Source organism: Schistocerca americana, chromosome 4 (genome assembly GCF_021461395.2).
Source record: "Schistocerca americana isolate TAMUIC-IGC-003095 chromosome 4, iqSchAmer2.1, whole genome shotgun sequence".
Classification (NCBI taxonomy): Eukaryota; Metazoa; Arthropoda; class Insecta; order Orthoptera; family Acrididae; genus Schistocerca; species Schistocerca americana.
Genome location: NC_060122.1, coordinates 729,431,481 through 729,503,569, shown reverse-complemented (window position 1 = coordinate 729,503,569; position 72,089 = coordinate 729,431,481). Strand labels below are relative to the sequence as shown.

Here is a 72,089-nt window from a genome sequence, read left to right as displayed (position 1 = left end):
AAAGGGAGACATTGATAATGTTGACAATTTTAGACCTATTTCTATGCCATCGGTGTTTGCTAAAGTTATCGAGAAGGTTGTATATACATGGTTACTGGAGCATTTAAATTCACATAATTTGCTGTCAAATGTTCAGTTTGGTTTTAGAAATGGCTTAACAACTGAAAATGCTATAGTCTCTTTTCTCTGTGAGGTTTTGGACGGATTAAATAAAAGGTTGCGAACGCTAGGTGTTTTCTTTGATTTAACGAAGGCTTTTGACTGTGTTGACCACAAAATATTACTGCAGAAGTTGGACCATTATGGAGTAAGGGGAGTAGCTTACAATTGGTTCGCCTCTTACTTTGAGAACAGAAAGCAGAGGGTAATTCTCCGCAATATTGAGAGTGGTAGTGCTGTTCAGTCCCAATGGGGCACTGTTAAGTGGGGCGTTCCCCAAGGGTCGGTGCTGGGGCCACTGCTGTTTCTTATTTATATAAATGATATGCCTTCTAGTATTACAGGTGATTCAAAAATATTTCTGTTTTCTGATGACACCAGCTTGATAGAGAAGGATCTTGTGTGTAATATTGAAACAGTAACAAATAATGTAGTTCATGAAATAAGTTCGTGGCTTGTGGAAAATAATTTGATGCTAAATCACAGTAAGACTCAGTTTTTACAGTTTCTAACTCACAATTCAACAAGAACCGATATTTTGATCAGACAGAATAGGCATATTATAAGCGAGACGGAACAGTTCAAGTTCCTAGGCGTTCGGATAGATAGTAAGCTGTTGTGGAAAGCCCATGTCCAGGATCTTGCTCAGAAGCTAAACGCTGCTTTATTTACCATTAGAACAATATCTGAAATAAGTGACACTTCAACACGAAAAGTAGTCTACTTCGCATATTTTCATACGTTTATGTCGTATGGTATTATTTTTTGGGGTAATTCTTCTGATTCAAAAAGGGTATTTTTGGCTCAAAAACGGGCTGTTCGAGCTATATGAGGTGTAAGTTCAAGAACGTCTTGTCGACCCCTATTCAAAAGTCTGGGAATTCTGACATTGCCCTCACAGTATATATTTTCTTTAATGTCGTTTGTTGTTAGCAATATTAGCCTATTCCCAAGAGTTAGCAGCTTTCACTCAGTTAATACTAGACAGAAATCAAATCTGCATGTAGAATGCACTTCCTTGACTCTTGTGCAGAAAGGAGTGCAGTATTCTGCTGCATCCATTTTCAATAAGCTGCCACAAGAACTCAAAAATCTTAGCAGTAGCCCAAACTCTTTTAAGTCTAAACTGAAGAGTTTCCTCATGGCTCACTCCTTCTATTCTGTCGAAGAGCTCCTGGAAGAGCTAAAAAATTAAGCAAATTCCAGTGTTACATTGTTGATTTTCTTCATTTAAACTTACGACTTGTCACCTGAATATGTTTTTTTATACTTCATTTTATCTGTTTCTAATATCGTGTTATAATTTCATGTATTGACTCGTTCCATGACCATGGAGACTTCTCCTTAATTTGGTCCCACGGAACAATAAATAAATAAATAAATAAATAAGAAAGGGAAACATGCTGCTTGGAATATGAAGACAATGAATGAGAAACGAATATCAGAAAACGTGGAAAGAGAAATGGAGGCACACACACAACACTAGAAGAGCATGAACTTGGAAACAGATGAACGGAGATGCTAAGAACAGAACAAGATAAAGAGCTTCCTTTTGTAACACGTCGTAACACAAATAAAAATCATTCAGTGGCCTCCATCGCAAAAAATATTTCTTTATTGTCTTTATTGAAGACAACTGGTTTCGACAGACTTTTCTGTCATCTTCAGACCTTAAAAAACTTTTTGTTGTGAAAGGTGTTCATTTAGCGTTGACCCTCACTCCAAGTTCTCATGTGAATAAAATACAGCATATTAGATTTGACATAACTAAAGAACTTAAAAACATAAAGCACCTTTGCAAAAGGCCGTGTCCATATCTATTGCACAGCCTATTATCCCTTTAATATCGCCGTGTCTTCGACAGGAAGTTGATGTGTTTTTACCACAGGACAGGGCACGTTTGCGTATGGCTTTTGCGATGCAATTTGCTGTTCGAGATGTACAACAACTGCCCTGATCAGCAACGTAAACAGATCTCTCGCCGATTGAACACATATGGGACATAATGGAGCGAGAACTTACATGTTCTTCAGGGCCTGGGAGAACCGTTGCCACATTGTGAGAAAAAGCGCAAGATGCATGGGATTATACACTGCAGCATTCCATTCGGCACCCATACGATGGTCTGCATGTAAGAATATATTCCTACGTCGCCGCAAGAATGGGTACACTATGGTTTGGTGTGACTGTCTGGGTACCTATCGCTGTGACACGTGTGTTTCATTTGGTCTGAATTTTTAATCAAATATTCATACAATGATTAAGTACCTGTTACCTCTCTTGTCAATAAAAACACTTCGTTATAAGGCATTTTATACACCGTTTTAAGAGGATTTTTACTGCTCAGAATACGTCCAGCTTACGTAAACAGATGTGATACAATGTATTGTGTTTTTTTATTTCACAAGTATATTTGAGCGTTGCGTATACATAGTGGTCCATTGATCGTGACCGAGCCAAATATATCACGAAATAAGCGTCAAAAGAAAAAACTACAAAGAACGAAACTTGTCTAGCTTGAATGGGGAAACTAGATGTCGCTATGGTTGGCCCGCTAGATGGCGCTGCCATAGGTCAAACGTATATCAACTGCGGTTTTTTTTTAAATAGGAACCCCATTTTTTATTACATATTCGTGCAGTACGTAAAGAAATGTGAAAGTTTTAGTTGGACCACTTTTTTCGCTTTGTGATAGATGACGCTGTAATAGTCACAAGCATATGGCTCACAGTTTTAGACGAATAGTTGGTAACAGGTAGGTTATTTAAATTAAAATACAGACCGTAGGTACGTTTGAACATTTTATTTCGGTTGTGCCAATGTGATACATGTACCTTTGTGAACTTATGATTTCTGAGAAAGCATGCTGTTACAGCGTGATTACAGGTAAATACCACATTAATGCAATAAATGCTAAAAATGATGTCCGTCAACCTCAATGCATTTGGCAATACGCGTATCGACATTCCTCTCAACAGCGAGTAGTTCGCCTTCCGTAATGTCCGCACATGCATTGACAATGCGTTGACGCATGTTGCCAGGCGTTGTCGGTGGACCACGATAGCAAATATCCTTCAGCTTTCCCCACAGAAAGAAATCCGGGGACGTCAGATCCGGTGAACGTGCGGGTCACGGTATGGTGCTTCGACGACCAGTCCTCCTGTCATGAAATATGCTATTCAATACCGCTGCAACTGCGCGCGAGCTATGTGCCGGACATCCATCATGTTGGAAGTACATCGCCATTCTGTCATGCAGTGAAAGATGTTGTTGTAACATCGGTGGAACATTACGTAGGAAATCAGCATACATTGCACCATTTAGATTGCCATCGATAAAATGGGGGCCAATTATCCTTCCTCCCATAATGCCGCAACATACATTAACCCACCAAGGTCGCTGATGTTCCACTTGTCGCAGCCATCGTGGGATTTCCGTTGCCCAATAGTGCATATTATGTCGGTTTACGTTACTGCTGTTGGTGAATGGCGCTAAATAGAACGCGTGCAAAAAATCTGTCATCGTCCCGTAATTTCTCTTGTGCCCAGTGGCAGAACTGTACACGACGTTCAAAGTCGTTGCCATGCAATTCGTGGTGCATAGAAATATGGTACGGGTGCAATCGATGTTGATGTAGCATTCTCAACACCGACGTTTCTGAGATTCCCGATCCTCGTGCAATTTGCCTGCTACTGATGTGCGGATTAGCCGCGACAGCAGCTGAAACACCTGCTTGGGCATCATCATTTGTCGCAGGCCGTGGTTGACTTTTCGCATGTGGCTGAACACTCCGTGTTTGCTTAAATATCGTAACTATCTGGCGAACGGCAGTACACTTGGATGATGTCGCCCAGGATACCGAGCAGCATACATAGCACACACCCGTTTTGCATTTTGATCACAATAGCCATACATCAACACGATATCGACCTTTTCCGCAGTTGGTGAACGGTCCATTTTAACACGGGTAATGTATCACGAAGCAAATACCGTCCGCACTGGTGGAATGTTACGTGATACCACGTACTTATACGTTTGTGACTATACAGCGCCATCTATCTCAAAGCGATAAAAGTGGTCCAACTAAAACATTCATATTTCTTTACGTACTACACGAATATGTAAAAAAAAAGGGGGTCCCTATTTTAAAAAACGCAGTTGATATCCGTTTGACCTATGGCAGCACCATCTAGTGGGCCAACCATAGCACCATCTGGTTTCCCCCTTCAAGTTAGACAAGTTTCGTTCTTTGTAGTTTTTTCGTTTGACGCTTATTTCGTGAGATATTTGGCCCGTTCACGATCAGTGGACCACCCTGTATAATGCCACATACTGTATTACAGACTGTTCCCAATGGACTCTTATGACGTAAAGGGCAACAAATGCCATGATTTCGCCCTTGGATAATGTTCGGTTGGCTACCGGTGCTCGCACATTCTTGACGTGCGTCGTTACCACCCTGACCTCCAGAGACAGGTCTACAGGTATGGGAATGTTACATTGATAATTGCTAAAAGACTGCGTCACACCACCGAAACACTGTGCCTAATATATGCGACAATCCCTCGATACAATATCCAGATTTTTGCAGCCCCGCAATGCCTCCCAGTTCAAATGGCTGAAGCTGTTCAACAGAGTCCGTATTCGTCGGTGGGGAATGGTTGCACCCTAGAATGAATGTTGCAAACACAGATCATCCCTAAATTCAGTATATTTACTAGTCCTTCTGAGCACCATCGGATTGCCGTTGGTCGTGACAAACGAATCACTAACACTACTAGCCATCAGTATGAATGTATAGTACCTTGGTGCCACTGAATGATGAATTTTATGATAATACTCAACACCCACATTCCAGACAGCACACAATTCTACAAAATACTGAATATCTAATAAAATCCCAGTGAATAGAAGTACGAAGAGAAAGCTGTTGAAGACAGGAAACAAAACCGTTGTTTCGTGCAAACGTAAACATTCTTCATTATCATTAGTTTCACAAATAAAAGTCTGAAGTCTGTTATCGACGACAAGATTTTGGCAGCCTACAAAATACTGACAGCTGATTTTCCAGAAATCCGGTGTGGAAGTTCGCTCCACGAATAGGCGTTGTCGCATCGAATTTAGGCACGTGCGCTGTAACACATGGAAGGTTGAACGGGACAGACAGTGCACACAAATGGTGGAGACGCGCCGTGGGTGGCACGGGACCCCATGGGGAGACTTCCTGCGAGGAAGCGGAAGCCCCTGCTGGGACGTGCTCTAGATCACGCCGGGCAGTAACAATGACCCACAATGTTCTGAAATACTATACACTGTAATGAAAGACATACCCCCCCTTAATAAAAACCGTCAAACTGTTACAAAATTATTTCTGTCAGAAAGGGGAACAATCAACATCGCTAGATACAGTAAAATGTGTTTTGATCATTTGTCTACACTTTCAAAGGCTTTATATAAATTTTAATATCTATTTCTTTAAACTGGGATTTCCAGCACTCAGCACTGTACAAAATTTAATATCAGTCTTCCTAATAATTACGTATATTGCCCGAAGATATACGAGGCATACAAAATAACCTTACAAGGAACCCTTGGAGTGTGACGTCGCAAGTTCAGTTTTTAATAACGTTCATTTGAAGGTGTTGTTTTAGGAATTATGAAGAGAAAAATTTTAGCTGCTAATGACTCACCACGTGCATCAGGAGGGAGACAGATGCTGGTCCAGGAGAGGCAAATATCAACTTTCTATGGGATGTATGTATTACACTTCACAAAATGGACATCGTCGACATTCAAGAAATGTTCAGGACAAAGCAATATCTTGCACCATGAACGCCGAATGGAAAATGGCACGCCACAGTGACCAAAAAGGTTCGCTCCATCAACATCGAAAGCAAACTCCTTGGGAGTTACAAACGGTCCAGGAATGAAATGTGTAAAGGTAGTGACACACCAAAATCACAATAGCAATCCGTTGTAGTTGCTACATATTTTATTACAATCAAAAGCATTATAAAATCACAGTCACAATAATACAGGAGAGTGGCTTACAAGGCCAGATCACTTGGACAAATAACAAATAAATTCCATTAACCGGAACAAGACCCATAGAACTTAAAATTTGAATATGATTGGGTAAATATACTCAGGTAAAGGTTTACTTAAATAGTACAAATGTCCATACAATTCCCATCAGAACTCTCATTACTTCTAGTCAGCTGAGGAACAGATTCAGGGTAAGAACACAGATATTTTATGGTTTGGCTAGCCAACTTTCCTGAACAAAACTATATACAAATGACTAAAAGAATTAAGGAGGTGCTTTAATTTTGACCAAACCAATCTTCAAATTTACTTACTCAGCTAATTAATCAACAATATTCTTAGAATGATTACAAGTAGAACATGACCATATGACAATATCCCTAAAATGAGTTTGTTTCAATATTGCGTGTGAATTAGCGATAGACGCGAGCAGACCAAGGATTCAAATCAATACGAAAGATCCACGAGACAGGAAATGACGTAGAAATGTACTCAACTTTGCACTGAAATTGGACTTCAGATGCTATAGTTCTCCACCGGAAAGATAGAATCACGCGCAGTTCAATGCGCAGAAGGCAATAAGGCACTATAATGCACATCCTGTAAACTATATCGAGCATTCTTGAAAAAAAAAAGCACCAGATTTTCTATCAATTACGCCTTGTCCTCCCTTCAATATCAGTGGCTTTTCTAAAGTCACTGGAGGAAGTGGCAATAAAACGACCATTCACGCTGGTGTGTAGAATGTATGAGTCTCGCGACTTACCTTCTGACTTTCGAAAATATATCATCCACACAATTCGGAAGACTGCAAGAACTGACAAGTGCGTGAATTATCGCACAATCAGTTTAACAGCTCATGTATCCAAGTCGCTGAAAAGAATAATATACAGAAGAATGGAAAAGTTAACTGAGGATGTGTTAGATGACGAATGGTTTAGCTTTAGGAAAGGTAAAGGCACCAGAGAGGCAATTCTGACTTGCGGTTGATAATAGAAGCAAGACTAATGAAAAAGCAAGATACGTTTATCGATATGGAAAAAGAGTTCGACAACGCAAAATAGTGCAAGACGTTCGAAATTCTGAGAAAAATAGGGTTAAGCTATAGGGAGAGAAAGGTAATGTACAATATGTACAAGAACCAAGAGGGAATAATAAGAGTGGACGTTCAGGAACTAAGAGCTCGGATCAAAAAGGGTGTAAAACAGGGATGTAGTCCTTCGGCCCTACTGTTCAGTCTCTGCATCGAAGAAGCAATGATGGAAACAAAAGAAAGATTCAGGAGTGGAATTAAAATTCAAGGTGAAAAAATATCAATGATACGATTCGCTGGTGACATTGCTATGCTGAGTGAAAGTGAAGAAGAGTTACATGAACCGCTGAATGGAATGAAAAGTCTATTGAATACATAATAAGGATTGAGAGTGCATCGAAGAAAGACGAAAGTAATGAGAAGTAGCACAAATGAGAACAGCGAGAAATGTAACATCAGGGCTGAAGGTCACGAAGTAGATGAAGTTAAGGAATTCTACTACCTAGGCAGCAAAATAACCATCGGCGGACGGAGCAAGAGGACATCAAAAGCAGACTAGCACTGGCAAAAAGGGCATTCCTGGCGAAGAGAAGTCTACTAGTATCAAACATAGGCCTTAATACGAGGGAGAAAATTCTGTATATGTACGTTTGGAGCACAGTATTGTTTGGTAGTGAAACTTGGACTGTGGCAAAACAGTAGTAGTAGAAGAGAATCAAAGCATTTGAGACGTGGTGCTACAGACGAATGTTGAATATTAGGTGGACTTATAAGGTAAGGAATGAGGAGGATCTGCTCAGAATCACGCAGTTCTAGGTCCTGAGCAGTGTGTTTACATTCCGCGACATGAGGTTGCAGCTGTAATGTCTCTAAAGCTAAATACTGTCAAAGGTGTAAAATTAAATAGTTTTCAATCGTTCATTCAGTTGTTAAATTTCGCAGCGTACAGTTGCAGCGGTAGCAGTTCTTAAGTTCCGTCAAAGTTGTTTGTGCAGTTACACAGTTATTAAATTTAGTAGTTTTCAATGGTGTCTCGTGCTGTTTGTGGCAAAATAACGGTTTAATAAACTTTTGGAAATGTTCACCCACTGTGTTTTTTAGAACTGTCTGTGCGTTGAAGCAAATTTCATGTGGTAGTTTTCAGCTGACGTTTCTTATTGTTTCTAGTGAAATATTTCAGTAAACTTTTCATTCACTGTTTTCATTTCGTTGAGTGTTACAGTGGCTGCTTGAACTTTTGGTTTTAGCTCAGAAATTGAGTGAAGTTTTGGTAATATTGGTATTAGTTTTGGTTTAGTAGTATTAATAAAAGTTGTTGCTTTCTTAGGAGAGAGAGAATTTCGAAACCACTATAGTTAGTTCATTAAATAGGTCTGCTGTTGTAATTGACCTTAGGTAACGTAAACGTTTAGTTTTTTCAGTAAATGTTAAAATCTTACGATGAATGAGAAGTGTGGTCGTTGTTGTAGGTTTGTAAGTTGTGGGTTACTGTCTGAGATTTGTTCAAAGTATTTTCATTGGGGGAATGCACAAGGGAAGCCAGTGGGCATTCTTGCGAGATTCTCTCCTGTGAGTGCAAAATCTATAGTAGAAATAACTTGATAGAGGAGCAGCAGCGTAAGATCTGTGCCCTTCAGATGCAGTTACAAGACGTAAAGGAGGAACTAGATACGTTGAGGAGGTTGAAGGGTACTGGGGAATGGGAACTGGCAGTTGGTACGAAGGCAGCAAGGAGGAGGAGATATTCCGACAGTTGCACTTTGTGTGTATGCAGTAGATTTGACCAACTGTTAGAGTTGAATGGAGAGATTAGGTTTAAGAAACATGCAGCAGTCCTCAACAGTTAGGGAGCCAAAGTCAGTTGCAAATTCTAACAGAAAGAAGAAGGTTCCACTGCTTGGTAGTTCGCACAGTACAGGTGTGGTACAGCAGCTGCAGGAAGTGTTGGGGAGTGAGTGCCAGGTCACCAGCATTGTGAAACCTCGACCCAGGTGACTTACAGCATAGGGGAATTACGTAGGAATTTTACGAAAGAGTGTCAGGTAGTGATTGTGGGAGGAGCAGGGAGTAGTCTTGATAGGGACGAGAAAATGATGTAGGAGGTAGAACTAATGTGCACTTCGTGCAACTGTTTCAGCGTCATAATCTCCTCATCTTAATGCTGATTAGGCGTGTGAACATGGGGTTGGAGAAGGCACTGATGGCAGAGGGCATGACACATACTGCAGTGGTGTCAGCTGAGTCTGTCAATAGATCGGGTTTCATTAGGCATGGCCTGCATCTCAATAGATATGGGAAGGCGAGGCTGGCAAAGCTCGAAGGTGAAAGAGTAGTGGGTGGTGGTAGGATCACTCATGGAAAAATTTCTGTAGTAGTTGGTGTTAAAGCTGCATCTTGTTTGGATTGAAGACAGCTTAAAGGAAGTCCCTCTAACAAACAAATCGCTTTCAGAGGAGGTCAGGTATCTAAGTACAGAAGGAATAGCATATTTCAAGGGCAGTTGAATTTAGTGAAACTAAACTTCTAGTTGTTGTTGTGTATATATCTCCTAACTCTGACTTCAGAGCATTTCTCCTCAAGCTAGAGAGGGTCCTTGGTTCACTTTATAGGAAGTACCATAAATTAGTTATATGTGATGACTTCAAAATTAAATTTGTATGTGAATGTGGAACAAAAACGATGTTGGTAGATCTCCTAAAGTCATATGATCTGATGCAGCATGTGTTTTTTCAAACCAGGGTGCAGGGAACAGTAACCCAGTCATGTTGTTGTTGTGGTCTTCAGTCCAGAGACTGGTTTGATGCAGCTCTCCATCCCACTCTATCCTGTGCAAGCTCCTTCATCTCCGAGTAACTACTGCAACCTACATCCTTCTGAATCTGCTCAGTGTATTCATCTCTTGGTCTCCCACTACGACTTTTAACCTCCACGCTTCCCTCCAATATTTAATTGGTGATCTCTTGATGCCGCAGAACGTGACCTATCATCCGATCCGATACTTTCTTTAGTCAGGTTGTGCCACAAATTCCTCATCTCCCAATTATATTCAGCAGCTCCTCGTTAGTTACATGATCTACGTCATCTAACCTTCAGCATTCTTCTGTAGCACCACATTTCAAAAGCTTCTATTCCATTGTCGAAACTATTTAACGCCCATGCTTCGCTTCCATACACGACTACACCCCACACAAATACTTTCAGAAAAGAATTTCTGACACTTAAATCTATACGTGATGTTAACAAATTTCTCTTCTCAAAAAACACTTTCCGTGCCAGAGCCAGCTACATTTTATATCCTCTCTACTTCGACGATCACCAGTTATTTTGCTCCTCAGAGAGCAAAACTCATCTACTATCGTAAGTGTCTCATTTCCTAATCTAATGCCGGCCGGGGTGGCCGAGCGTTTCTAGGCGCTACAGTCTGGAACCGCGCGACCACTACGGTCCCAGGTTCGAATCCTGGGTCGGGCATGGATGTTTGTGATGCCCTTAGGTTAGTTAGGTTTAAGTAGTCCTACGTTCTAGGGGACTGATGACCTCAGCAGTTAAGTCCCATAGTGCTCAGAGCCATTTGAACCTAATCTAATTCCCACGGCATCATCTGACATAATTCGACTGCATTCCATTATGTTTGTTTTGCTTTTCTTAATGTTTACCTTATATCCTGCTTTCAAGACACTGTCCATTCCGTTTAACTGCTCTTCCAGGTCCTTTGCTGTCTCAGACAGAATTTAAATATCGTCGGCAAACCTCAAAGTTTTTATTTCTTCTCCATGGATTTTAATTCCAACTTCAAATTTTTCTTTTGTTTCCTTTACTGCTTGCTCAGTATACAGATTGAATAACATCGGGGACAGGCTACAAGCCTGTCTCACTCTCTTTTCAATCACTGCTTCACTTTTGTGCCCCTCGACTCTTATAACTGCCATCTGGTTTCTGTACAATTTGTAAACAGCATTTCGCTCCCCGTATTTTACCCCTGTCACTTTCAGAATTTGAAAGAGAGTATTGCATTCAACATTGTCAAAAGCTTTCTCTAAGTCTACAAATACTAGAAACATAGGTTTGCCTTTCCTTAATCTATCTTCTAAGATAAGTCATAGAGTCAATATTGCCTCGCGTGTTCCAACGTTTCTACGGCACTCAGACAGATGTTTCCCGAGGTCGGCTTCTACCAATTTTTCTATTCGTCTCTAAAGAATTGGTTTTAGTATTTTGCAGCCATGACTTATTAAACGGATAGTTTGGTAATTTACACACCTGTTGACATTTGCTTTCTTTGGGATTGGAATTATTATATCCTTCTTGAAATGTGACAGTATTTCACCTGTGTCATACATCATGCTCACCAGAAGGTAGAGTTTTGCCTTGGCTGGTTCTCCCAAGGCTATTAGTTGCTCTAATGCAGTGTTGTCTATAGCCGGAGCCTTTTTTTGACTTAGGTCTTTCAGTTTTCTGTCAGATACTTCCCGCAGTATCATATCTCCCATTTCATCTTCATCTACGCCCTCTTCCATTTCCATATTACTGCCCTCAAGTACGTCGCCCTTGCATAAACCATCCACATACTCCTTCCACCTTTCTGCTTTCGCTTCTTTCCTTAGAACTGGTTTTACATATGTGCTCTTGATTTTCGCCAAAGGTCTCTGTAATTTTTTTATAGTCTGTATCTGTCTTACTCCTATAGATATATGCCTCTACGTGCTTACATGTGTCCACTAGATATCCTTGCTTAGTCATTTTGTATTTCCGGTCGATCTCATTTTTTAGACATTTGTACTCCTTTTCGCCTGATTCATTTACTCATTTTTATATTACCTCCTTTCATCAAATAAATTCAATATGTCTTCTGTTACCCAAGGATTTCTACTATCCCTTCTACTTGATCCTCTCCTGCCTTCACTATTTTATCCCTCAAAGCTACCCATTCTTCTTCTACTGTTTTTCTTTCCCCTGTATTTGTCAATCGTTCCCTAATGCTCACTCTGAAACCCTCTACAGCCTCTGGTTCTTTCATTTTATCCAGGTCCCATCTTCTTATATTTCTACCTTTTTGCAGGATCTTCAGTTTTAGTCTACAGTTCATAACCAATAAATGGTGGTCACAGTCCACATCTGCCCTTGGAAATGCCATACAGTTTAAAACCTGGTTCCTAAATCTCTGTCTTACCATTACATAATCTATCTGAAACCTTCCAGTGTCTTGCATGCCCTCGGGAAAAATTCGACTGTAGTTTCCACTTGCTCTCAACCGTTCGCAGTAACAGCACAACAAGGCCGTTTTGGCTAATGTTACATGGGCAGATCAGTCAGTCATCCAGTCTGTTGCCCCTGCAACTCCTGGAAAGGCTGTTGCCCCTCTTTAGGAACTACTCGTTTGTCTGGCCTCTCAACAGGTACCCCTCCGTTGAGGTTGCACCTACGGTACGGCTATATGTATCGTTGAGGCACGCAAGCCTCCCCACCAACGGCAAGAACACAGCCACAGGAAATATTTTTGTTCGTTCTTCATTACTACATGGTAATTCTGTTAGTAAAAGTGCGAATGCCCTTTCGGATCATGATACACAAATGTTAACACTAAAAGGCTTTCGTACTGAAGCAAATGTTATATATAATAACAAACTATGTAGGAAAGTTAATCCAACGGCAATAGTCTTTTAAATCTTGTTAATTAACAACAGTGGCAGGACGTGTATAGTGTCGATAACATAGACGACAAATATAATGCTTTCCTTAACACATTTCACATGCTTCTTGCGAATCGTTTTCCATTAGAACGTTCTAAACAGGGTACTAGTGGGTGGCTGACTAGTGAGATAAGAATTTCATGTAGAACAAAGTGAGAGTAATATCAAAATGTTAGAAGAACTCATAATCAAGCTACAGTAACCCATTCCAAACAGTATTGTAAGGTACTTAAAAATGTTGTTAGGAAGGTAAAGACTATATGGTACGCAAATAGGACAGCTAATTCACAGGATAAAATTTTATCGAAACGGTCAGTTGCGAAGGAAGTGTCTGGTCAACAGCACAAGGTTGGCGATATAAAGTTTGTTCGTAGTAAAAGTATTTCTGTTACTTCTAAGTCAGGTATATTCACAGTATTCAAAAATCAGTTTCTGAGCATTGCTGGTGAATTAAATAGAAACTTAGTTTCGACAGGAAATCATATAACTCTCTTGTAAAATACCTCCCAGAAATTGACATCTGAAATACTCCTCTGTGATACTGACAAGCGGAAGACTGAGTCAATAATTAAATTCCTGAACACTAAGGACTCTCGTGGATATGATGGAGTGCCCAGCAGAATATTAAAATACTATCTTGCACATGTTAGCCCAGTACTTAATTTGTTATTTTTCCTTTAAGAATAGTCAGCGTCCTGAAAGATACTCAGTAGTAAAGCCGCTTTATAACAAGGGAGAAAGAGATAATGTAGACAGTTTTAGACCTATTTCTATGACATCTCTGTTTGCTTAAGTTATTGAAAATGCTGTGTATAAAAGGATAATTGATCATTTTATGTCACATAATTTGCTATCAAATGTATAGTTCGGCTTTAGAAGTAGTTTAACAACTGAAAATGATACGTTCTCTTTTCTCTGTGAGGCATTGGATGGATTTAACAAGTGGTTTCTAACGCTAGGCACATTTTTTTTATTTAACTAAACTGTTTGATTGTGTTGATCGCTAAACATTTCTCCAGAAGTTGGACCATTATGGAATACGGGGAGCAGCTCACAATTGGTTCACCTCTTACTTTAACAACAGATAACGAAAGGACATTATTCACAGTGCTGAGAATGGCTGTGATGTGGGGTCTGAGTGGGGCACAGTCAAATGGGGGAAGGGTGGGGGGGAGAGGGTGGGATGACCCAGTGACCTGTGTTGGAGCCATTCCTGTTCCTTCTTCGTATAAGTGACATGCCTTGTAGTGTCACAGGTGATTCTAAAATATTTCTGTTTGCTGATGACACTAGCTTGGTATTAAATGATGTTGCATGCAACACTGACTCTGTTTCAAATACTGCAGTTCATGGCGTAGGTTCATGGCTTGTAGAAAATGAAATAACGCCAAATCACAGTAAGACTCAATTTTTACAGATTCTAACACACAATTCAACAAAAGCCCACCTTTTAATTTCACAAAATAGGCATATGATTAGTGAAAATGAACAGTTCAAATTTCTGGGTGTTCAGATGGATTGTAAACTGTTGTGGAAAGTCCACGTTCAGGATCTTGTTCAAAGACTTAATGCTGCCATTTTTGCTTTTTGAACGGTATCTGAAGTAAGTGATCGTACGACGTGAAAATTAGTTCATTTCGCTTATTTTCATTAGCGTATGTCGTATTGTATTATATTTTGGTTTAACTCTTCCCATTCTATAAGGATATTTTTGGCTCAGAAACAGGCGATTCGGACAATAAGTGGTATAAATTCGCGAACCTCTTGACCCCCGTTCACTAGTATGGGCATTCTGACATTGGCCTCTCAATATATATAATCTGTACCGTCGTTTCTTGTTAACGGTATCGGCTTATTTCCAAGAATTAGCAGTTTTCACTTTGTTAATACTAGCCAGAAATCCAATCTGCGTTTGGATCGCACGTCATTGACTCATGTGCAGAAAGGTGTGCAGTATACTGCTGCATCCATTTTCAATAAGCTACCACCAGAATTCAAAAATCTTAGCAGTAATCCACGCGCTTTCAAATCGAGGCTGAAGAGTTTCCTCATAGGTCACTCCTTCTGCTTTGTCGAGGAGTTTCTCGAAGAATTAAGCTCATACCTATGTTATATAGTTTATTGCGTTACCTTAAAGTTATGGTTTGATTTATTTTGGGTCATAAACATTTTATTCTATCTGTTATTACCTTCATGTTCAAAATTTCATGTACTGACACATTCCATGACCTTGGAGATTTGCTCTTCAGTTTGGTCCTTCGGAGCTAGATATGTAAAATAAACAAATGAAAGGAGTACGTGGAAAAGACTGACAAGGAGAAGGGACAGGACGATAGAACAACTGTTAAGACGTCAGGGAATGATTTTCAAGTTACTAGAGGGTTCTGTACAGGGAAGAACTGTAGAGGAAGACAGAGACTGGAATACATTCAGCAAATAATTGAGGACACATGTTGCAAGTGCTACTCTGAGATGAAGAGTTTAGCACAGGAGAGGAATTCGCGGCTGGTCGTGATCAAACCAGTCGGAAGGCTGATGACTCAAAAAGAAAAACAAAAACAAAAGAAAACGTGCTACACTATCATATTGCTGTGCACTTATTCTAAATCTGTCTATAAATGGTTTTTTTACTTATTTACTTTTTTTTCTGCGGATGTTCTTCCATGTATATAATTATGTTTGGTACCCATTTACCCACTCCTGGACTACGATTTTCCTTTACTGCGTTTCACTGGAGGCAGGATTTGTGACTCCCTGTGCGACAAGTATGATGAACTATTTGGCTTGATACGTGCTTTAGTATCACATTCACCTGTTAACCATCTATCTCATCTGGAGAAACGCTAATATTTCATCTGTCACTTCCTTCTCACTCTGTGAAATTCCTTTGGTCTTTCAGCAACTGTTGTTGTAGATATAATACAACGTTTGCCTTGTTTATCGTTGTCATTGCTCTGCTTTGTTTAAACACCACAAGCATTGTAGCACTGTTGTGAGTTATTCGTCGACTAAGCAGTTCAACCACGCTCTGTACCCTCATGCGATGGACACCTCCAGTCCCGCCCCCTGTCACCACTTGCGCCCAATATTGTGGTCACATGGTGGACAGTATGTGGGGAGTTGAACGCCGTAAACGTTATTGGCCTTTTGTGACGCTGCACTCAATGGGTTCCTTGTTAGACTTCCAGAAGCAATTAATTTTAGTTCCAAAGAAGGCATGTGTTAACGAGTGAGTACTACAGTACCATCAGTTTAATAAACTCTGACTGCAAAACACTGATACGATTTATTTACAGAAGAATGGAACAACTGGTAGAAGCCGCCCTAAGGGAAGAGCAGTTCGTGTTCCGGAGAAATGTAGGAACACGCGAGGCATTACTGAACCTCCGATTCGTCGTAGATGATAGATTGAAGAATGGCAAACGGACGTTTATAGCATTATTAGATTTAGAGAAAGCTTTTAATAATGTTGACTGGAGTAGCGAGAAGTTAATTACAACTTATATAGAAACCAGACTGCAGTTACTAGTGCCGAATGTCATGAAAGATAGGGGAAAGTGAAACAAAGTTGCAAACAGTCCGCAATGTTATTCTGTCTGTACATTCAGGAAGCAGTAAAGAAAACAAAAGAGAAATTTGGAAAGGAAATTGGTTTGCCATTGCCTTTGTAATTTTGTTAGAGACAGTAAGCGACTCGGAAGAGCAGTTGAATGGGATTCATATGACTTTCATAATAAATTAGAAAATGAACACCAACAAAAGTGAAACAAGGGTAATGGAATATACCAGAGTTAAATTAGGCGGTGATGAGGAAATTCGATTACGAAATGAGACACAAAAGGCAGTGGATGAGAGAAAGGGGTTTTTGAAATGATAAATCTGTTAAAATCGAACATAAATTTAAAAATTAGAAAGTCTTCTCTGAAGTGTCCAGTTTGTAGCCTTTTGTGAAAGTGAAACATTGACGAGAAACAGCTCAGGCAAGAAGAGAATAGAATCTCTTGACATATGGTGCAAAGAATAATGCTGAAAGTAGATGAATGCACCGAATAATTAATGAGGAGATACTCATTCGAACTGTGGGAAAAAGAAATTTATGACCCAACGCGGCTAAAAGAAACGTTAGATTGATAGGACAAATCCTGAGGCATCAAGAAATTGTCAGTTTCATAGTGGATTGATTGTGTGATGGGGTGAAGAGGAGGTAAAACTTGTAGGAGGAGACCAAGGCATGAATACAGAAAGTAAGTTCAAATATGTTTAGGTTATAGTATTTATCTAGAGACTAAGAGGACTGCACACGATAGACTAGCATGCAAACCATGCATCCAACCAGCCTTTGGAAAGAAAACCACAGCAACAACAATCACTACACTTGTAGAATGATAACGTTGCATAGTCTTCGTCATTGACGCTAATTCAGTGAATGTTCATCTGTGATATACGGAACTACCTTCTAGCGTCATGATATGTAGATGAATTTCGTGCTACCTCCAATAACAGTCCATTGAAAATAGTTTTGAAATAAAAAATGAAACACTTCTGCATTCATGTCAAATGTGTTTCATTTTTTACTTCAGAACTATTCTCAGTAGACAGTTATGGGAGGTAACACGAAAGTTATTGCGCTGCCTCCGTTTAGCTTCATATCTTCAGTTTTTCTGGCCAAAGCCTCTGGCAGCTATTGGTTCAGAATGACGTCTCCATCTCGAAACCTGAAAAATGTGGGTTCATATTCTACCTCTTGAGCGGTTGTTTTAAACATGTAGTTCCTCTACGCTAACAGATTTCATTAAAAACGATAGAAATCATTTAAATTCCATCATCATTACCATTAGCCATGTGACATCCACTGTTGCATGAAGGTCGCTATATTAGACTTTTCCAAGCAATTCCAATCTTCAGGTTCATGGATTTACGATGGCATGCTGGAAAGTAGTGTCCCCGAATTCGTTATGAAAAACTCGTAGACCTTTTTGAACAATACAATCGTTATTAACATTCTACATCTTTATTCTGCATATTTACATATTTATTTCTCGACATAGTCACCCTGGCGACGAACACATTTCTCCCAACGAGAGACCATTATGTTGATACCGCCCTGTAGAATGTTTGACATTGCTGATGGAGCCACAACCCAGTCTACGCATGCACCGCTCGTCACTATCATCGTGAAGTCCTCGAAGGCGTTCTTTAAGTTTTGGAAAAATGTGAAAATCGTATGAGCCATGTCGGGACTGCGTGGAGGATGATCGACGACGGCGAACGTAAGATGTCGGACTGTTGCAGATATGGCAGCGCTTGTGCTTGGTCCGGCATTGTCATGCTGGACAGACTCGTCGCATTCGGAACTCGATTACAGCAAGTTGTTTTTCAAGCACCGACCTAGCTGCGTTATACACCACCACGCGATAGCTAGAACTCTGAGCCCTCTAGTGGCAGGTGTTTACAACTTGCATCAACGGAGCGGGAAGGTCGACCGAGTAATATGCGTGACAAGTTATACCTCAAGCGATATTGAGAACAGAAGAAAAAATTTCGAAGGCATTACTTTTCAGCACGCCCTCGTATTTTGCTACACATGAATTCGTTGAATATAACTGCTCTAAATGCAAAATCTCATCAGCTCGTTGGTTCTATATCTTCATTTTTAATTCGGGGCGTTATCATTTTGATGTGTTGATTGTACATTGTTTTAGATTTATTGTAGCAGTTTCTCAGACTTCGTCTCAGTTTCTCTGTATTAAATTCTTCCACTAAATGTTGTAGATTCTCTGCATCTGAAGCAATTAGTACAGTGTCAAAGCAAAACGACGATGTTTGAGACTTGTATTATTACGTATTTATTCTTCGTTTTCCCAGTTGGTGGCTCTGAAGACTACCTCCAGGCTTTGGTGGTACAGAAACTCCTCGCCTAACTCCTCTTTCGACTCGAAATTTCCTACTGTCCTCGCCAGTCTAACGGTAGCTATAGAATATAAAGCATACAAATTGCACATATCAAGTACGAAATAAAGAGATAATAGGAAAACAATCGCTCATATCAGAGTAGAGGACAGGTTAATTGGGTGCCGTACAGGTTAGTACAGGGGCAACAGTGGAGCGACAGGTGGAGTTTGAGAAACGTGTAATAGACTACAGTGAACTTATATCGATAGGAAGCAATGGTCGAGTCAAAAAAATTAATCGACGTACACTGATACTTGAAAGAAATATTGTCCAATTCATTTATACATCCAGGTAATTACTTTTATAACACAGAAAGATGTATGCCATTATTCCGTCATTTACATATTGGCAGGCCGGTCGAAGTGGCCGTGCGGTTAAAGGCGCTACAGTCTGGAACCGCAAGACCGCTGCGGTCGCAGGTTCGAGTCATGTCTCGGACATGGATGTTTGTGATGTCCTTGGGTTAGTTAGGTTTAACTAGTTCTAAGTTCTAGGGGACTAATGACCTCAGCAGTTGAGTCCCATAGTGCTCAGAGCCATTTGAACCATTTGAACATATTGGCATTGTTAATTTATTACTGATGAGAGACACTATAGAGTTCAATCCCTTGCAATAGTCTCATTGTTAACTGCCTCGGATTTTGTGTCCTGATCATCTTTCTGAACGAAAAACTTCATTTCAAAAGAATGTACAGAAATTATGAATGATATTTTTGTGGAAGATGAAGGTGTACTACGTAAAAGCTAAACAAAGGCCTTACATTTCTAAGATAATAATGGAAATTCAGATGAGAACAAGTTTCGGTAAAATAACAAACAATAGGAGGTGTTATCGTATCTAGTTCGCGGTCACGCGCTGAGTGTAAGGAAAATATTCTGAGCAAACAGTAAACAACCGCGTTCCAACGCAGGACAAGGTGAAGGGCATATTTTAAAGCCGCCACTCAGCAACGAGAAAATTTTCCTCCATTGATAACTGTGGCATCTGAGTCACTAACTTCGAAGCTGTTTTAAAAATGACGTCGTAACTATTCTCGAGTCAGTACAAAAGACGACCGTTTTCATGTTGCTCTTCACTTCTCCCGAAGACTCGAAAGCAACTTTTCCGCTAAAGTGGTGAGTTTCGTTCCAAATGTGAACAGTTCATCTTTTTTCCCATAAGTCTGCATGTTGTCTCATCTATTAAAACACACCGAAATTAATAAGAAATAACATATTGTATTTTATCGTTCTCCGAAAGCCTTAGAACTTCCCACTGAAAGCACTCTGCGTGACGCAAAGCTATGGCATCGAGAGCTCTAACAGTCACGCATTTTTTTTTTCACAATGAGTCAACGAAGTGAAGTAAACTGGAAAGTACGATTACTTCAGGAAACCGTTCTGACATCCCAAGAGGAATATTTCACTTTTACATCTAAATACATACTCCGTACGCCACCAAGATGTGTCCATGGTGGAACCATTTCCTTTCTTGTTCTGCACATAAATGAAATGGGGGAAAAAGACTCCTCATATGCTACCATGAGGGCCCTATTTATCTTGTCTTCACGGTCACTACGTGATAATAGATTCGGTTCTCTAAACTTCCTCAATAGCGTTTCGCATAAACAAGTCTTCTTCTCTCCAGCGATTACCATTTGAATTCACATAGCAGTACCATAACATTTGTTTATATTAACAATATTGCGTTATTCCGATATTTTGATTAGCCAAGTAAGTTCTTAAAAATGTTATTTTGATTTCTTTTTAATTAGTTATGATTTCAAAATTGAAGTCATGGCTGAATAAATCAACTTTTCCTCATTTTTTAAATAATTTTGATAATCTTCAAAATGAAGAAATTGTTGCATTATCGTACCAGGGTTCTCAAAGTGTTCCGTCAAACTAATAATTCTTCTTCACTGTCACTGAGGGCAGCAACGTCATCAGCGAATCTTATCATTTATACGGTTCCATCCTGAACTTTGATTTCATTCTTGAACGTTTCCTTCATTTGCGTCATTTATTCTTCGACAACTAGATTGAACAGCAGAGTTAAAAGTCTACATGCCTGTCTTACTTCCATCTTAATCAGAACACTTCGTTCATGGTCTTCCATTGTTTTTATTCCGTCTTTGTTTTTGTCGATATTGTATATTATTTGTCTATCGCCAGAGCTTACTCCTACCTTTCTCAAAATTTCGAGCATCTTGCAACAATTTTATATTGTAAAATGAATTTTTCAGGTCGAAAAATCCTATGAACGTGTCTTGATTTGATTTCGTTATCACTCGCAACTGAAGAACGGCCTCTCTGGTGCGCTTACCTGTCCGAACTGCAAAGTTATCGTCACCTAGCAGATACTCAGTTTTCTTTTCCATTCTTCTGAATACTGTTCTTGTCAACAACACGTATGCCTGAGTCGCTAAGCTGATTATGTGATACTTCTATCAGGTAACTGCTCTTTCTGTATTCGGGATTGTGTGGTTGATATTTTTCCAAAAGTCTAATGATACGTCTCCAGCCTCCTGGAATCCGCACACCAGCTTTAATAGCAGTTCACTTGGCAGTTCCACAATGATTTCAGAAAACCAAGAGAAATATTAAACTTCCTGGCAGATTAAAACTGTGTGCTGGCCCGAGACTCGAACTCGGGACCTTTGCCTTTCGTGGGCAAGGGCTCTACCCACTGGGCTACCCAAGCACGAAAACTGCAATTCATACGTTCAACTGTCGTACAGATGCAATAATGGATACAAAAATAGGTGAGGACATAATTGGGTGACAGCACAGATCGCTCGATAGAGATCCCAGAACAAGATAACCGTTAGGCATAGATTCTCTACTAAATATGCTGACTAACTGGCCCTCTTTTAGCATTAGTTTAGCTTTGGCCTTTGGGATATCGGACCGTGCCACGTGAGAGGAAGTAGGTGCAGGTTCTTCCAGACTGTAAGGAAGGTACTAACAACAATGCGCAAAACAATAGACCCATCTCACTGACGCCAATTTCTTGAATTATGGAACGTTAACTGTACTCATGCATTTCTCTTTTAAAAGCTGAATAACTCCCATATGGGAATCAACGCAGTTTCTGCTAGTACCAAAACGTACAAATCGGCTTAATCTGTTGGATCATAAGAATCAGAATTGAGACAATAAATGAGGCCCCGATAATACACTGTCGCTTGACTACAGGACGCCTTCGACACAGTTCCGCACCGTCGCATGTGTATACGGAATACCCGAAGACAAGTACGATTGGATACATTCCTTGCAAACGGAACGTATTAGGAAGGCACAGCCAGGGGAGAGGTAGCATCGGGCGTACCTCAAGGGCCCGTGCCTCTGCCCTGGATACAGATGTACGGATGGAGAACGTCTGTAGTCCTATGAGACTATTCTAAGACGACGCATTTATGTACTGTAGTGCTCAAAAGTATCCGAACGGCCTGAATTGCATTTCGCCTGGTTCGCATGCAACCCACATAACGCAGCTCTGTAGCAGGTCCTCTACTCGCTCTTTGGTACAGTTGTTTGACTATTGAAAATGGTTACAACAAGTCACCACTAGAAAACACTGCTCTGTATCGTAATAATTCAAGATGTAAAGTTATACCACAATACTAGAAATACCAGGGAACACCTTATCACAGATAAGACTGTCCTTAAGGCTTGTAAGCTCACATTTATTGCAATAAATGACATACCTGGAATGTTACCACTCTCATTATTACGTCAGATAGGCAATGCACGTAGTAAGTTCGTCTTATTCATGATTTCCTCTTCAAAGTAACACATCGTACTTGTTATTTAACACAAAATGACATTAAAAATTTAAGTTATTCATGAGCAGCTAGCTGAGAATATGTATGAACTTCAAATGACACGACGAACCGTCTCGTTCTGAATATGGATTCAAACCCAGGTCATGCAGACTAAGATTTCGCGACTGACGGAAACTAACAATCATTCCTGACTAGGCATGCAGAGAGTGATATACCTCGTTTTTAAACAGTATCATTTAGCAAATATAATCTTTAAATTACATAACGCAGACATTTATAACGGGTGCGTATTCCTACCCAGCATCTATTGTCTGTGTTAAAGAACTACGAGAAATGTCAAATATTGCTTATTCACAAGTAACTTACTTCAAAAGCCGTGAGGTAAAGCTTTGTGTTGGACAGGGATTCGAACCCAGAATCTAATCGAATTGTTATCGAAGCACAATCAACTGTGACATATCCGATTTTCGCTCCAGAAGATATAAGTTTTAATTGAACTCCAACCCGGCACCTATCGCTGTTATATTCTAGAGAAAACGAACGTTAAATATGGGTTTGTTACACCAGCAGCGATATGTGAGCATGTTTGAACTAGAAATAATATGACGAAGAGTTCAGTCCTGACTGGGAATCGAACCCCACACATATCGTTGACTACACACAAAGGGACGTCAGAAACCGAATTTTTCTCCGCCAGTAGCTCGGAATAACATCCTTGAACTTTCAGTTATCTCTCAAATAGTTCAGTGTCCCAATGGGAGTCAAAAACGACAGATTTTGTTAGTGTTGACAGCGAATAAAAGTGGATTAAAAATCAAAATTGTTATCCACCAGCAGATAAGTGTTCTCATGCTAGAGCTTGATAATACATAATGAAAACTTTAGTGCCGGGCCAGGATTCGAACCCATTCATGCGCAATACGTGCAAATGTTGATTAATCTGCAGTTTTAAACACACAACAAACAGTAGTCGAGCTGTATTGTCACGAAGGGATCAAATTCCGCGATAAGCTCGGTCTGAGTTCCATTCCAAGTTCAGAACCAATTTCATCGACATACAGAAGCTCAAATAAAAGATGGAATTAGTGTCCTGTTACCCTACATAGCGTTTGTTTCGTCGTTAGAAATAAATAACTAGTATAAGAAAGGTTACTGGTGACAGAGTTCCCGCATTTCGCCACTGTTGACTTTATTGTGGTTCAACCTAACGTCTACTCGGTACAGAAGGAATATCATGTTTAACGTGAATTTCAGACCACAACAAAGTTATACCTTATTCACTTGGCGTTGCCAGAAGACAATAGAATCTGTCTCTCCCTATTAAAAATCATTGGCAGAAGTTGGAATCGAACCCAGACCATCAACATAGGAAACTATCAGCAATCCAACACACCACCAAACCCTCGTCTGTGTAATGCATTTTTCTATCATAACACCGTTGCGGCACACTTGATGAGAATTCTAACACACAAGCTCCCTGTAGTGGTTTGCAGCATGTTCAGTACATTCATTTACTTGGTTGACCGAATCGCCATGAACTAGCTGCCTCGGCTACCCAGTGCATACATTCGACTCTATCTTGCAAATACAGGAATAAAATCACGTAACTGCCACCTACACAGAACTGCCAACAGTGTAGGATGCAGAAATTTAAATAGGAAGCGTTCCTTTCCTTTTGAGCTACTCTATTGGGCTATCTGTTTGTTGAAAACGTCGTGCAGTGGAAAAGAAAAGCTGTAACTGTCTGTCTCTCAGAAGTCTAGTTCCAGCCATACACATTATCTCACAGCACTGTGGAATTCGGAAGTTCTGGAGGACCTGTTGTTGACTTCTGCTGTAGCTACGTGACAGGTAGTAGCGTAACGGTAAGCGTCGCGCACCCTAGATCAGATGTACGAGTTCTATTACATTCGCTCCTACTTTTTTTTAAACGCAATTCTGCTGTCTGCTGAAGTTACCAACTTAATGGAACTTTGAGCATAATTCCCTTCAATTGTGAACCCAAAATAGCCGCATGTTGATAAAAGGCTAACTTCTGCGACATTTTGTTCTTTTCAGGTTTAATAGACGGCCAGGCAGCAGATGCATCTCGAAGCTTTTGAATTATGTACAGGGAGAGGGCATCGTGCCAAAATAGAAAAGTATTTTCTACATTAGCTGTCTTCTGATAGTGGCATTTTATTTTTCTTCAAACCTCTTGTGACAGCTGTAACTGAGAATAAGTTTTCTACATGGATGTAATCAATAAACTGCATGTGCATTGTCAGACTGTTATAGACAACATAAGCGAATTCGCATATATCGTTGATGATTAATTTCTCTCTCATGTTTCGTATTGTTTCAACAACATGAACGAAACCTTACGAAAACTGTGCACTGTATTATAAGAAATGAAATAAAACTACCCACGATAACCATAAGACGAAAGTCTGTTTTAATAAAACTGAGTATCTGTAAACAAACGTGCCTCAATCGGCACGAATTAGTAAAATACTACTCACTTAGACTACGATTGGGTCTGTGTTTAATTGGTATGCTGTGTCATACTCAACAATTATGCAAATGTGGCATTTCATAAATAAAGTTATGTCTTCCTAGAAAAGCAAAATTTGCTTGTCAGCAGCGGAAAGAGGCGTTACCTGTTGTGCAGCATTGTAAGTTTCTCACCATTGCACTATGAGTTGAAAGTATTTTCTTGCGATTTCCTTATCAATGTTTGCTCTGACTGCTTGTAGCTCTTTCGCAGAAGGGATAAAAACGTTACAGTCTGCGAGGCAGGAACCGCGAACCATATCAGAAGCTTTTTTACGGCTCATCACGTCACCACACAGCTAGCGAAGAAGTACGCATTCTGACTTCCTCTTAAGAGGTGAATATGTGCTAGAACTTGTAAAGCGCTATTTAAAGGACGAGATTAGTAGTGATTTCCACGTGCAACGGCTTTCCTTTGCTGAAAAACCGTAAATTTACAATCTTTTATTACACCTCAAGCGATTATAAGTCAGATTATTCAATGGAAATGACAGTAAATATCAAGTGAACTTTGAGGCTTAATTCCGTGGACAGCAGGAAGTAACTCGTCGATCACAGAGTTGCCAAACATACCTTGCCTTGTTGCCAAATCTCAGTTACAGTACCAGCGGGAAGAAGTCGAACCGATGTGATCCTACAGCGGTCTGGGAAGCGACCATAGCTAGCGTCTCAAAGACGCAGCTGCTATGGCCTGGAATACGTAATGCATCTGATTCGCATTTCTGTAACTAGGTTTGGGGACTGGAGCGTAGTTACCAATAATACTCAGAACTTACTGCAAACTAAGCATCATAAATCAGTACCTCTCATAGTTGTTTTTATATCTCTTTCGTAACTGTACTCAAAACTAAGAAACTCATTCACGGACGTCTTCGTGCCTCGCCGATAGTCGAGCACACCAAACAAATAAAAATAAAAAAAAAGAATGTGTGTGTGTGTTTGTGTGTGTGTGTGTGTGTGTGTGTGTGTGTGTGTGGCGGCGGTCAGTTTTTTTTTTCTCTAAGACTGTATCTACAACACATATTGCATTCTTAAGAACCAGAAGAATTAAAAAAACAAAATTTGTTTATGAGAGCAACGTTAACTATAGCATTCGAAGTATTCATTGTACTGTACATGTGTGTGTCAACGCATTCCAATGCCCACTCAAGGAAGACAACGATGCACAGTCTAGCTTCAATACTATAAATGCACCTCAGTTTGTGGATGATCTCAGGTTGATAATCATTTTGAATATTTAGCAGTGCTGTACCCACTGGTGTTAAACTCGCTTTCAACCAATGATTCCCACAGCTACAGGAACAATTTTTGTGATACCTCTTAGACAAAATAATTATGCAGTGCTATCAGACGGAAAGATCAACCTGACACAAACTGTGGGAAGTTTGTTTTACAACCTTTGTACCTGGATAAAGAGCTTTTCCTATTTGAGATATCTGTGAACATTGCTGCATAAGACGATTTAAGAAGAAATTAAATTCCTCTAGCTACGCCAATGTTTAAAGAAGTCGTCTCAACGGCACTAGCTCGTGGTTTGTGAATCGTTTACAGGCCGTACTCTGCCGCATTTCGCTGGTTGGAAGGCAAAAAGCTTACTGACCAATTTCACACAAGCTAAAGGGGGACGAAATGTCTCCCACTGGAAGGTCATATTGTTTTATTTAAGTGGTTACAAAATCAGGTAAAACGAACAGTGACGTTGTCAGTATAAGCAGATTACTGTTGACAGTATGATGTTGCACCGCCCAGGGCCTGTAATGATAAAGGGCCTTTTAGGTCAGGCATATTGTATGCAGACGTGGAAGAGAGAGCACCACTAAATTCTACAATCCGTATGCATAAGCATACACACAAAAATTATTGTTACAGTGTACTTATGGAGCCCAATGATTGAATTGCATATTTTCCGGTGAGAAAGAGTGCTGGCAAACAGTCTTCGCTACATTAGGTTACTTAAACTGGTGTCACTCTGAGCTAGAATTTATGGTCAGCGACTAAGTGTAAGGACAATTAGTCGGATGTGGGTTTGGCAACTGTGAAATACTTTCCTACATTATAGAAGGGAATATTAAATTTGAACTAATATTGCGAAAATTTTCAACTTGGGTAGCTTAGAATGAAAATCTTTCTGTTTATTGCAAAGGAAAACAATTGATTTTCTAAAACATTCTCTGTCATACACAACTCTAAACAGGTCACGTCGACCAAATCATATGAAAGAACTCACAGTGACGTATATCGGAAGGCAGTGTGATCCCTTGGCTTTTGGTTTGGCAGTATTCGACAGCCATTTCTAGGCGCAAGTAAATGAAGAAAGGTAGCGCGATTTTGTTATCAAGTAACGTCTTCATCAATTACTTTAGTTTTAATGTAATTTACGAGTTATTACTGATGTTTGATATTAACATGAAAAGGATTACGTAGACAGGGAAAGAAACTGTTCTTGGGCAACTACTTCTGTAGTGACCAAAAGGCCTCAAATGATCTTCAAGCACATGTGTTCCAGCAGCGGTATGAAGAAAATGATAGTAATAATGACTGTAATAATCGAATTATCCGGTAACTTCACACTTCATAGTGGATATTCAAGGACTAAGAAATTTCCTTCATTAGTGAAAATTACATAATGGCTTCACATGGAGGCTATGATGCCCAGAAGAGTCTTTACATCCTGCTGGCGTGAGAATAGCATAATCTCCACGTCAGAAGCTTACTTCTACTTAACCATTTCATAGATTCGCATTTTTCCACCGTGACTAATTTTTTAAGCTAAGCACATCATCTGTTACAGCACACTCCTGGGGCTGGGAAATGTGGCCACTGTGATTCGAATTCGTATCTCCTCTTTCGAGTAACTGAATCTCTCGAAAAAAGTATAGTTCAATCATTTGGTTCCTTTTTCCAAGACTGCATTCTTCTCTAGGTCTCCTCCAAAGGTAAGTATGTGGGTCCGATTTCTGATCCAGTACAAAAATATTCATAATTTCATTTCAAGTCTTATCACGTGCACATCGGCTTGCTAGTGAAAATTAACGTGCATTTTTAATGTCTGTTCATGTGTTGCCAACAATTTCTGGTCAAACACCCACATATCTTATTGTTGGTGAGTAAGCAATTGATACTTAAGCTATATTCGTGGATGATAAAGAAGAACGATAGGAGTGCGGTTCGATTGTCGCTCGGACACAAAAAATTGTGTCCTTATTTTAGATTCAAACACCTATCAGCTGGTAAGAAGAACCGATACGTAACATTTGATTTTACTTAGTTAACAATCCGATTATGTGTTGGGTTTGTATCTCCGTCACAGAACTTCACATCCTGAGATTCATCTTTAACTACATACACACTTTGTTACTTGTGAATGGAGGCATATCACACATCTTTCGTGGTTAGTTAACAGGGATGAAAGGGTCTTGATAGGAGTCCCGGTTTATTACAAAAACTGTCGTCTTTTATTTTCAAGTTTAGATTTGGTTACTGATACTGGCGAAAATTTCGGTAATTCATGACTGTTCACGGCTAGACAGCAATATGATATGATGAGATAAGGTCAGATTAATACTTGTTCCATAGATCATGAATACGACATTTCGTAATGATGTAAAACATAACATTTTAATGAAAGATTTCTACACATAGCGGTATTCAATTCCTTTACAACAATTTTTTGCCCTCTCTCTCATTCTTTTTACTTTGATCTCTCTCTCTCTCTCTCTCTCTCTCTCTCTCTCTCTCTCACACACACACACACACACACACCCACCCACACACACACACATTCTTTTTTTTATTTTTATTTGTTTGGTGTGCTCGACTATCGGCGAGGCACGAAGACGTCCGTGAATGAGTTTCTTAGTTTTGAGTACAGTTACGAAAGAAATATAAAAACAAATATGAGAGGTACTGATTTATGATGCTTAGTTTGCAGTAAGTTCTGAGTATTATTAGTAACTACGCTCCAGTCCCTAAACCTAGTTACCGAAATGCGAATTAGACACATTACGTATTCCAGGCCATAGCAGCCGCGTCTTTGAGACGCCACCTATGGTCACTTCCCAGACCGCTGTAGGATCACATCGGTTCGTCTTCTTCCTGCTGGTACTGTAACTGAGATTTGGCAACAAGGCAAGGTATGTTTGGCAACTCTGTGATCGACGAGTTACTTCCTGCTGTCCACGGAATTAAGCCTCAAAGTTCACTTGATATATACTGTCATTTCCATTGAATAATCTGACTTGTAATCGCTTGAGGTGTAATAAAAGATTGTAAATTTACGGTTTTTCAGCCCAGGAAAGCCGTTGAACGTGGAAATCTCTACTAATCTCGTCCTTTAAATAGCGCTTTACAAGTTCTAGTACATATTCGCCTCGTGAGAGGAAGTCAGAATGCGTACCTCTTCGTTAGCTGTGAGGTGACGTGTTCAGCTATAAAAAAAGCGTCTGATATGTCTCGCAGACTGTAACGTTTTTATCCCTTCTGCGAAAGAACTACAAGCAGTCAGATCAAACATCGATAAGGAAATCGCAAGAAAATACTTTCAACTCATAGTGCAACGGTGAAAAATTTACCATGCTGCACAACAGGTGACGCCTCTTTCCGCTGTTGACAAGCAAATTTTGCGTTTCTAGGAATACATAACTTTCTTTCATTGTTAAAACAATACTAAAAATGATAGAGGTATTATTCATCAACGATATATTCGGATTCTCTGATGTTATATATAACAGTCTGACAATGCACATGCAGTTTATAGATTACATCCATGTAGAAAACTTGTTCCGAGTTACAGCTGTTACACAAGGTTTGAAAAAGAATGAATTGCCACTACCAGACGACAGTTAATGTAGAAAATACTGTTCTATTATGGCTCGATGCGCTCTCCCCGTTCATAATACAAAAGCTTCGAGATGCATCTGCTGCCTGGCCGTCTATTAAACCTAAAAGAACAAAATGTCGCAGAAGTTAGTCCTTTTTCCACATGCGGCTATATTGGGTTGAGAAGTGAAGGGAATTATGCTCAAAGTTCCATTAAGTTGGTAACTTCAGCAGACAGCAGAATTGCGTTTTAAAAAATGTAGGAGCGAATGTAATGGAACTTGTAAATCTGATCTAGGGTGCGCAACGCTTGCCGTTACACTACTACCCATCATATAGCTACAGCAGCTTTAGAAGTCAGCAACAGGTCCTCCAGAACTTCCGAATTCCACAGTGCTGTGAGATAATGTGTATGGCCGGAACTAGACTTCTGAGAGACAGACAGTTACAGCTTTTCTTTTCCACTGCACGACGTTTTCAACAAACAGATAGCCCAATAGAGTAGCTCAAAATGAAAGGAACGCTTCCTATTTAAATTTCTGCATCCAACACTGTTGGCAGTTCTGTGTAGGTGGCAGTTACGTGATTTTATTCCGGCGATTGTGAGATAGGGTCGAATGTATGCACTGGGTAGCCGAGGCAGCTAGTTCATGGCGATTTGGTCAACCAGGTAAATGAATGTACTGAACATGCTGCAAACCACTACAGGGAGCTTATGTGTCAGAATTCTCATCAAGTGCGCTGCAACAGTGTTATGATAGAAGAACGTACTACAGAGCAAAGGTTTGGTGGTGTGTTGGATTGATGATAGATTGCTGTGCTGATGGTCTGGGTTCGATTCCAACTACTGCTGATGATTTTTAATGGGGAGAGACAGATTCTCTTCTCTTCTGGCTACGTCAGGTGAATAAGATACACTCCTGGAAATTGAAATAAGAACACCGTGAATTCATTGTCCCAGGAAGGGGAATCTTTATTGACACATTCCTGGGGTCAGATACATCACATGATCACACTGACAGAACCACAGGCACATAGACACAGGCAACAGAGCATGCACAACGTCGGCACTAGTACAGTGTATATCCACCTTTCGCAGCAATGCAGGCTGCTATTCTCCCATGGAGACGATCGTAGAGATGCTGGATGTAGTCCTGTGGAACGGCTTGCCATGCCATTTCCACCTGGCGCCTCAGTTGGACCAGCGTTCGTGCCGGACGTGCAGACCGCGTGAGACGACGCTTCATCCAGTCCCAAACATGCCCAATGGGGGACAGATCCGGAGATCTTGCTGGCCAGGGTAGTTGACTTACACCTTCTAGAGCACGTTGGGTGGCACGGGATACATGCGGACGTGCATTGTCCTGTTGGAACAGCAAGTTCCCTTGCCGGTCTAGGAATGGTAGAACGATGGGTTCGATGACGGTTTGGATGTACCGTGCACTATTCAGTGTCCCCTCGACGATCACCAGTGGTGTACGGCCAGTGTAGGAGATCGCTCCCCACACCATGATGCCGGGTGTTGGCCCTGTGTGCCTCGGTCGTATGCAGTCCTGATTGTGGCGCTCACCTGCACGGCGCCAAACACGCATACGACCATCATTGGCACCAAGGCAGAAGCGACTCTCATCGCTGAAGACGACACGTCTCCATTCGTCCCTCCATTCACGCCTGTCGCGACACCACTGGAGGCGGGCTGCACGATGTTGGGGCGTGAGCGGAAGACGGCCTAACGGTGTGCGGGACCGTAGCCCAGCTTCATGGAGACGGTTGCGAATGGTCCTCGCCGATACCCCAGGAGCAACAGTGTCCCTAATTTGCTGGGAAGTGGCGGTGCGGTCCCCTACGGCACTGCGTAGGATCCTACGGTCTTGGCGTGCATCCATGCGTCGCTGCGGTCCGGTCCCAGGTCGACGGGCACGTGCACCTTCCGCCGACCACTGGCGACAACATCGATGTACTGTGGAGACCTCACGCCCCACGTGTTGAGCAATTCGGCGGTACGTCCCCCCGGCCTCGCCCATGCCCACTATACGCCCTCGCTCAAAGTCTGCCAAATGCACATACGGTTCACGTCCACGCTGTCGCGGCATGCTACCAGTGTTAAAGACTGCGATGGAGCTCCGTATGCCACGGCAAACTGGCTGACACTGACGGCGGCGGTGCACAAATGCTGCGCAGCTAGCACCATTCGACGGCCAACACCGCGGTTCCTGGTGTGTCCGCTGTGCCGTGCGTGTGATCATTGCTTGTACAGCCCTCTCGCAGTGTCCGGAGCAAGTATGGTGTGTCTGACACACCGGTGTCAATGTGTTCTTTTTTCCATTTCCAGGAGTGTATAATGGCATAGTGGTCTGAAATTCACATTAAACATGATTTCCTTCTGTACCGAGTAGACGTTAGGTTGAACCAAAATTAAATCGGGAGTGGCGAAATGTGGGAACTCTATCACCGGTAACCTTTCTTATACTAGTTATTTATTTCTAGCAACGAAACAAACGCTATGTAGGGTCAGAGGATACCAATTCCATCTTTTATTTGAGCTTCTGTATGTCGATGAAATTGATTCTGAACGTGGAATGGAACTCAGACCGCCCTTAACGCGGAATTTGATTCCTTCGTGACAATACCGCTCGACTACTATTTATTGTTTGGTCAAAACTGCAGATCTCCACATATTGGGTGTGAATGGGTGCGAATCCTGGCCCAGCACTAAAGTTTTCACTATGTATTATCAAGCTCTAGCATGTGAACACTTATCTGCTGGTGGATAACAATTTTGATTTTTAACGCACTTTCATTCGCCGTCAACACTAACGTAATCTGTCGTTTTGACACCCAATGGGACACTGAACTATTTGAGAGAAAACTGAAAGTTCAAGGATGTTATTCCGAGCTGCTGGCGGAGAAAAATTCGGTTTCTGGCGTCTCTTTGTGTGTAGTCAACTATATGTGTGGCGTTCGATTCCCAGTCAGGACTGAACTCTTCGTCATATTATTTCTAGTTCAAACATGCTCACAAATCGCTTCTGGTGTAACAAACCCATATTTAACGTTCGTTTTCTCTCGAATATAACAGCGATATGTGCCGGGTTGGATTTCTGGGAAGGAAAATATTAATGTTTCGTCTCGTTATTTCAGTTAAAACTTCTACCTACTGCCGAGAAAATCGGATATGTCACAGTTGATTGTGCTTCGATAACAATCGATTAGGTTCTGGGTTCAAATCCTGTCCAACACAAAGCTTTACCTCACGGCTTTTCAAATAAGTTTCTTGTGAATAAGCAATATTTGACATCTCTCGTAGTTCGTTAACAGGAACAATAGATGCTGGGTAGGAATTCGCGTCCATTAAAAATGTTTACGTTATGTAATTTAAAGTTGTTATTTGCTAACTGATACTGTCTAAAATCGAGGTATATCACTCTCTGTATGCCTAGTCAGGGATGATTGTTAGTTTCCGTCAGTCGCGAAATCTTAGTCTGCATGACCTGGGTTTGAATTCATATGCAGAACGAGACGGTTCGTCGTGTCATTTGAAGTTCATACATATTCTCAGCTAGCTGCTCATGAATAACTTTAATTTTTAACGTCATTTTGTGTTAAATAACAAGTACGATATGTTACTTTGAAAAGGAAATCATGAATACGACGAACTTACTACGTGCATTGCCTATCTGACGTAATAATGAGAGTGGTAACATTCAGGTATGTCATTTATTGCAATAAATGTGAGCTTACAAGCCTTAAGGACAGTCTTATCTGTGATAAGGTGTTCCCTGGTATTTCTAGTATTGTGGTATAACTTTACATCTTGAATTATTGCGATACAGAGCAGTGTTTTCTAGTGGTGATTTGTTGTAACCATTTTCAATAGTCAAACGACTGTACCAAGGAGCGAGTAGAGGACCTGCTACAGAGCTGCGTTATGTGGGTTGCATGCGAACCAGGCGAAATGCAATTCTGGTCGTTCGGATACTTTTGAGCATGAGTGTACATGGAAGTGACATCCTTACAAACGTATTACAAAGTCGCAGTCGTCTTTCGATAGAGGGAGTGCTTATTTAAATTACACCCATTTGTGAGTTATTGCTACAGCCATACACTTGTATATGATCATCGCCAGGTGCAAAGATAGGAAGCATTATTAAATTAATATAATGCTCGTGAATAGACGAAATGATCCAACGTAGTTTGACTGGGATGTCGGAGATCAGTTACTGCAGTTGTAAAATTGTTCAAATGGCTCTGAGCACTATGGGACTTAACATCTATGGTCATCAGTCCCCTAGAACTTAGAACTACTTAAACCTAACTAACCTAAGGACAGCACACAACACCCAGCCATCACGAAGCAGAGAAAAATCCCTGACCCCGCCGGGAATCGAACCCGGGAACTAGGGCGTGGGAAGCGTGAACGCTACCGCACGACCACGAGATGCGGGCTGCAGGTGTAAATTCCAAGCCTCTAAAGGTTTATATCCAGGATAATTTAAGATGTACGACCACATAAATTTAGGCGTGGTGAACACCCATGGCAGGTCAGCGTTATTGGAAGAACACTAAGCAAGTAAGTAGGCGGTTACGAAATCCTCGTTCGGCCATTTCTTGACTACTGTTCGACCGTCTAGGACCGTAAACTCGATTAAGAAAGGAAATGGATTCAAAGAAGAGTTGGAAGCTTCAAATGTCTGTTGAGAGTGTCACGGAGATGTTCAACCAGCAATGGTGCGAAACGCTACGAGAATTACTCACAAAATTCTGAAATCCTATGTTCCATAACGAGCCACGGTACATATTATTTCTTCCGACGTATCTCTAATGTACTGACCACTCAACAGTTACGGTAATTCTGGTTCATACTTGAAGAAACAGAGGGTCTATGTTTCCGCGAATAATCTGCAGACAGAACAGATAGAAGCGGAAAAATGGTACTCGTGTATAATATATCATCTGTCACTCACGGCACGGTCACTTGTGGAGTTGTACATGTCGTTATTCTCAGCACCAGATTCATTTATGATTAAATGGAAGATTTTAATCTGTACTGGAGAATCTTTCGCCAAGATCTGACGGATGCCAACAAATTTTCTCTAATGTTTTCCCCTTTTCTCTCTTTAAGTGAATGTACTACAAACAATATGGTTATAAGAATTTCCGAACGGAACAGTTAAAGTAATTTGCCATCCTTAATTGCCTTAGTTCGTATGCATTTATGTACAACGTGGCGACAAGTGTTTTACCTGTGACGAAAGTTTGTTCACATTTGACTTAAATGTTTTTAATTCGTTTTTTTAAGTAGAGCGTAAGTGACTATCAGTTACAAGAAATACGTATACTTCCTACTGTTCTCGATAAACGTACTGAGCTCGTGGAACAACGTCGCTTTAATGCAGTGAATCCCAGGTTTTCTGAGGCCATATAATGAGACTGGTTAGTACCCACCCTCCTACGCCATTCCCACCCCACCACCACAACTTCAGCCCCTTAGCAAACGTTAAAATGAAAAGTAATTTCCTTTGAACCATTCTAATTTCAAAATGACAAAGGATTAATTATTATTTAGCTTTTGTAAGTGTTTTAACAAACCACGAACAAATTAGTCAATGTGTTTTACCAAACCACGAACCAATGAGTCAGTTAGATGCTGTGTACTGCTGGGTGCTAACAATCTTTCCTTACTGAGTGATGAGTGTCATTTTCTTCATCCACACCCCACACAGCCATTTGAAATCAACAAAGTTGAAATGCGTACATTGGACTTATTGTTTGTATGTCACGTGATTACTCTACCCCTTACTTCTGAACTGAGAGAAATTGGAGGCCCTCAGTCTGCCAACACTTAGTCTGATCCTGCAACTAACAGCAATAATAATCACAATTACTAATAATACAGCCTAGGCGCTACAGTATCGTAGTAGCTGTTACATATACCGACGGAAAAGAATCTGAACACCAAAAAATAATTAATGTTGATTAATGGAATTTCGGGACTACATTTGTCTGCACTGCAAGACCACATGTTAATAAACGCAATATAAAAAATTGCAGATATGAAATGCTGTTACGTTAATAACCAGGGTAACTGTCAGAATGCTGAATGCAAACATGTGAACATGCATGCATTGTGTTGTACAGGTACCGGATGTCAGTTTGTGAGACGGATTTCCATACTTTTTGCACTGGGTCGATCAATACAGGGACGATTAATGCTGGTTGTGGATGACGCTGTAGTTGTCGTCCGATGATGTCCCACATGTGCTCGACTGGAGACAGATCTGGTGAACGAGAAGGCCAAGACAATATGTCGACACTCTGTAGAGCATGCTGCCTTACAACAGCGGTGTGTGGCCGAGTGTTATCCTGTTGGAAAACACGTCCTGTAATTCTGTTCGTGAAAGGTTGCTCAACAGATCGAATCACCCGACTGACGTACAAATTTGCAGTCAGGGCACTTGCGATAACCACGAGAGAGCTCTGTTGTCATATAAAATTTGAGATCAAGACTGGTGCTAAACAGGCAGATGGATTGTCACCATTGTTGTTCAATATAGCACTGGACGATCAGGCAGTGGAGAGCAATAAACGAGGAAATGGGAATACCAAAGACCCATGTGGGGGACAAAAAGGACAACAGGGCTCAAGTGGACTGCCTAGCCTTTGCAGATGACATAGCAATAGTGAGACGGAAGAAGACGCGAAGACACAACTCGACAACGTAAGTAAGGTAGCCAGGAAGTTGGGACTGAGGATAGCCTATGACAAGACAAGGACATTAAACACCACTGCAGACTGGCACTGTGCAAATGGTGGACAAATTTAAATACCTGGGAAAATTTATAACAGGAAAGAACAGGAGCAAGCAGGGAATAACAGAGAGGATAAAGAAGATGAGGTCAGCCTTCTGCATGACGAGAGAGATACGTACAATAAAAAGAATATGTTCACAGAGGCAAAGATCACTGCAAAGCAACAATGAGGAATGCAGTATTATATGCTGCTGAGACGCTGACGCTAGGAAGAAATGGGGCAGAACAACTAGAGAAAGAAGAGAGAAAAATATTGAGAAAAATACTAGGTCCAAAAAGAGGTGGAGAGAGGTGGATGCGAAGACCTAGGGAAGAATTGTACCGGAACATGAGAACAATATCCGGGGAAATCAGACTCAAAAGGGCAAGGTTTGCTGGGCATGTAGTTAGGATGAGTATGGACAGAATGACGAATAGAGTGTGGGAAACAACAGGAAGGACAAGGGGAAGGATAGGAACAAAGTGGATTGTCGAACTTCGGAAGGATTGGTTGGAACTGGGGATCAAGGTCGAAGGAAACGATAATTGGAGGAACAAATATACATGGACAAATATGCCGGAGATCAATGACAAAGAAGAATACAGGAAAAGATTAGAATGTCACCAGTGGAGCCGCCAGGAGAAACGGAAACTGAAGATCTCGGAAGAAGAGCGGGAGAGAAGAAGAGAAAGAGTGAAGAGGTTCTGGGAGAAGAAGAGGGAAGTCCAGTCCACGAAGGGGCTACCCGTGGTCCTACAGAGGCCGTAACGCAAGAAGAAGAAGAAAATCTCACCCCAGATCGTAAATCCAAGTGAAGGTCGAGAGTGTCTAGCATGCAGACAGGTCGGTTGCAGGCCCTCACCTGGCCTCCTTCTAAACAATACACAACCATCACAGGCCCCGAGGCAGTTCTAGCTTTCATCAGAACACACAACAGCCTTCCACTATGCCCTCCAATGATCTCTCACTTGACACCACAGAAGTCACAAATGGTAGAGATTTAGGGTCAGCGGCTACAGGGCTCCTGGCTCGGAACTGTCCTTGAAGTAACCGATGTCTAACAGTTCGATGTCTCACTGTGGTGCCAACTACTGCTCAAACTGCTGCTGCAGATGCAGTACAACGCATGCTCCGAACACGATGGCCTTCCATTTGGTAGAGCCACGTGGCCGTCCAGAGCCCGGTCTTCTCTCGACCGTACATTCTCATGGCCACAGCTGCCAGCAGTCACGCACAGTGGCTCCATTCCTGCCAAGTCGTTCTGCAACATCGCTGGAAGAACACCCAGTTTCTCGTAGCCCTATTACTCGACCTCGTTCAAACTCAGGGAAGTGATGACAATGACTTCTTTGTCGCGTTAAAGACATTCTTGACTAACATCAATTCATCACATCCAGTCTCTAAGGAAAGTCAACCCCACGACCGTTATTGCGTGTATTTAAAAAAGTCTGATATGATCCTGACAGTGGTGCTACAAGCGCCATGCTTATAAGACTCGTTAAAATTTGAATAGAAGTCATCTTTCAAAAGGAGAAACACGTCTGAAACCTACAATTATGGTTAAATGGATGCAAGGAGAAAGCTTAGGGCTCATGTACAATCACGTGTCATTTCCTTTTACTACCTTATTGGCATAAACACCTCTTAAATGGACAGGCCATTGGCAATCACAATTTCAGTTAATTACAATAGAGAAAAAGTACGACTTCAGGCCTCAATAATACGGCAATATAAACAGGTAGGCCTTGATTAATAAGAGTTTCAGATAACCCAAATTATAAAACAACACTTAATTTAATTAAAAGGGATCAGGCAGGCCGTCAATAGCAACAGCTGCAGTTAAGTAAAATTACTAAATAGAAAACAGGCAGACCTTAAATAACAACAGCTTCAGTTAAGTGAAATTACCAAACAGAAAACAAGCAGACTTTATCTAATACGAGTTTCAATTAAGTAAGGCAACCAAATAGAAAACAAGCAGGCCTTCCTGAGTAGCTGCTTCAGTTAACCAAGAGTTTGAATTGCGTCTTGACAGGGGGTGCACGAGAAGGCTTATAAGCAAGGCACACAAGATTCACCAAAAAATGTTCAAATGTGTTTGAAATCTCATGGGACTTAACTGCTAAGGTCATCAGGGCCTAAGCTTACTCACTACTTAACCTAAATTATCCTAAGGAAAAGCACACACACCCATGCCCGAGGGAGGACTCGAACCTCCGCCGGGACCAGCCGCACAGTCCATGACTGCAGGGCCTCAGACCGCTCGGCTAATCCCGCGCGGCAAGATTCACCAAATAGGAAGGCCAAGAAAGGTTACAATGCGATGACCGGCCTTCCAAGGCCCTTTTCGTTGGGTACAGACTGCAAAAGATGTATTATCACAGCGAGCCTAGTTACGTGAAAGCAACAATAACTAGCCAAATCGTATACCAGTGTCACTCCAATGTGCCGCCTCTACAACGACAACGAAATGTCAGAAAGAAAACTAGGCTGCCAAACCCAATTATGTAACCCCAGCAGTTGCAAATTTTGAGCCCCAGGCGACTCGTAAGCCAATATACTCGTAATTAACAGAACGATGACGTCTGTAACGCCCGAAGGTATGTCGAAACTGGCACCCGGCCGTATAACAAGAGAAAGGTACCTATCCGGCGTTCGAAGACATTTAGCGGGGAGGTCGGCGAAAGCCGAACCATCTACATACTGCGTAACGAAAGGTGGGAGAGGGGTGGGGGTCTGGTCACACCATAGAAGAAACACATTATCGCTCCAGCTCAGGACACACCATCGACTCACACATTTTAAATATTCTGTTAACAAACATTCGAGGCTTGTATAGACTCAGGAAAAGCAAACAACAGCCACAGTTCAAGGAACCAATCGATGGTGAAATAGATCAGCTAAGAAATCACAACAGACCTATAGATATCAATAAGAAAACGACAGTTAAAACCTCAAAATCCAAAACTTAACTGTAGTTCATGAATCGAAACTGAAGCTTGCCGGTTCCAAAGTGGGTCCAGAATTCACCACAGGGAAACTGGTTTCAACTCTCTGATCTGTATGCCACGTCCCAGAGTTGCCTGGCCAGGTTACACACAAAGACAGCTTTCGAAGTCAGCCACAGGTTAGAATTGGCCCACAAATATGCCCAGCAACCACTTGCCGGACTCTGTGCTCAAAATGATTGCGCAAGTGCTCACCTTACTCGCCGGGCGGACTTCTCACACCATCCTCCTCACCCCTTTACCATTCCCCAACTCACCATACCGCAACACGCCTCGCCTTCATCAACAACCTCGAATGGAAACCTCAATGGCCTCAAATCAGAGGGACCTCACACGACAGAACGAGTTAGTGACGCCAAGAATTCGAAAGTTGATGCCTGCAACCCTGTCACGGCTCAACCTCCCCTCTTAAACCAAAGGACCGTTGTCCAGTCTATAGTAGAAAAAGGGGAAGGTTAATTAACAGGTTGATTAAGGTGCACACTAAGGACAATACCAATGGCCAGATGCCTGACAACCAGACCCAGAATTTTCGCGATAGAGCGCGGAGTTAGGTCACATGGAATGGACTTCCTGCGCTTGGCACCACCCCTCACCTAACCAGCACAGTTCTTCAAAAAAGCTCATGTTCTACCTTGCCCTGAAAGGGGTGTCTGTTCCTGTTATATCGCCCGGCAGCAGTGGGGTAAAATAATGTTATTCCTGGCCCATTTCCAATTTTCCCGGAGGTCTTCCGGTGTAACAGACGAAGGCATGAGGTCACTGATATACCACAAGTTGGATGGAGGAGAATTGATGGGATACTCAAGCAAGAGAGCGGCTGAAACTGTCTTGGACGCTTCGTGCTGCGCAGTAGTAAATGAAAAACTGAGCCAAGGCAAGGTGGTGTACCACGTACTCGAAGCCTTATGATGGTAAATGATCAAAGCTGACTTACGGTTGCGATTCACTCCCTTGGCAAATGATGCCTGATGCCTAGGAATAATATGGCGTGATGGTTAGGTTCAAAATGGTTCAAATGGCTCTGAGCACTATGGGACTAGAATTTAGAACTACTTAAACCTAAGTAACCTAAGGACATCACACACACCCATGTCTTGGCAGGATTCGAACCTGCGACCGTAGCGGTCGCGCGGTTCCAGACTGTAGCACCTAGAACCGCTCGGCCACCCCGGCCGGCGCTGGTTAGGTGCTTAACAGAGTTACAAATGCAAAACTGCTTAAACTGTTCGGAAACAAACGCTGGAGGATTATCGCTAACAACATCCTTAGAGGGTCCAAACCAGATGAAGATGTTGGTCAGATATGCAACGATAATGGCCACCGTGACTCACGACTAGGGATTAACCATACAAATCGGGAAAACCCGTCAACAACCAGTAGAAAATATCTGTTCCCCTTCTTGGTACGAGAAAGAGGCCCTAAGCAATAAACAAAGAATTTGTCCATAGGGTTCTCCTCTCGCTCCGATTGTAACAACCCCTTCGGAGAACTGTTACTGGGTTTAAGCTTCTTACAAGCTTCACAGTCATCCAGTAACCGCCTGATATCCTTATACAATTTGGGCCAAGTGAGGTGAGACTTAACCTTTTCCATGGTTTTGTGGAGGCCCAGATATCCTCCCACTAGAGAATTATGAAAATAATGTAAAACGGGAAGCATCAGCCATGGCTTCGTTATCTTGTTTACGTAGTATGCCATTCCTGATGGAGTAGTCGCTAACCTCACCACGTGATGAGTAGCTCTCTTAATGGATCCCACAACGGATCTTGATTGTTTGGTTTTAAGGTCAAAAAATAACTGAGTAACTTCAGCTAAAACGATACACACAGCTGGGTGAGACCCACTGACGCCCTTGCCCCTGAAACACGCGACAGAGGGCGTCGGTGACTTAGTTGTCAAGATTCCTTTATGTGTCGCACCTTGAAGTGAAATGCCGAGATGCAGACCGCCCACTTCGCCATCTTGCCAGTTTTCTTGGGTTGAACGAATACCCAACATAGGGCCTGATTGTCCGTCTCGAGATCAAACTCCCTATGCTCAAGATAGAACTGGAACTTCTGTAAGGCGAAAAGCGCAACTAGCACCTCGCACTCGTAAACGGAGTAATTCATCTCGGGACCAGACAGCCTCCTAGATGCGAAAGCTAATGGGCGTCTTATACCTCGATCCTCCTGCAACAACACTGCAGAAATACCGGCACCAGAGGCATCAGTTTGAACGATAAATCTTTGCCGAAATCCGGCACGGCTAAGACTGGCGGATTGGTGATAACGGTCTTGATAGCTTCAAAAGACGCTTGTTGCCTCTCACCCTAGACAAAATTCTTCCCCTTCCTATGCAGTTTATACAGGAAGCGCCCGTCTGGGCAAAATCAGGGACAAACAGAAGAAAATAATTCGCCATCTCAATAACTCTGGCTACCTCCTATTTCGAAGCTGAGGAAATTTCTTCAACACCTTAGTTCGTTCCTGATCAGTCATAATGCTGTCCCCGGAAATTAAATGGCCTAGAAAGAACATCTATTTCCTAGCAAGTGCAATCTTGGACGACTTAACGGTCAACCCTAAATCACGAAACGTGGAGATGACTTCCCGAAGATGGGAAAAACAATCCTCGAACGACTGACTATTAATGACATCATCAAGGTAATTAAAGACACAAGAAAACTTCAAGTTGCCCGGAATATGATCTAAAAAAGACACAAAACTGTCGCCCCACTGGACCAGCTGAACGGCACCTCGTTGAACTCATAAACAGCAGTGCAGAATACGATGACACGTTTAGACTCATCGGTAAGAGGAATCTGATAATAAGCTTGGCAGAATCAAGCACCGTGAACCACTTAGCCCCCAGAAACCAGGTAAAGCAGGTGTGAAGATCCGAGTCTACAATCAACCGCTGGTCTGTAGTCCTGATCCTGAGCTTTAGGAACGAGAAAATTTGATGACACGTAGGGAGATGTAGACGCCTAATGACCCCCTCATTCAACATACTCGCCAATTTCTGTCTCTAGATTTTCATTTTGGCTGGCGAGAGGCAGTACGTAGACTGTAACACCGGAATATCGTCAGCCAGGTATATATAGTAAAGTACAGTATGACGTTAGTGACCCCCAACTTAGTAGAGAAAACCTCGCGAAAATCCCCAAGTAAATTCAACAACTGCCCTGCCTGACGCAGCTCAAGATGGGCCATATCAAATTCACCAGGGTTGCAGTTTATGAAATCCCCCACACTTGCGCAATGGCAAGAGCAAAAAAGGCTATGTTGTCACTGGACGAAGACCTAAAAGAAAAGGTGCAGCTCACAAAGCCTAGACCTAATCCATTTTTCTAAATAAAATCACACCCGAATAACAAACTGAACACTAGGCCATTAACAAGCAAGAGGAAAATCTGCCATGAGAAATTAAAAATGGACCAACTACAGCGCACCTCGCCGAACAGAGGCAACTCTTGCCCATTGGCCACACGACATCTCTGAGGACGGGGGCGCACAAAAGATAATTTACAAATGCCCAAGCTCCAAATACCAACTACAGCTCAACAAGGACACAGAGCTACCAGAATACAACAGCGTGCGGAAAGGTTCTTGTCCTAGACGGCCACAGATAAAAGGGAGGGTGATCGAATAAGCGCGCAACGTGGCACGCACCTAAGACGCGAAAAATCCCCCTCCCCCCTTCATCGCCTGACGTCATTTGCCGAGTCTAAGAGTCCATGCTATGGGACATTCGCACACCAAGTGATCGCGGACGCCGCACCAAAAACAACCTTTCCAGCACATGTGTGCTTGAGGAGACGCATTAACTGTCGAGGCGGACGGATGAGTTTCCAAGTGCTCTTCATGCCTCCACTCCTCAATGGCAAATGACAAGGATTCAATGGAATCAACCAATGTTTACAGTTCCCGTAAGCTAGTGGGGCTGGAAGAAAAGGCCAAGTGTGACCTATCCTCGGGACACATGCCCTCCAAAATGTTTGATACAGTATTGAGTTCCGAAAGCGACATACTAGGCGCACTCGCTCGACATACTGACTCAGTAGTTCAAATGATACCCACACCTGCCAGTAATATTTGCGTTCAAGCTCGTTTCGCATCCACGGCGAGAGCTTCCTATCGACATTCAATCCTTATAGATGTCCTACTGACCCCACCCGCTTCAGGACTTCAGATATAAAATCATCATGAGCAGCTTTCGCCAAGAGGTAAAGTAATGCTAATATCACGTGGTGAGAATCCCCAAGGCATCTGCACGAAATTCACGTCGCACCAGCAGCCACAAAAACTGCTGGACACTGCCCAAGGTATCGAGCGAAAGCTCTGAAATATTATTGAGCAGGCACATAATTGGGTTGAGTAGTCTAGAGACATGGTTGGCCACAGGGCTACCTAAACCTTTGGCCCAGACACCAGATCAAAGAACTGATTTGTAGGGGGAAGCTGATAGACTTCCTCCTGCTTCCTGACGTTCTAAGCTTAAGGGAGCTGCTTGGACCTGCAAATCCCTCGCTCGATCACTCAGCTACCTCACCCTGGTAACTTCAGGCTGGCTAATTTGCAAGGAGGTAATGTCCCTCTCACGATTCCCCAGATGTTCTATGTGGGTCTGATTTCTACCAATTTGCCTAACAGTAAGTTGACTGTCTTGCAGAAAGGACCAGTCCCTCTGCACGTTATCCAAAGCACCGGAAATATTATCGAGAGAAACACCTACATCCCCAATGGTGCTCGCCGAAACGAAAAGTGGGTAGCCCAGCTACGCACGCAACCTCGCTGTCATTTCTGGAACACTTCTCTCGATTCTAAGCTCCCGAATTCTAATTTCATACTGCAAGAGCTCCTTCTTTAGATGCCTGATTCCAGGGCATCCCCATAGATCCATAACCAGCTAGCTCCCTGTGAACAAAGGAATACATTAATACAGTGTTAGACAGAAAGAGATCTTTACACACTAAGGAAACGATCACAGAAAAAAAGTGGACAAAAATAAAAGACCCCCCGCGATGAGAAAGCAACCACGCTCTGCAAATACCAGTTGGAACCTACAATTATGGATAAAGAGATATAAGGCAAAAGGTTAGGGTCCATTAACTATCATGAGTCATTTCCTGTTACGACCTTATTGACATAAATACCTCTGAAATGGGTAGACCTTTGATAATACAACTTCAGTTAACTGTAACACAAATTAAAATATGAGATCTTAATAATAGGGCATCGAAACAGGTAGGTCTCAGTTAATAAGAGTTTCAGCTAACCCAGGTAATGAAATATCTCTTAAATCGATTAAAAGGGGACAGGCAGGCCTTCAGAAATAACAGTTTTGGTTAAGTAAAATTACCAAATAGGAAACAGGCAGGCCTTAAATAATAACAGCTTCAGTTAAGTGAAATCACCAAATAGAAAACAAGCAGGCTTTATTTAATAAGAGTTTCAGTTAAGTAAGACAACCAAATAGAAAACAAGCAGGTCTTCCTGAGTAACTGTTTCAGTTAAGTAACCAAGAATTTGAATTGCCTCTTCACAAAGCGGTGCTCCAGAAGGCTTATATGCAAGGAGCACAAGACTACACCAGATAGGAAGGCCAAGAAAGCTTACAACGAGAGGACCGGCCTTCCAAGGCCCTTTTCGTTAGGTACAGACCTGCAGAAAATGTATTAACACAGCAAGGTTAATTAGGTGAAAGCAACAATAATTAGCCAAATGGTATACCCGTGTCACAGCAAGACGCCGCCTCGGCAACGACGGCGAAACGTCCGAAGAAAAACTAAGCTGCCGTACCCAATTACGTAGCCTCATTAATTGGAAATTTTGAGCCCCATGCACCTCGTAAGCCAATATAATTAACAGAACGATGACGTGTGCAGCGCCCGAAGGTATGTCGAAACTGGCACCCGGCAATATTACAAGAGAAATGTACCTATCTGGTGATCCAAGAAGACATTTGGCAGGGAGGTACTGCGTAACGAAGGGTGGTCGAGGGGGAGGAGGAGGACGGTTCCGCCCACAGCATAGAAGAAACACATTATCGCTCAAGCTCAGGAATCGTCTCACACAGTTTAAGCTATCCTACTAACAAACAAGCGAGGCCAATATAGACTCAGGAAAAGAAAACAACAGCCACAATTTAAGAAACCAACTGGTGGTGAAACAGATCAGCTAAGAAATCGCAACAGACCTATAGGTGTCAATATTTACTTATTTATTTGCTGCCATTTACAAATGACCTGCCACCTTGATACTAAGACACGTTGTTCTTTCACAATACGAAATTATACAAGTACAGAATATAGTACTTATTTGTTATTTCTTACTTTTAAAAGGATTAATAGTATTCCAGCTTTAAATATTTATAAACTTAAAAGTAATTAAGAAACGAAAACCTTAAAATTAGCGATTTATGAATGGGCGATAGGAATTTATGGAGACAGAGAAGAGGTTATGACATTGTATAACTTTCAGTCACATTATGAATTCGGGAAAATTTTTTCTAAAGTAAACAACATTCCTACGTTCACGTTTGATAAATAAAAGATACTAAACATTTATGAAATTAACGAAATTTTGGAAAATCGTATTATAAACCATAACCATATTTTTAGGAAGAGTGAAAACAGAAGATAAGAAAGATGATAATGGAAGAATGTCCCTTCACTAAGTGTGCCTGACGGTGAGAGTGTCTTGGAATTGTCCATCAAGCCACCGACCGCCAATCACAGCTTTTCATGTAAATCTAACATCTATTCTTGATTTCCTAACAACTAAACCTGAACCTCAATTCATTTATTTACTTTTTTTAGGCTGTTGTGTTGCTTATTTAAGGTATTCCTTCATTTTCATTTACGGTCATGTCGGGATCAATGTCATCACTTGATTTATGTCGGAATCAGTGCTGTTTTCCAATCTGTGGATTTCATCCTGTCTATGCTTATAGGCTCGTTGTGTATCTCGGACATATGCTCTATAGGTCGCTTTGGATATATCGTCAGTGAGTGCGTTTAACATGGTCCATTAGTCTTCGTCTCTGAGCACTGTGTGTATGGTGTCTTGAATATTATTGTGGTTTAAGTGTATTGTGTGTCTGATGTTGGTATATCGTCCGCAGAAAAAAACGATGTGTTCTGAAGAGCCATCTTCCCCACATGTGCATGTTGGTGTCTGCCTGAGACTCACGCGGTTTAAGTGTGAGAGATAAGGGCCGTGTCCTGTTAAGAAGTGTCCATACCACGGCTGGGATCGGTATGTTTGAGTTTCAGTCTCTCCCTTACATCGGGAAAGAACTGCTGTAGTCCGCGGCCAATAGCACTTGTGTTTCACTCACGTTGCCAGGTATCCATCCTCCAATTTTTTAGTATTCATTTTGTGTCAGTTGGTGTTCCAGTGATCTTTCGAACCTGGTCGTGCCCTCCCACCTTAAGCCAGCTTCTAGCAGCTATATACCTTATAGTAATGTTTATCGGATAGATTCTGAGCACCAGACAGTGTGATTCCACCGAGGTGGTGCCCAAAACCCCGGACAGTGTAAGTAAGCCGCTCCTTTGTCTTCACCTCTCGAGGGTCAAGTTTGTTGATAGGCTCAGCCTGTGAGCCCATGTGGTGTCGGCGAAGCTAAGTATCGACTCGAAGAGAGCACAATAGTATGTCCGCGTAACTCACAAGGCGAGTTTAAATTGTACTGACTTTAGTATTGCCGATTTGTGTAGTATTTTTTCTGCCTTTTTTTGACAATGCACATGTGTTTATGGAAATTTTGCTTTTCGTCAAAGTGTACCGAAAGACACCCTGTGGTGACTGCTTGTTTAATGTTTGTGTCCCCTATATTTACACTAGGATTTCTCTGGTGTTTTCGTCGCACGAAAATTTTTAATTCCACAGATAGATTAATATGACCAAGATGGGATGATGTGCTACCAGCAAGACGGTGCACCACCTCACTTCCTCAAGAAAGTTCAAGGTTTCCTGGATAATCGCTTCCCGCATTGGTCTGAAGAGACAATCGCATGGCCACATCGCTCCCCGTACTTGACACCACTTGATTTCCGTCTCTGAGGTTTCATTGAAGACCTCGTGTATGTTCCTCCCCTACCAAACTTTTCTACCGACCTGAGGAATCGAATCTACGCTGTCGTTACCTAAGTTACATCCGATTTGCTGCAACAACTGTGAGAAGAAGCTCACTGCCGGTGGGATGTTTGCAGCATCGAAAATGGCAGTCGCAACGATTCACGTAACACTCGATACTTTTATGTGAACTTGAAGTTTTTTGCAACAATACGACACGTCTACCAATTTTGTATACTATATCAGCAACTTTCCATGTAATTCCAAAGTTGTAATAGTCCTTTTTGATTCACCCTGTATATCATAGCACATGTAGTACTCCCAATCACATTTCCCGAAGTCTAATTTGCTGTGTTATCGAACGTTCTTCGCTTATTCGAAGTCAGAGTGCAAGCATTGTGTTTCAATGAAATAGAACAAAGAGGAATTTAACACTTGTCAAATGAGACATGTCGACATTTTCGGTGTAACCACCTTACAGTAGTACACCAACATCAAAAACTACAGTGAGCACACTAGGCAGATCTTTTTCGCGAGTTGTTACATTCCACAGTGACGTGAGCCAAATCTGTCTCACTGCCGTATGGATGAATGTGGCCACACACATACCAAAACAGTTTGGCACCATCGACAGCCCACCTAGAATAATATCTCACTCACTAAGAAGAACTTCCCATTAGTATACTAAACTTTTCCGAATCTTGGTGATTTAACATTTCTTACTGTTGTTACAAGACCAATCTGACAACTGAGTATTACCCAGAGCTTACTTTACGTCTTAGGTAAGAGACTGTCACATGAGTGGACATATAAAACACTCATTGTTTATATAAAATATTCACTGTTTTTTTTTTCTTTTCAGAATAACTGTGTAATGAAGACAACGGAGTTACTTGTTGTGGCAACTGTCATTTTGTCGTTCGACAATGGTTGTGACACAGTGCCAACAAGAAGGCCACAACAAGGGGCACTACAGCGACAGAATCAGGGTCAACAGCCCCAACAGGGTGTGGCGCTCGCTCCGTGGTACGAGGAATATCCTGACATGACGGCATACCAGAACGTGCCACCTTACCTGCCTGTACACCCCGTGGTGCTGTATGATGAGTCCATTTACTATCCGCCTCCTATGGACTTGCAAGATCCTTATTACTACATGGGGCTGGGAGGATATGGACCCTGCCGCAGCGGCCAGAAGAAGCACGGTCGCAAGCACAAACCAAGACAATAGATATTTCAACGACACATCGACTGTCACAGCAAAACTGATGTGTTAACATCAGTCGCTCAGTTTATTATTGACACTGTTAGAGCGTTCTCCGTGTGAGTTGCTAAAAACACATGTGACAGAGCCCCAAGTACCTGAAAAACGCAAAACTGGTTTTACCTGTGTGCTGTGGAACTTCAATTACACCAATTAAAGTGGAAAAATGAATTCAGAGTGACATTTATTATAACACAAAAATTACATTTATCTTGTATCTTACCAGTCTCATCGGAACAAAGTGTTCATAGAGAAGATAATACCATTAAGCTGCGGAGAAAGAACAACTTACAAACAATAAGCCGATACAGAAAGACAAAGTACATGATGCTTCAACTCTACTTAAATTCGAAAGCAATATCATACATATACGTTATTTCCAGGTATGTGTGTCATCTCACATTACACAGCGATAACAACTCCATAATACTAACAGGACATACATAGCTCCAAAACGAGCGCAGCTCAGAATTATTCAAACATAGATTTTAGTGTGAACCTTTCACGTACTCCCAAACGTTCTACATTCTCACATCTCTATACTATAATTTCCTACAGAGGGCTCTCTGAACTCTTATTTGAAAGCTTTCACTTAATATTAGTAAGAGCATTACCAAAATCTGAAAACAACAATAATATTACTAAAATCCTAAACTATAATCTAATTCATTTATTAATAAATTTAAAAGGACATTAATATATGATGTAAGGTGTCAGGCAAATCCAGCACCTTCCATGAAAACCCTGACATGATAACAAATCCGGAAGTATGTCACATAGCTCCGAATAAATCCTGACATTAAATTAACCAAAGTAATACGATCAACGAGTGAGCAAATGGAATACCACAGACTAACACAATAACGCCTAAATGCATGTCATACCTTCCCACCGTGAAACAGACGCAGTTCAGAGGGGAGAAACGAGGACAGAAGCCGAGAGCACAGTCGTGTAAGCTAGAAGGCCCTACCATGGTCGGCCGACCGCCAAGACCACCCCCCAGCCCCTGTTAAAAGATAGAGCCCTCCAGAAGAACACTATAGATCTTAACGATAACACTAAAAGGGCCACACAAGCTGCAGGTGTTAGCGTGAGAATATACGCGTCTCTATTACGTAGCAAACATTAAAAACATTGCCCCACCACAAAAAGTATAACGTTTCTCATTGGATAGACAGAATTTTTGTAGTCTGAGCTTAAAGTTAACATTGAGGCGCTGATTGGTCAGTTGAAAACACAGCCAGATACCTTTTCTTAAACCAACTTCGGTAACTTGTAGTAAAGAAACGTTAAAGTTGCTTCCGGGGTGTGTGGAGCTCCGCCGCCCGCCGCCCCCTGACGCTGACTAACCACCGACGAGGTAATGAACGCACGCGGTGCCGCATAAGAGCGCATAAGGCTTCACTCAGAACTGCAGAAGTCTCATCTGTTACATCCCTTTTTTGCGTAATACTAGTGTCGATCGTCAATTAAAGCTCATGTTATTCTCATTTGCTATTTGAAGTTAAAATCTGAAACGCGATGATTTTTCTGTTATATAATTATTGAGAAGCCACTGTAATTGACGACAAGTTAAATAAGTAATTAAAGATAATTGAGGATCACTGTAGACCATTTTTGATAGTTTTCTCTTTTATGAAACTTAATTTAAACCTAGATTATAATTGTGATATGGCATAGGTCATCCTTCGATTCATTGTAGAACTTGGAAACCCATTCAGGGAATATTCGTTCACATTTTTGTTGAACGTAGTTGGTTTTTATCAGCCTGTATTAAAATATTTCCTTTCATCAAGCCGGCCGGGGTGGCCAAGAGGTTAAAGGCGCTACAGTCTGGAACCGCGCGACCGCTGCGGTCGCAGGTTCGAATCCTGCCTCGGGCATGGATGTGTGTGATGTCCTTAGGTTAGTTAGGTTTAAGTAGTTCTAAGTTCTAGATGACTGATGACCATAGAAGTTAAGTCCCATAGTGCTTTGAACCTTTTGAACCTTTCATCAATAGCGCAATTTATAAACAATGTTTTGTGAGTAGAATAAAAATTCCAGTGGTAAACTTAACTGCTTTTTCGACATTATTTTACCAACTAACTAAAAATAGGAAAGCCTTGAACCGCTTCCACTAAATTTAGTTAGTATTAAGATTCTTTTACAGGGAGTGCAGTGGAGCTCACGCTGAAATCATTAAGTATTTGATTATATCATCGCTAGTCTCACTGAACTCTACATGTCATGTGTGGTCTGCCGTCTCCTTACCAGCAACAGGTCCCAGGTTCAACTTAGCCAATTCCCTAAAAAACACGCTCAGAGCGTCGGTGCGCGAAAGTGGTAGGGAGAGACGACTTAGAACAAACAGACACCACGCAGAATGTTAGAAGGACATAAGGTCCATTTAGATACAAAGCAAACACGTAACTTCTAAACAGCGCACCACAGCATACGCACTACCCCGATAGACAAGCAACCACCATGACGCCTTTTCTGTTATGTGAGTTCTATATTCCTTGGAAGACCGCAAGGCAAAGACCAACTACACCGCGCATCAGTTTACGGCAAAACAAAGTCACAGTAAGCAATGAATTATGTGAGTTCTGAGCAGCATATTCTCTTCCATACGGAATTACTCAAAGGGTCTACCACATAACAGTACATTGACTTGGTCCACCCGTACTACGCGATAAGAAGCTGCTCCCATCTGCCACGTACCACGAAACGAGACATACCGTTATGTCCGCGCTATAAGGGTCTCCTACCTATCTGAAGGTAGTGACTCAAAGTCTCCAAAGACTTCACCTCAGTAATCACTGCAAGTTTGAGCGTCAGTCATAGAACACCAAGTGCCGTAGCCCTACTTGTCACACACACGTCCCATTGTGTTCTGGCCCACATACAGCTCGCACAAGCTTTTTATGGCTCCGCAGTTCCCATGTAACAACCGTTTTGGCTGCCACCGCCGACCTCCCAGCGAAGCGCGACACGCAATCCATCCACCGTCACAAACCTGTTGTTGTTGTGGTTTTCAGTCCGAAGACTGCTCTATCCAGTGCAAGCCTTCTTATCTGCTAGTAACTACTGCAACCCACATCCTTCTGAACCTGTTCATCTCTTGGTCTGCCTCTACGATTTTTACACTCCACACTTCCCTCCAGTATTAAATTGGTGATCCCTTAAGGGGCTCCGGAACGCCCTATACTTGCAATGTTAAAATAACGCTTATAAATTACATCTTTCCTCACAAAGTATTTGAGGTAGGAAGTTGAACTTTTTGCAGATTATTTATTGGAATATGGGCTACAACTTAACACAGGGATTTTACAAAATTTTAGTTCAGTTATTAAAGATGATTTTTTTTTTCAATTGTAATGAAAATTCACAACATTTTTTTGCAATTTCTTATTTATATATTCAAAAATATACAGTTTTTTTGGAAAAAGGCTGTGTTAAATTATGCAGAAGGTACTGTGTAACATTTACTGAAAGTTTGAAACAAATATGTTTGGAAGATCCTTAGAAAACATGTAATTAGTATGAGAAAATAAAAGTTTTGGGAATCGAGCGACAAAGATTGGATTAACTTTTTAGCGCATTCCAGGTCCATAGGATGGATTATCTTCATCCTCTGCAAACTCCTCCTCCAGCTTCCTCTTGTTCCTCCTCCTGTTTACTCTTGCTTGTATTTCTAGACTCTTTACAGCCCTGTCTGCAGCCCGAAGGCGTTCCTTGTCTAAAGCAAGCATCGCTCGTTGTTGTGTTCGTAGATTTTGCTACCATTTTCTTCAGTTGCAGTTACTGCCACACTGTTCCAAAAGGTGGTCATGTATGAACACTTATCACATTTCAGTTGTATTTCACTAGCAAGTCCTACGTGCTTTATTATGGAGAGTTCCATACCAACTTCACTACAATGAATACATCTTACACAGTTTGAAAAAATTCCTTTGAGATCCGACATATCAAATATTTCATTCACATCCGATTCGCCCATAAAACATCCATAGTTTTCACTCATTGAACCAAGCTTCATCTGTGAAGTATTTTCTTTCCCACTTTGACTGCTATGTGCAGGTGTACTTGAGAGGTTAGGTTCACTCACTTGGTTATCGTCTTTATTGTTTACAGTAATAACACATACCTTTGGCTTTCCAACATTTCTCCTTTTCTTAAAAGCCTTCAGAGGATTTCTAATAACTTTACATTTACTCATTATTATACTTCAACAAAACAGAGACTCAAGAAACAGAATTAATTACGAATATTTTCGAGATAACGACAGAGTAAATAAACATGAAACAATCGACAATCACACCAGCGATATATATTGAACCATCACAGGTTAGCCACAACACATACTTTATCTCACATCACTAAAATGTACCTGATGAACACGGACGTTAATAATAATACCATTTGACAGCAGTTTAACAGCGCCACAGTGGGTCACGCCCATGTAGAACACATTTCAAAAAAAATTTAAAAATAGTTGTAGTCTTTGGAATTGAATAAATTATATATCTATTAAAAGGTAGTAGTCTGCAGATTCAGAAAACGCAAAAAAGTAAAAATTGAACTTTTCATGATTTTGAGCCTTTCCGGAGCCCCTTAATGCCTTAGAACGTGTCCTACCAACCGATACCTTCTTCTAGTCAAGTTGTGCCACAAATTCCTCTTCTCCTCGATTCTATTCGATACCTTCTCATTAATTATGTGATCTACCCATCAAATTTTCGGCATTTTTCTGTAACACCACATTCCTTTCTCTGCTTTTCTAAACTTTTTATCGTCGATGTTTCTCGTCCATTGGCTACACTCCATACGAATACTTTCAGAAAAGACTTTCTGAACTTTAAATCCACACTCGATATTAACAAATTTCTCTTCTTCAGAAACGCTTTCCTTACCATCGCCTGTCTACATTTTATATCCTCGCTGCATCCTGTTATTTTGCTGCCAAAGTAGCGAAACTCGCCTACTTCTTTAAGTGTCCCATTTCCTAATCTAATTCCCTCAGCCTCGCCTGATTTAATTCGACCACATTCCATTATCCTCGTTTTGCAGACCTGTCGATAGGCAAATATGTGCCATCCGGCACACCTGTGAGCGCAGTTATTGGTATAGTGTTCTACAGAGTTTGATGTTTCGGGTCATTTTCAAGTATTTTACAGAAATTCGATAATGTTTCGTTATGCCGTATACGTCTTTGCTCCCGTGTTATTATTATTACTGCTTCTAATCGTCATAAAATAAAACAGAAAAATGCTTTATTATTATGGGAGCACGTTACGTTTTAGCTGAAGCTTTGCAACAGCTGCCCAAAAGTAACGTCCTCCCACAACAACGAAAAAGTGTCTCCAGTTCATTTTATGACTATCACGTACCACCATACTTACAACATAGGAGCAAGCGAATCTCCTGCAAGACACTTGAAAATTGCATAGAGTCCGAAATTGTACAAATGTAATTCAAATAAAGAAAATGTCAGCTAAAGGTGTCACAAAACCAATTAAATTCATTGCTGCTGCAGACTCAGTTCCAATGAAGACTGCAGTCACTTCATTGTGTACTAGAGAGGAAAGGAGGCTTTCAAGAGGAAATTTCTGTTTGTAAAGACCTTCAAGCTTGTGATGGTAGGACTCATTTCTGTGTAAAATACAAACTTTTGGGAATAACCTCTTTATCGATGTGCCTAAGCAAAATTGATTGTAAGGCAAATTTGTCCTTAAACGTCTGAGTTCTTTATGTACTTCGATATGCTAAATAGACATGGTAAAGCTGGAGTAGGTTAGAAATAGTTGCTCAGTAATAAGAGGTTTCTTCCCCTCCGTAGATGAATAGCTAGTGCAGCTGACTGTCATATGGTGGACCTGAGCTCGATTCCCGGTACTGCCAGGCACTTTTCCTTGGCGGGACGACTGGTACGGGGTGAGCTGAGCCCCGTGACGCCAACTGTGGTGCCATTCCACCGATTAGTGGCGCTTCCAAGGTGAAGAAACCCGACGAAAACGGGGAGAGCGGTGTGCTGCCCGATCTCTACCGCGTTCGATGATGCAATTAGCTGAGAAATGACATGCCGCTCGGGGCCAGAATGTCTATTTACTGTTACACTATACTGTCTATACTTCCCACCGTTCATTAAAGGAGGACATCAATGAAAGTAAATTATCTTTAGTCGAAAGTCCACCGAAAAAAGAGCTCAGTCAACCGTGGTTACTAAAGAGAGCCTTCTCTCGCTGTCGTCAGAACATTCTCTCATTCGCTTGCTGTCATTCTAATTAATGTACGACTGCACGCTCCCGCGGAGATATCCAGTAATAAAACATTCTCTAGTTTCAAGCAGTGTGAAGTGGTTACCTGCCCACGAGCTTTCCTCTGTTGTCAAGTGGTTGACCGTCGTGGGAAAGCCGCTGCCGTGAAAATATAGCTGCGCCGTCGTCAGTGACGTTAGTGGTGGCCTGTCCCGCACCATGTATGGCAATTTTGCAATGTTTTTCTGGCGCTCCGTCTTAAACTTGCCCAACTTTATGGAGCATTTTGAGAACATCGTCATGGAAGCGGCTTCTGCAAAGTTCTTTTTATCACTACGTCTACAATATCTTCATCATGTAACCTCATGGAGATGAAAAGCTGGAAGACTTCCGGGAACACATCAGCAACATCCACGACCACATAAAGTTCACGATGGAAGTAGAGAAGGGCGGTTCCATGCCGGTTCCTGGACATTCTTGTCCGCCGTAAACCCAATGAGTGTCCTGGCCACAGTGTTTACCGCAAGCCCAGCGACACGGAACAGTGTCTGCAAGCCTCCAGCTACCACCACCCAGCACAAAAACTCTCTGTTCTGATGACGTTGATACATCGGCGTGAAACCGTCTCAGACGCCGAAAACCCGCCGAGGAGCCTCAGCCACTTACGTACAGTTTTCAAGAAAAACGGTTACAACAGAAAAATTTCGTAAGCAATTTCATCTAAGCCGCGAAAGCAGAAGACTGCGTTTTTTTCCGTTTTTGGTTCAGTAGCAAGAAGGATTAGCCGGCTCCTGAAGACAAATAAAATCGACACAATCTTCAGGCCCACACCAAAGATCCGAAGACGACGACGACGACGACGACGACGACGACGACGATGATGATGATGATGGTTTGTGGGGCGCTCAACACCGTGGTCATCAGCATCCGTACAAGTTCCGAATCTTTCCATTTCCAGTCTCGACACGTCCAGAATGATGAGCGGAGATCCGGCAACTAATGAAGCCTGTGCAAGAAGATGTGGCCTCATAAAACCTGGAATATACGAAACTGCATGTTGGTTCAAATGGTTCAAATGGCTCTGAGCACTATGCGACTTAACTTCTGAGGTCATGAGTCGCCTAGAACTTAGAACTAATTAAACCTAACTAACCTAAGGACATCACACACATCCATGCCCGAGGCAGGATTCGAACCTGCGACCGTAGCGGTCGCTGGGCTCCAGACTGTAGCGCCTAGAACCGCACGGCCACTACGGCCGGCAAACTGCATGTTGGACGTGGGCAGTTTTATGTCAGTCAGACTGTGCCCAGTACTGAACTGTGCCGCATAGAACATGAAATGTGTCTCCGCCTACGCTATCCCGTAAAATCAGCTGTAGCGGAGAACTGGAAAAAGGACACCGAGGTGTATTCGGCGATACTTCTGTTACTGAACAGACAAACGGCTTGTGGGAAAAAATAGTTCAAGTGGCTCCAAGCACTATGGGACTTAACATCTGAGGTCATTAGTCCACTAGACGTAGAACTACTTAAACCTAACCAACCTAAGGACATCACACACATCCATGCCCGAGAGAGGATTCGAACCTGCGACCGTAGCAACAGCGTGGTTTCAGAGTGAAGCGCCTAGAACCGCTCGGCCACAGCGGCCGGCTAACGGCTTCTGAGATAGAGTAATAACTGAAGCAATAGAGATCAAAATATCGGACAACGCCCTCAATAAAGACGGAGGACTACAGCTGAGTACGCCCTGGGATCCTGTGATCGGGGAGTTGAAGCAGACGCGTTGGTTGCATCACCAAAACATTGTCATATATGGTGAGAAACTGAGCACCAGTGACGCCACTCTTGACGACGTAGCTATAGAAGCGCAGCAGCGGCATTCACACGATGGTCAACCACTTGACAACGGCAGAGGAGATCTCTGTCGAAATTTCGTGGTCAGTTAACTTGATGCGGCCTGAAACCCGAGAGTGTATCATTTTAATAGGATTAATTGTCGTACAAGGAGATAAGAGTCAGAAATGTCAGGCTCCACCGTAGCGTCCATCGTCCTGTGACGTAAGCTGAGTGAGTAAGGCACTTAACTGTACGGCTAGGTATAAATGTTAGATTTTTTTTTTTTTTTTTTTTTTTTTACTCTCAGAGAGCTTTGCGACTAATTCGTGTCGAGTAAACAGCGTCGAGATTCAGCCCGCCGGAAGTATCAGAGGTTCGGGGAAGATCTCACATAGTCGCTCTCTGCGAGTTTAGACCTCTGGTGTAGACGGCAACTTTCATCTCTCGTCAGCTGCAGGCCGTTCCTCTCAGACAAGAAAAACTATACAGGCTTTGTCGGGGGAGCTGATAGTAGTCGGAGAGTGCTGAGCGGCCATATCGCGTCCTAGATTTGTGCCGTATTTCACAGTTTGTACACTAACACTCTTGGTAACATTCATTGTGGTGCTCATGAACACATTAAATAAAAGTACCTAGGAAATTGCGTGTTTTAAGCCATAATACATCTAAATCTACATACATACTCCGCAGTCCACCATACGGTGAGCGGCGGAGGGTACCTCGTACCACAACTAGCATCTTCTCTCCCTGTTCCTCTCCCAAACAGAACGAGGGAAAAATGACTGCCTATATGCCTCTGTACGAGCCCTAATCTCTCTTATCTTATCTTTGTGGTCTTTCCGCGAAATATAAGTTGGCGACAGTAAAATTGTATTGCAGTCAGCCTCAAATGCTGGTTCTCTAAATTTCCTCAGTAGCGATTCACGAAATGAACGCCTGCTTTCCTCCAGAGACTCCCACCCGAGTTCCTGAAGCATTTCCGTAACACTCGCGTGATAATCAAACCTACCAGTAACAAATCTAGCAGCCCGCCTCAGAATTGCTTCTATGTCCTCCCTCAATCCGACCTGATAGGGATCCCAAACGCTCGAGCAGTACTCGAGAATAGGTCGTATTAGTGTTTTATAAGCGGTCTCCTTTACAGATGAACCACATCTTCCCAAAATTCTACCAATGAACCGAAGACGACTATCCGCCTTCCCCACAACTGCCATTACATGATTGTCCCACCTCATATCGCTCTGCAATGTTACGCCCAAATATTTAATCGACGTGACTGTGTCAAGCGCTACACTACTAATGGAGTATTCAAACAATACGGGATTCTTTTTCCTATTCATCTGCATTAATTTACATTTATCTATATTTAGAGTTAGCTGCCATTCTTTACACCAATTACAAATGCCGTCCAAGTCATCTTGTATCCTCCTACAGTCACTCAACGACGACATCTTCCCGTACACCACAGCATCATCAACAAACAGCCGCACATTGCTATCCAATCTATCCAAAAGATCATTTATGTACATAGAAAACAACAGCGGACCTACCACACTTCCCTGGGGCACTCCAGATGATACCCTCACCTCCGATGAACACTCACCTTCGAGGACAACGTACTGGGTTCTATTACTTAAGAAGTCTTCGAGCCACTCACATATTTGGGAACCAATCCCATATGCTCGTATCTTAGTTAGGAGTGTGCAGTGGGGCACCGAGTCAAACGCTTTCTGGAAGTCAAGGAATAATGGCATCCGTCTGATACCCTTCATCCATGGTTCGCAAGATATCAAGTGAAGAAAGGGCGAGTTGCGTTTCGCAGGAGCGATGCTTTCTAAAGCCGTGCTGATGCATGGACAGCAACTTCTCTGTCTCAAGGAAATTCATAATATTCGAACTGACAATATGTTCGTGAATCCTGCAACAAACCGATGTTAAGGATATTGGTCTGTAATTTTGAGGATCCGTCCTTCTACCCTTCTTATATACAGGCGTCACTTGCGCTTTTTTTTCCAGTCGCTCGGGACTTTACGTTGGGCAAGAGATTCACGATAAATGCAAGCTAAGTAAGGAGGCAATGCAGTAGAGCACTCTCTGTAAAACCGTGCCATGTTTCTGAGCGAAGAAACAGCCCGCTTTATCTCCTAAACGAATAGCACAAGCAGTAAGCCAATTTGAAAAGTTCAAGACTTAAGCAATGCTATGCAGCAAATAATGTATGAACACATCATTGGCACATTACATATAATTAACAAATGAAAAGAAAGAAATTGTCATTGGAGAGACTCGATCCCATATTAATATGAAACTACGAATGACAGACTGGCCCAGTATCCATTGCGCCACTTCAATCTGTTAAAGTCGCTGTTTAAGCACGTACCAGCATTGTCGGTACAGTCGAGACCACTGTCGCCATCGATACGCTCTGTGTGTGAATATCAGCGATGTACGGGCAAAAAAAGTAATGAAGAAAGCTGCTAGGAAGTGGACTCAGGACGAAGTTGTGCATTTAATTAGTTTGTAAGACGAAAGGTGGGTGTTATGTACAGTCACTTGACCACGGGAACTTAGATAAGAAGCAAAGTTTGTTGGCTGAAGTAACTGCTGCCCTTAAAAACTCCACAAAAGAAATTTACCAGCGCATGCACAATTCGAGGAATCAGTCAAAGCAGTTTTGTAACACAAATTAACTAAAGTAAAGAAACAAGTGAAGTTGTGTTTGAAAGTAATCTTTTGGAACTCGAGAAATTGCCATTTAAGTTCAAGTAGTACAGCTGTAACTATAATTTTATATGACGTGGTATTTATTGATTATATTATTATATTGGTTGATGAAGAAAAGACCTTCAGGAATTTATGCGTCGTGCTTAAATCAGTACAAGTAAAAACACTCAAAGAAATGCTTGATTTGTCATATGTCCGTTCTATCAGGCTTTTCAACTTCTGTGGGTATCACGATGAAAGTGGCGCAACGTTATTTGATCGTAGCTGTCACATTACTAAATATTAACGAGAACAAATGTAACTGGTGTCAGAAATATTAGTGTCACCAGCAGTCTGTCTTTAACACTAATCATTTTAGTCAAAATATTATCTAAATTCGCAATTTTAGGTCTAATTACAAAGAGTATTTCTTCCATCTCAATCGCTGTCATTCTCGTAAAATTTTCGTATTGTTGTGGATTTTCCTTCACATGCTCTACAATAAGATTCTCACGTCCTCAGAAACTTCCCGCCGCCTGTACCGCTCTCTTATCCAACACGAAGACGATCATTTACGTTTTTTCTTTGCCACTAAAAGTATTAAAAGTGCAGCTGCAGCTCGACGTTCTCCCATTGCAGCCATTCCTGCACGCATAGAAGAACGACAGAAAAATGTTGCGGAGAATGATATCTCAGCTCTCACAGACATTCTCGCCTTGCTGTGCATAAACGCTTCCGACATTTGCTCTCGCAAGACTCTGTTTCACTTACAGAAGGTACCTGAAACGAACTATCGGACAACAACTGCACTCATGTATAGAAAAAACAGAATACCTTGAACAACTAGAAATAGGCCGTTAATAATCACAGAACACGTACATTGGTATGTTCTGCAGAAATTATTAGCATTTGAACCATGTTGGACTGTGCGTTCAAGGTCAACTTCGATATCGCGGCGGAATACTACCTACCGGTAAAATGTGCCTGCAGCCCTCGTTGTCGCTATACCGAAGCTAGTGGATCAGTGTGACTTGACCGGACATGCAGGATGCCTCGAAGACGTATTCGCCAACCGTACCATCAAATCAGTGAGTTTGAAAGAGGGCGCACTATTGGCATGAGAGAATGTGATGCATCCATCCGGGAAATTGTTGATGTTTTGGGACCAAGTGTTTAGACAGTGCAACGGGTGTGTGCAAAGGGGTTCACGAAATTCCGTAGAGCACGACGAAATGGGTCAGGCAGGTCGACACCTTATTCGAATGGCATTGCAAGACAGATCTGCATCCTCCTCGCCTCTGGCGCAACAGGGGAACAGTGTAACACATCTTACACTATTAGGGATGGCATTCCGTCGCCGTTTATTATGGCATGGGTTACGTGCACGTCGCCCACTCTTCCGCTTATCTTTGACGAATGTACAGAAACATGCTAGACAGAAATGGTGTATGGAACAATCTCACTGGATAGTATTTTCGGACGAATCCAGGTTCTGTTTGTTTGGAGATGATAGCGACAATTTCGTTCACCGAGACAGGGGACTGGCATCACAGCGACTGCATTCGCACAAGGCATACAGCGCCAATTCAAGGCCACATGGTGTGGGGTGCTCTTGGGTACAACCACAAGTCACAGTTGCTGCGTGTCCAGGGCACTGTGACCAGTGTGGCCCACATGAATGACATTCTGCTACCCGCAGCCACACCCTTTCTGCACAACACCCAGACTCCATTTTTTAGCAATACAATGCACGACCACATGTTGCTGCACGCACAGGTGCCTTTTTGGTGTCACAGTATGTCGCCCAATTGTCCTGGCCCGCCAGATCACTAGACTTGTCACCAACCGAAAGTGTGTGGGACGACTGTGACCAATGCCAACCATCACAGATGAACATCGGAACCAAGTCAATACAACATGTGCGGCAGTACCGCGCCGTATACGCATCGATGCCATCACACATTGAACAAGTTACCGTGGCCCATGGTGGACCTTGTACCTACCAGGCAACAGGACACATTCTGAAACGAGGTGACTGAAATGCTAGTCATTTCTGCAGAAGTTACTAATGCACATGTCCTGTGAATGGGACGCCCTATATCTAGTCTTTCAAGGCGCTCTGGATTTTTTTCTGAACATCAGAGTACCAGCGAAAATTCGCCCCTAGTATAAACAGTTCCGCCAATACTATCTGAGTTTACCAAACCGTATGAGAGTAAAGTACTCTCGCGTGTATCACATTCCGGACTCTTTTGCTTGTGCCCAGATAGCGTGCTAGTGAACCTCCACTTAAAAGCACTTACCTTCGCATTACCTATTACGCTACTGACTCAATGGTTGGAGTCCTCCAACGCCTATCAGCTTGTCATTTGTAAAAAGCACAAGCACATGATGAACTCTCTCCATAACACAGTGAGACGTGGGACTTACGGAAAGCAGGAAAGGTGTGACAAGGCCTAATCAGTTACCGTTGGTTGCACAGAAAACACATACACTTTATTTTCAAAAAACAAATCTCTCAACAATCTTTTTTTTTTTTTAATTTTACTACACTGGTGGCTGAAAGCCTTATTAGAATAATTGCACGCTATTGTCGGCTGGAGGTCACAAGCAATGTTACGCACAATCAACAGGTGAAAGCTTGATTAAGAAGGTTCAAAATTATTCGTTGGCTGAAGGCGAGAATCAATTTCAAAATAGACAATGGCTGAAGGCCTGGATTACAAGTGAGAAAGACAGTTACACATGTCAAAATAGTGTAACCTTTTTAAATAATCTTAACGAACTGCAACGGGCTATAGCGACGGCTGCAGGCCTTATTAATCGAAAATTGAAAATAATTTGTCAGCTGAAGGCTACAACCAGTGTTACAACAATTAACGGCTGAAGGCTGGAATTACAAGTGGGGAAGGCAACAACATGTTAAAACGTTACAGTAAATTTTAAACATTTATGACAACTTGACCAAGTAAGACGGAATGATCCACAGACTGCTCCCTGGATAGACCTGAGAAAAGGTCCCTACAGCTGCGTAAGCCGTGAGACAGGCAGCCAAGAGTTACGCTCACCTAACAGGATGGCAACTCAAACTAGGGACAGCTTAAACACCAACGAACAATCTTACAAATACACCTAACGTCTGATCACCAGTACAACGATTGAACATTTCAAGTGAGGGCGAAGTGACAGAATGCACTGCATCTTCAAAATCCAGAATTTAGAACGACCAGAAGCAACAAGGAAACACTACGACAAACATACCAGAACAACACCAACCGACCGAGAAATAAAATACTCAAAAACAACTCTCCACTCGCTGCGAGCAGCGACACACCAACAAACGGCGAGATCTCACCATAGTGGAGGTTTCACTCCTGGGTAAGGTTCACTCAACTTCAAACGTGCTGGGTTCGGTCGTCGGCTACAGCCCCTCGATCAAACAGTATCTGCACGCTGCCAGTGGTCTCAGCCTGCCCTGGCGCTGCGGATCTCCTCTTTGCTCCATCTCAAGCCCAACTACCGACACCAGAACGCAGACAGCGTTTAACTAACTGCCCATTAAAAACAATACAAGATGCACACCGATATTCCAAGACAATTCTACAATGTCTCAAACAATACTAAAACTAGTCATTGTGAAACAACACGGACGAATTATAAGTCCGCACAAATACAGAGAAGCGAGAAGCGGTCGGAGAACCAAATGCACGACGACCGACCGAACGACCAACTCAAGTCAGGCACGGGAAAGATCCCGGTATAAATTGTCGTCTGCCAACTTATTGGCATGAGGTCACTTCGACAGGTGGACACACACACAAGTGAAGGTTGCACTACTCGAATATCAAGGTCCACTCCACTAAAACTCGCTGAACCCTGTCCTTGACGTGGCGGTGCACTCTCGCGACCACATCCTTCCGTCGCACAGTGCACGTGTGTCGCCAGCGGTCGGACGAGTACTGGCTGTCCGGCCCTCACTACGGCTCCGTCCCAACTCCACTCGATGGAGACACGACGACCCGGAGGCCGCTCCAAAGATGGTACCACAGTACGCGCTATCGATAAGCGGTTCTGCTGCCACTCACGGACAGACAAGGCGAGCAGACGTAGTGGCGCCAGTGAACACACTAAGAAAACGAGACGCCACTATCGCTATTACAAGGTGCCAAGCTATGAACGGCATCAACGTGAGCCGAACACGGCTCACACACGTAGGAGTAGCTTCTCTGTCATCGATGTTCTTATGAGACACTTCTGTTGAGTGCCCGATCATAATGCTCTCCCTCGGTAGCCATAAGGCATCGGTGTATTGAGGAGGAACTACTATTTAGACTAGATCTTTTTCTATAAATACATATGGAGTTTACTGAAGTTAATTCATTCGCTTTGTCTCACATACTGCTCTCCAACTCTAAGAAGAGCGCTTGAACGATCTAACAAGCTCCGTACTAATCTTCGTCTTTACCTCGCTTAAATAAAACGGACGATCTTATTCTTGCAGGGTGACCTCACAATCCAGTACCCTAAACCAATAACCATCAAGAATCCCACGCAAGTAAATTGTGTGTAAACCTGACGGATCAGTGGCAGTACTACTCCGCCAGTGCGACTGGAAGCTCCCCGACAGCCAGATACACGTTCCTGTGGTGGTAGCGTACTGTAAAGTCGGTCATGTTATATCCTAATGCTATGGCACATACGCACCCCCCCCCTCCCCCCTCTTGCATAATTAGAGCTCACATTAGCTCATGAAATCGCATGTAAAGAAAATATTCTGTTAATGTTTCTAAACACATCCTCTTTTTCTCAAATTAAAATATTAGGGTGCATATTAGGTCATGAAATAAACTGCTCACTAATTATTACCAAGGTTGAATGTGCTGGAATGGTGCGTTGACCGCATCTCGGCGCTACAAAAAATGGTTCAAATGGCTCTGAGCACTATGGGACTTAACTTCTAAGGTCATCAGTCCCCTAGAACCTAGAACTACTTAAACCTAAGGACATCACACACATCCATGCCCGAGGCAGGATTCGAACCTGCGACCGTAGCGGTCACACGGTTCCAGACTGTAGCGCCTAGAACCGCTCGGCCACCTCGGCCGGCTCGGTGCTACACTACAAGTGTTTGTCACAGTGCACCCGCACACACGTGCAAGATTGGGTCAATGGTCGAAGGCACTCGGCTATCAAGCAATCACAGAAACAGTAATCAGTAAGGAATACGAGCAACACTACCCGTTCCTCAGCCGCTCGTATTGAAGTTTGCAGATGCAACTGGCTCCAGCGTTTTGCTGCTCTCGCCCGGTTAATAGTTTGAAGCCCTGGGACTGTGATTACCGGAAGCGTTTGGCTGGCGAGTCAGCTTGGTTCTTCCCCCTGTCTGTGTTGGGGCTTATATAACATCCCTGGTCCTTGATCATGGAAACGTTGCTTTCTATTCAGAACAGTTTTACGTTATATCGTGTGTCTAAATCTGCGCTGTGAAGGTGATTTTTCGCAGTCCAAGCAATACTTTGTTTTTCATGACGATCGTACAATTACAAAAGGTATTAACACTATTTCGCGACACAGGGTGACCTCGTCCTTCTCGACGGGATGCACTGGCGCACAAACTACGCAGGATCTTTCTTTCCAACTTCTGTCCTTCCAACTACAGGACGCTAAATTTACCACTTGGCCTATGTCGTCCCATATTGGGTAATGAAAACTAGTCAATGTATAGCCGCAGGAAATCTTCGCTTTTGCCCCCTAAAATAATTACAATCACGATACCGACTTAAATTTATAATATTTTCAAATTTTTAATTAACGTTCTTCAAAGCTAAACATGTCAAACATCCGATTAGATTTTCAAACAACTTACGGGAATTCAGGCAGGTAATATTTTCAGCGAACGCCGATATTTCGGCGGGAGTACACCCAGCCATTTTCGAGGCACAAACTGCAACGGACAGGCGAGGTACAGACAAATTTAAAACCTCGGTTCTTGAAGTAACTCAGGAAAGATAACACACACACATACACACACACACACACACACACACACACACACACACACACACACACACACACACTGAACACTAGTGCCACGAAAGATGACCAAAGTCAGAGGCATCGATAGTGAAAGACTACGAACTAGCAGGTGATGTAACATTGACTCTGTCCCTCTGTTTTTTGACAAGGGAGAGAGCAGGATTCCAAGCAGAGTTTAAACAAAAATCTCCATCCTTCTTTACAGGGTTGATCGCTAATTTAAACCAAACAGCTTCCTTAGTAACACTGTTCCAATAACTGGACGTACATGCCAATGTCTCGGTATTGTTATATAAGATAGGGCGACCAGTGTCCAAACAATGTTCGGCAATAGCAGATCTACTTGGGTGCTGTATCGTATGTGCCGTTTGTGCTCAGTACATCGGTCCCATACGGTACTGACAGTCTGACCAATATTGCCATGCCACAGCTGCAAGGAATACGATATATTTCCGCCTTACGCAAACCGAGATCATCCGTAAAAGAACCCAAACCACTCTAATTTTAGATTGAGGTCGGAAGACACATTTCACATCGTATTTCCGTAAAATAAAACCGATCTTGTTGGCAGTGGTTCCTGTGTGAAACAAAAAGGCTTATTCTTAGGTGTCGACTCAGTATTATCACCAGTCACCCGATGCACAGTTGGTCGAAAGAGCAAAGCACGTTCAATTTGTCTTTAACCATTCTGACGAAATGTAGCTTCAAGATGGGACAGCTCAGCTGGCAAAGTCTCAGTGTCGGAAATAACGTGTGCCCTGTGTACCAAGGTACGAAGTACCCCTTCACGCTGAGCCGGATGGTGACACCTATCAGCCTGTAAATACAAGTCAGTGTGAGTACGTTTCCGGTAAACTGCATGCCCCAATGATCCATCAACCTTCTTCCTAATCATACCTCAAGAAGGGGATGGCAACCATCCTCTTCCACCTCCATCGTAAAACGAATGTTTGGGTGAATAGAGCTCATATGTTCTAAAAAGACATTCAGATTCTCCCTACCATGAGACCAAACAACCAAAAGTATCATCAACGTATCTGAAGAAACAGGCGGGTTTCGAAGGTGCCAACTCCAATGCCCCTTCCTCGAAGCCTTCCATAAACAAATTTGCAGTCACTGGAGACAACGGACTAACCATCGCTACTCCATCTGTCTACTCGTGATACTGGCCCTTGAACGAAAGAGATTAGTTAATTCAACACCAAACCTAACCTCAATTACCCGCAACGAATCAGACAGAGGAAAACGAGTGAAGAGAGAGACAACATCAAAACTTCCTAAAATATCAGTCATTCCCTCCAAACGACGTAAGAAATCAGCTGAGTTCCTGACATGATGTTCACACCGACCAACTTGTGGGCTTAACAGAGAAACAGAGAAGCAAGCTGCTTGGCTACACGATATGTCGGAGCGCCGATATTGCTCACTATAGGACAGAAAGGAACCCCTTCCTCGGGTACCTTCGGAAGGCCATATAACCTAGGGAGAACAGCACTATAGGTGTTAAGACTCAGCGTCCTGCGACAAACCACTTTTCTGCAGGAGGCTGTTGGTATTTCTCTCAACAGTTTTCGTGGGGTCAGCGTCGATCCTACGATACGCTGGGTCAGACAATAAACATGGCATCTTTTGTACATAATCCTGTTCTTTTAAAACAAAGGTGGCATTGCCCTTGTCCGCAAGAAAAATAACAATGTCAGGATCAAACTTGAGAGGGGGTAAAGCAGCCTTCTCTGCTACTATTACATTACTCTTGGGTGGGCGAGCCCTAGTCAACAAACGGCATGCATCCCTCCAAACCTCCTCTCCAGGGTCAGGAGGTAGTTTACAAACTGCCTGTTCAATTGCACTAATAAAATCTACTACTGGTAAACTCTTCGGTGTGGGTTCAAAATTTAATCTCTTCCCTAGCACAGATAAAGTTCCGTCGTCAAAAGATTTCTCTGTGACATTTATCACAGACCGTCGAGACATAAAATTAGACTCCGAGCGAGCATAAACGACTCACACGATTACAGCAGCCAAGTAGATCTGATATTGCCGAACATTGTTTGGATATTGGTTACCCTATGTTATATAACAATACCGAGATATTGGCATGCGCGTCCAGCACTTGGGACAGTGTTATTAAGGAAGCTGTTGAGATTAAATTAGCGAGCAAGCTTGCAAACAGGGATGGAGGTTTTTGTTAAACTCTGCTCGGAATCCTGCTCCCTCCCTTCTCAAAAAACCTGCTAGTTCGTAGTCTTTCACTATCGATACCTCTGACTTTGGCCATCTTTGGTGGCACTAGTGTTCAGTGTGTGTGTGTGTGTGTGTGTGTTATCTTTCCTGAATTACTCCAAAAACCAAGGTTTTAAATTTGCTTGTACATCACCTGTTCGTTGTGGTCTGTGCTTTGAAAATGAGGGTGTGTACTCCCACCGAAATATCGGCTGTAAATATTACACGGCTGAATTCCCGTAAGTTCTTTGATAATTGTATACGCCAGGACAAACTCAGATTCACATCTGATTAAATATGCGACTCTAGAGTATTTGTGCAAATGCATATCGGTTTGGGGCAATATGTAGTGCATTGGTAAGCGATAAACGTAACAAAGAGTTTAAATACTTGCATTTAAAATTTTCAGTGAAATAATTATGGATGGATTTCAGTAGACAGAACATTAACTGTTGGTTGGAATGAAATGAGAACTAATTAAATAATCCAACCGGAATCAAAGCTTAACTAATAGCAGAAGTTATGATGGTGCTTACCAGTTAGTTATTTGTGACACATTTACGTTATGTCAGCTGAAAATGTAGCCATATGGAAGTGCTATGCAACTGATCGGGCATTGAGAACAAAATATCATGTGGGCAGTCGTCTGAAACTTGCCAAATGTATGGTCTCTCCCTCTTGCAGAATGCCTCAGTTATTTACATTGTTCTTGAATACACTGATGCACATTCGCTGCCTGTTGACTCACCTTCCATATGCATCAATACGAAGTGTTTTATTTTTACCCTGAGAATTTGAGTGTTGCGATACTGAAACATTATTTTAGTAACGTGTTCCTTAATGATGACGAGGCAGTCTCCCTTCAAGGACTACACTAATGTTCTAAAATATTGTACGCCCTTGATTGCAGTGATGTTATTTTTTTAGTTATACATATCAAGATACATATGTAATTTTTTTGGGCAGGGACAAAGGTGGGGGAGGGGGGGTGGCTTGCAACAATGCTTGGCAACAATGTGATATCATTCTGCCGACTATTGACTCAGAAAGAGCTCTGTGTTTACTGAGGTTTGGCATTAACTAGCTGTGGCTTGAAATTATTGCTGTTCTTTTTTTTTAATTTTCTTCCTATTGTGCCTGTGTTCTTTTACCGTCATGGTGAAAACTCATGAATTAACCTCTAGAAAGGAAAAGTGCATCGAGGTTTTCCACAACGAAAGCGTAAACAACACTGAAATTGTAAAGAGATTGAACTGTTCGAGGTCAGCTGAGAGTCGATATCTACAAAAGGTGATAGCCAAAGGAAATATGGAAAATTTATCACGAAACGGGAGCCCATGAATTTCTTCGCTTTGGGAGGACAGAATTCCTCGCTTCCTTGCCGACTAAGCCGAAAAAACAGAACTGCTTCTTCATTTGAATTGGCAAAAGCATGGCAAGTGGCAACGGGAGTTGATTCTAGCTCATCAGTTGTTAGAAAAACACTCTGAGAATTGGAACGAAGGTTAAGAGTTGCCAAGGAGAAGCCATTTTTAGCTACTGCAGTGAGGAAAAGGAGGCTGACGTGGGCCAGACAGCAAGTAAACTGAACAAAAGAGGGGTGGAGAGTTGTATTTTCAGATGAAAGCCAATTTTCCATGGTGAGTGACAGACCGCAGTACGTCAAGTGTGAAGCCAACTAAAGGATGGATCTTGACTACTTTGTGTGAAACATAAAACATGCTCTATCTTTAATGCTGTGGGGAGTAGACATACCAGCTTGCTGAAAGGCTGTACTTAGTTCAGGGAACAATAAACGGTGACCATTACGAAGTTGTGATTCAGCATCCTCTTGATGTTTACTGAATATGACGCTTTTGTAGCTATGCAGTGGGTTTTCCAACACGATTAGGCCCCATGCCACATATTGGAAATGTGACTTTCGGTTATTTTATCTTTGTAATACAATTTCCAAGGTTACTGCTGTTACATATCGTCCAAATCTATCATTCCAGATCGGTCCTGTCATATCTGAATTAGGTATCAGAAAACTCAAGTGGTCAGGATATTAGACAGACCTTAATCGAATTGAGAATTTAGGGCTTCTGGTTGGGAAAGGCGTTCAGAAGAAAAAGCCTGAAACAAAACAGTGGTTGCTAGAGGTGATTATAAAAGTGTAGAACCATGAAATTGACATAAGTAGACCTACCAATTACAAAATTGATCGACTCCATGTTTGACACAGTGGAGGCTGATATGAGGACGAAGTGCATCCAACAAAATATTAATATGATTTAAAGTGTGACTGCTGAATAATGCACTTTTGATACACAATATTTTACACTATGACCAAATTAAAAGGAAATTTCATTGAAATATTTAATATTTAACTTCGATATCATCAGTGACAGGCATGCTGTTGTACTGATATGTATGTACTGTTGACATATTTCTTTGAATTAAAATATTAGTAACAATCTTATCGTTCATTATAATGTTCCTTCTCACTTGTAGGCTAGCTTTCTTTAAAAAAAATTTGAAATATCAAGGCAAATGGATTTTTAGAAGTCCTGTACCAAAATTCCATAGAGTCGTGAGATACTCTAGACCAGTAGTGTACGCATTTCGGATGAATAGAAAACATAAATCCATAGCTCAAGCCCAGTTTTCTCCACATCTGCGTTGAATGATGCTGAAGAGTGTCGAAAACGGTACCGGAATATTGCAAGGATAACACTAGTAACCTGCTACTCTTTCTTTTTAATTTTAATATCTTAGTGTAACTAAGAAACGTAACAGACATTTTTATTTCTGTAAATTTTTGTTTGTCATGCCAGTCCACAGAGACTTTCCTTGGTTTAAAACATTCAATTTGTTTGTGTCTTTCTTATTAAAAGCTCACCTCTGTGATCAGGCCCTGAAGACATCGTGATGTCAACCAGACACCGTCTCATCCTCTGCATTTTGTTGACATTTCTACGCAGTGTGGACGAGCATGAGACCAGCACAACGCTCTCCGAGCTGTTTTCTACTCCCCAGACCATGGAGCCCCTACTTCACATTATTCAAGTACCTGTTCAAATGGCATCACTCCATTTCATATCTCCCAACAAGGGAAACTGCTAGTAGTGGGCTAAGAAGACTTCTGGCGCAATTTGTGTGTGGCTTGCATACACTCAGGGAGAAGAATATCCTCCTCGCCCTCTCCTTAACCTATTGGTATGCTAATTGATTTACAACTCCCTGGGTATAATGTGGCTTATGAGGAACACCCCACCTCACCACCTTTCTCTCTACCCCAAACCCTCTGGGACAAGGGATGCCAATCTTAGGGCATTTCTTTCGCCACTACCTCAGTTTGAACCCTTTTGTCCCTCTGAGAAATTCCTCAGCCTACCCCCTCCCCTCCTAGAAACCCTGTGCCACTTTTGATATTAAAAAAAATTCAGTACCTACACTTTTACATATTGGTGCAGTTATTTACTACCTCTATCCCACAACCCCTCAGCTCCCTACCCCTTTTGAAAATATTGAGATACTTTTACAATGAAATGAATAACCCTAGCTGCATACAGGCGTTGATATACGTCAACAGGGACAGTTGAAAATATGTGCCCCATCTGGGACTCGAACCTGGGACCTCCTGCTTACATGGCAGATGCTCTATCTATCTGAGCCACCGACGACACAGAGGATAGCGCGGCTGCAGAGACCTATCTCTGGCACACCTCGTGGGAGACCCGACTTATTGTCCCACATTATATTCACCATGACGGTAAAAAAACACAGGCACAGTAGGAAGAAAATTAAAAAAAAAAAAACAGCAATAATTTCAGGCCACAGCTAGCGAATGCCAAACCTCAGTAAATACAGAGCTCTTTCTGAGGCAATAGTCGGCAGTATGAGATCACATTGTTGCCAAGCATTGTTGCAAGCCACCCCCCC

The 72,089-nt window shown here is 42.1% G+C and overlaps 1 protein-coding gene across 1 annotated transcript; it reads left to right on the top strand.

Annotated features, from left to right (window-relative positions):
• Window positions 1-19,940: 19,940 nt before the first annotated feature.
• LOC124613127 lies at window positions 19,941-49,294 on the top strand. The gene is made up of 2 exons (XM_047141743.1): window positions 19,941-19,995; window positions 48,722-49,294. The coding sequence occupies exon 2, from the start codon at window positions 48,734-48,736 to the stop codon at window positions 49,088-49,090; it is 357 nt and encodes a 118-aa protein (XP_046997699.1). The 5' UTR covers window positions 19,941-19,995; window positions 48,722-48,733; the 3' UTR covers window positions 49,091-49,294.
• The last annotated feature ends 22,795 nt before the right edge of the window (window positions 49,295-72,089 follow it).

Bases quoted from the DNA above. Each gene is read 5' to 3' on its own strand.
- LOC124613127 (XM_047141743.1), top strand. From the start codon at position 48,734: ATGAAGACAACGGAGTTACTTGTTGTGGCAACTGTCATTTTGTCGTTC.